The sequence below is a fragment of the Balaenoptera musculus genome, chromosome 12 (genome assembly GCF_009873245.2).
Source record: "Balaenoptera musculus isolate JJ_BM4_2016_0621 chromosome 12, mBalMus1.pri.v3, whole genome shotgun sequence".
Lineage (NCBI taxonomy): Eukaryota > Metazoa > Chordata > Mammalia > Artiodactyla > Balaenopteridae > Balaenoptera > Balaenoptera musculus.
In genome coordinates, this window is record NC_045796.1 from 54,888,486 (window position 1) to 54,954,422 (window position 65,937).

The 65,937-nt window shown below is 40.8% G+C and overlaps 1 protein-coding gene across 3 annotated transcripts; it reads left to right on the forward strand.

Moving 5' to 3' along the window:
• Positions 1-14,229: 14,229 nt before the first annotated feature.
• BVES (blood vessel epicardial substance) lies at positions 14,230-55,740 on the forward strand. Of its 3 annotated transcripts, XM_036872130.1 has the most exons (9): positions 14,295-14,412; positions 14,867-15,037; positions 18,305-18,541; positions 20,562-20,686; positions 23,329-23,516; positions 24,241-24,349; positions 32,068-32,235; positions 33,238-33,379; positions 51,955-55,740. In XM_036872130.1, exons 3-9 carry the CDS (start codon positions 18,316-18,318, stop codon positions 52,077-52,079), a joined length of 1,083 nt encoding a protein of 360 aa, XP_036728025.1. In that variant the 5' UTR covers positions 14,295-14,412; positions 14,867-15,037; positions 18,305-18,315; the 3' UTR covers positions 52,080-55,740. The 3 variants fall into 3 exon arrangements, with proteins under 3 accessions (XP_036728023.1, XP_036728025.1, XP_036728024.1); XM_036872128.1 differs by lacking the exon at positions 14,867-15,037 and having other exon boundaries at positions 14,230-14,412; XM_036872129.1 differs by lacking the exons at positions 14,295-14,412; positions 14,867-15,037 and adding an exon at positions 14,492-14,782.
• The last annotated feature ends 10,197 nt before the right edge of the window (positions 55,741-65,937 follow it).

Genomic DNA, 65,937 nt, shown 5'->3' on the forward strand with positions numbered 1-65,937 from the left:
AAAATGTTGATTCTTCCAATCCAAGAACATGGTATATCTCTCCATCTGTTTGTATTATCATTAATTTCTTTCATCAGTGTCTTATAGTTTTCTGCATACAGGTCTTTTGTCTCCTTAGGTAGGTTTATTCCTAGGTATTTTATTCTTTTTGTTGCAATGATAAATGGGAGTGTTTCCTTAATTTTACTTTCAGATTTTTCATCATTAGTGTGTAGGAATGCAAGAGACTTCCGTGGATTCATTTTGTATCCTGCTACTTTACCAATTCGTTGATTAGCTCTAGTAGTTTTCTGGTAGCATCTTTAGGATTCTCTAAGTATAGTATCATGTCACCTGCAAACAGTGACAGCTTTACTTCTTTTCTGATTTGGATTCTTTTTATTTCTTTTTCTTCTCTGATTGCTGTGGCTAAAACTTCCAAAACTATGTTGAATAATAGTGGTGAGAGTGGACAACCTTGTCTTGCTCCTGATCTTAGAGAAAATGGTTTTAATTTTTCACCATGAAGAACAATGTTGGCTGTGGGTTTGTCATATATGGCTTTTATTATGTTGAGGTAAGTTCCCTCTGTGCCTACTTTCTGGAGGGTTTTTATCATAAATGGGTGTTGAATTTTGTCAAAAGCTTTTTCTGCATCTATTGAGATGATCATATGGTTCAATTCAATTTGTTAATATGGTGTATCCCATTGATTGATTTGCGTATATTGAAAAATCCTTGCATTCCTGGGATAAACCCCACTTGATCATGGTGTATGATCCTTTTTTGTGCTGTTGGATTCTGTTTGTTAGTATTTTGTTAAGGATTTTTGCATCTATGTTCATCAGAGATATTGGCCTGTAATTTTCTTTTTTGTGACATCTTTGTCTGGCTTTGGTATCAGGGTGATGGTGGCCTTGCAGAATGAGTTTGGGAGTGTTCCTCCCTCTGCTATATTTTGGAAGAGTTTGAGAAGGATAGGTGTTAGCTATTCTGTAAATGTTTGATAGAATTTGCCTGTGAAGCCATCTGGTCCTGGGCTTTTGTTTCTTGGAAGATGTTTAATCACAGTCTCAATTTCAGTGCTTGTGATTGGTCTGTTTATATTTTCTATTTCTTCCTGGTTCAGTTTTGGAAGGTTGTGCTTTTCTAAGAATTTGTCCATTTCTTCCAGGTTGTCCATTTTATTGGCATATAGTTGCTTGTAGTAATCTCTCATGATCCTTATATTTCTGCAGTCAGTTGTTACTTCTCCTCTTTCATTTCTAATTCTATTGATTTGTGTCTTCTCCCTTTTTTTCTTGATGAGTCTGGCTAATGGTTTATCAATTTTGTTTATCTTCTCAAAGAACCAGCTTTTAGTTTTATTGATCTTTGCTATTGTTTCCTTCATTTCTTTTTCATTTATTTCTGATCTGGTCTTTATGATTTCTTTCCTTCTGCTAAATTTGGGTTTTTTTGTTCTTTTTTCTCTAAATGCTTTAGGTGTAAGTTTAGGTTGTTTATTTGAGATTCTTCTTGTTTCTTGAGGTAGGATTGTATTGCTATAAACTTCCCTCATAGAACTGTTTTTGCTGCATCCCATAGGTTTTGGGTCATTGTATTTTCATTGTCATTTGTTTCTAGGTATTTTTTGATTTCCTCTTTGATTTCTTCAGTGATCTCTTCGTTATTTAGTAGTGTATTGTTTAGCCTCCATGTGTTTGTATTTTTTACAGTTTTTTTTCCTGTAATTGATATCTAGTCTCATAGCATTGTGGTTGGAAAAGATACTTGATAAGATTTGTCTTTCTGGTGGGTGGGACAGCATCTGATGGTGTGTTTTGGGGTGTCTGTGACCTTATTATGATTTTAGGCAGTCTCTCCGCTAATGAGTGGGGTTGTGTTCCTGTCTTGCTAGTTGTTTGGAAGAGTGTGTCCAGCACTGTAGCTTGCTGGTCGTTAAGTGGAGCTGGGTCTTAGCGTTGAGATGGAGATCTCTGGGAGAGCTTTCGCCATTTGATATTACGTGGAGCCGGGAGGTCTCTGGTGGACCAATGTCTTGAACTCAGCTCTCCCACCTCAGAGGCACAGGCCTGACACCCGACGAGAGCACCAAGACCCTGTCAGCCACATGGCTCAGAAGAAAAGGGAGGAAGGAAGGGAGGAAAGAAGGAAGGAAGGAAAGTTATTAATATAAAAAATAAAAAAATTATTAAAAATAAAAAAAATTAAAAAGTAATAAAAAAAGAAAGAAAGAAGAGAGCAACCAAACCAAAAAACAAATCCACCAATGATAGCAAGCGCTAAAAACCATACAAAAAACAAACAAACAAACAAACAAAAAAAGGACAGACAGAACCCTAGGACAAATGGTAAAAGCAAAGCTATACAGACTAAATCACACAAAGAATCATACACATACACACTCACAAAAAGAGAAAAAGGAAATATATACATATATATATATATATATATCTGTATATAAAAAAAAAAAGGAGGAGAGCAACCAAATCGGTAAACTAATCTACCAGTGATAATAAACTCTAAATACTAAACTAAGATAAACATAAAACCAGAAACAAATTAGATGCGGAAAGCAAATCCCAAGTCTACAGTTGCTCCCAAAGTCCACCGCCTCAATTTTGGGATGATTCATTGTCTATTCATGTATTCCACAGATGCAGGGTACATCAAGTTGATTGTGGAGATTTATTTCTGCTCCTGAGGCTGCTGGGAGAGATTTCCCTTTCTCTTCTTTGTTCGCACAGCTCCTGGGGTTCAGCTTTGGATTTGGCCCCACCTCTGCATGTAGGTCACCTGAGGGCGTCTGTTCTTCGCTCAGACAGGACGGGGTTAACAGAGCAGCTGATTAGGGGGCTCTGGCTCACTCAGGCCGGTGGTGGGGAAGGGTACGGAATGCGGGGCAAGCCTGCGGCAGCAGAGGCCAATGTGACATTGCAACAGCCTGAGGCGCGCCATGTGTTCTCCCGGGGAAGTTGTCCCTGGATCACAGGACCCTGGCAGTGGTGGGCTGCACAGGCTCCCGGGAGGGGCGGCGTGGAGAGTGACCTGTGCTCGCACACAGGCTTCTTGGTGGCTGCAGCAGCAGCCTTAGCATCTCATGCCCGTCTCTGGGCTCCGCGCTGATAGCCGCGGCTCGCGCCCATCTCTGGAGCTCGTTTAGGTCGTGTTCTGAATCCCCTCTCCTCGCGCACCCTGAAACAATGGTCTCTTGACTCTTAGGCAGGTCCAGACTTTTTCTGGGCTCCCTCTGGCTAGCTGTGGCGCACTAGCCCCCTTCAGGCTCTGTTCACGCAGCCAACCCCAGTCCTCTCTCTGGGATCCGACCTCCAAAGCCCGAGCCTCAGCTCCCAGCCCCCACCTGTCCTGGCGGGTGAGCAGACAAGCCTCTCGGGCTGATGAGTGCTGGGCGGCACCAATCCTCTGTGCGGGAATCTCTTCGCTTTGCCCTCTGCATCCCTGTTGCTGTGCTCTCCTCAGTGGCTCTGAAGCTTCCCCCCCGCCTCCCCCCGTCTCCGCCAGTGAAGGGGCTTCCTAGTGTGTGGAAACTTTTCCTCCTTCACAGCTCCCTCCCACTGGTGCAGGTCCCATCCCTATTCTTTTGTCTCTGTTTTTTCTTTTCTCTTTTGCCCTACCCAGGTACGTGGGGAGTTTCTTGCCTTTTGGGACGTCTGAGGTCTTCTGCCAGCATTCAGTAGGTGTTCTGTAGGAGTTGTTCCACATGTAGATGTATTTCTGGTGTATTTGTGGGGAGGAAGGTGATCTCCATGTCTTACTCCTCCGCCATCTTGAAGGTCTCTCCCTCTCTCTTTTCTAAGATGGGATAAAATTTTATGTACAATGAAACTTTTTAAACTGAAGCTTTTTCAAATAGTAACTGGTAAGGTTTCCAAGATAGAGAAGATATTTTTTGATGTGACGTAACTGGTGGTTTCTGAAGAACAGGGAATATATCTGAAGTGGGATATAACTTGGTTCATCTGAGATAAAAGTTTAGCCAATGCACAAGCACAATGTCTATTTTTCTGAGAAAAATAATTGTTTTTAAACTCCCCTACTAGTCTACATCTTGCTTACCATTTGAGAACCAGTGCCTGGAATATGACAGCTGCTTTGTAAATATTTGTTGAGTAGAAGGAAAGTAATTGCATCTGTTCTTGAATCCATATCTGAGTTTCAACACTGAATCCCCCTCCCAATTTGACTTCAGTGATGCAATGCCATCGGCAGTTTTATCATGAAATAAAATGTAAGACGTGTAATAATGTCATTTTTTCTGCACGTCATTTTTTTTCTGCATGATACAGAGCTGTTATTACTTTAAATGACTTTCAAAGCTGTTTTTCTTCCCGATATTGTTGAAGCGAGTTAAACAGCACTTGTTCAGAATGCACAGTGATTAGTTTTCAGGTTCCAAGATCATTCTTTGGGTTGAAAACCTGCAAGCTGACTTAGCTTAGAGACTTTTGTTCTGGTAACATGCAACAGATTACTGTGTTCCCTCTAAGTAATTCCATTTAAAATGATAAATTAGGGACTTCCCTGGTGGTCCAGTGGGTAAGACTCCGCATTCCCAGTGCAGGGGGCCCGGGTTAGATCCCTGGTCGGGGAACTGGATCCCGCATGCATGTCGCAACTAAGAGTTCACATGCTCGCATGCCACACCTAAGAAGTCCACATGCCGCAACTAAAAAGATCCCACAAAATACAACGAAGATCCCACGTGCCGCAACTAAGACCCGGCGCAGCCAAAATAAATTTAAAAAAAGAAACAAAAAAAACCCTTAAAAAATAAAATAAAGTGATAAATTAACTAACATAACTGGTCATTGTATTTCATCTTTCTCAAAACTTTATAGTTTGGGAGCTCCAGTGACCTCACCTAATGCCAGTCTCCATACTTTTATTATAATTATATTTTTCTGTGAAAAAATCACTCCTGGTCTAGTGATTTGTATATAGCAAGTGCTCATTAATTTTTTTGAAAAAGAAATGAATAAAATGTATAGCAGGTGTAAATTGAGGAGACACTGATCAGACATGTGCGAAACACACCTTTCCTTTAACCTGTCAATTTATCTCATCCTGCTCTCACCCCCTCTTCCCAGGGATGGCAGAATAATACACTTGATCCTACCACTTAAAAGTAATTTATTCCCATTTTAAACAGTCATTTAAAATGAACCCATTAGTCTTTCTGTGTTTCTCTCCTTGCTCTGGGAGGTGCAGGGCAAATTTACAAGGCCTCACAGCAGAGCAGGAGAGGTGTTTCAGCCTCTCTCTGTCCTGTGAGTCCTCCTTGGATTGATTGAATGTTGTTTGGCCACTTGGTCTCTGGGCATCTGGGATGGTGGCCCCCAGTGTCCTGCAGTTGCCTGTGGCATGGAGGTCTCTGCACTCCTCCCCCACTGCTGCTTCCTGACCCCAGGCATTTGCCACCATTCAGACCACTCAGTATTTCTAAAATGAATGAATGAGCTTCTCAGGGTTAACATCACCTCTTCTCTCTCCTTCCAAACCTGTCTTTTCCACCTTGTTCCTGTTCCATCATAAATCACATAGATGGTAAGTGGGCAGAGAGGAAGGTGGTGGTGGGGAGTATGAGGGTGGGGAGGGGAGAGGAAGGTCACTATTATAGTGGAGAGGTCACCATAATTCTAATAAAGTGATTTTTAATCTAGTAGAATATTAAGTGTCATTTTGTTGTTATTTATTCCTTCTATTAGAAAGATAATATGACCATATCATAAACAAGTTGGAACAGAAAAAAGAAGACAGTAATTTCACTATGCTAACCCAATTTCTATTAATATGTTGGTGGTATGTATTTCTTTTGTTATATCCACCATTCATAATAATTTAAGTTGTAAAACACCATTTTTAAAATATTTAGTATTTCTTCTATCAGAGGATAATACTTAAAAGCAAATGCAAGTATTCCATCAACTAATATTTACTGAGTCCCAAATACATGTGAATCACGTGTTAGGTACCATGGAGACACGAAAGTTAAATCAGACACACTTCCTACCCACCAGAAACTTACAACCTAGAAGGAGAAGTAAGGCTTTTACATAAATATGTAAAAGGTAGCAAGTAATAAAGCCGTAACAGAGATAGAGACAAACTGCTTTGGGGAATCCACTTCTGTAATATCACTTTAAAACACGTGGGAATCACATGCCAACATGTTAACCCATTAATTATGTAAGTAATAAATGCCAAGGCATTTTAATGATTTCATCATATGGCATCTTATAATGGCCATTAATAGTAATATTTTCTACTAGATTTTTTTCCTACTCAACATCAATTTTCTAGGTATTAGAAATTTTATTTATTCATTAAACAGTCATATGACATCATCTGCAAGATTTCCTGACATGTTGGAATGCTCTGTTGCTTTTAGATGCCATTTTCTGAGTTTATATTCATTACACTTCTCTTTGGATAATTTAACGTGGTGTAGTTGATGTAAAAAATATTAAGAAATCCCTAAGTTGTAGTACACAGTAAAACTGCATACGAATAGTTTTGTATATGGCATATAAACCAAAATGGTGTTCTGTCGGAAAATGCGCTAACCAAGGTAGTTCTATTCCTCCCAAATGCTAAAGCGACTCAATGACTGTAAAATCTGTATCTTTTCAAATCATGACCTTTTTTTCTCCTATGAAAGTGTGTGAGGGTCTCTGCAGTTTTCAAACCAAACATCACTGTCATCATTTTATGTGGTCCTAAATTTTACCAAATATGTTTGATCTTGGACTAAAGAAATATGTCATCTTGTTTACCACTTTTTATGCCAAACGATAAAGCTGCTGGTATGTAGCTCATAAATATTTTATTAGGTTTTACATATGCATTAAGCTAGTGAGGTGTCTTATTTTCATGAATTTATTACAATAATTTAAGTAGTCGTAATAATAAAAATTTGCATGTAAATAATTCTTTTCTCCTGGGAACTCTGAGTGTTTTTGCACATCAATTAATGCCGGATGGCAGCACCATTTTTCCCAACTTTATTTTATTTTTCCATCTTTATAATGCATTGCTTGGGGTTTTTGTTTCTAGCCAATGTCAATTACTGGGCTGGCTATTGTTGGCCTCCAAAACCAGCCTTTTTTGCGGATTAATTACATAACAGAATGATTCCCAGTAGAAACTCTATGATGGAAAGTTTTGCTTTCATCGGATACAGATTAAAAGTCATTCCCCTGGCTTCACTTTCAATAAAAATCTTGTCTATACATTCAGAATACATGTTATTAAGAATTGCCAAAAGTTATTTTTCTATCATTAACAACTTCTCCTTTCCAATCACCAAATTAATTATTCATATAAAGGAGTTACTTACACACTAAAAAAACCCAGTACCTTTAAAAGCGTCATCCTCAGGGTTGTAGCATTTCTCTTCTCTAGCAGTAGAGGTGCTTAACGTGGGATTCATAAGACAGGCTTCAAGGGTCTGTGAATTTCTAGAAATTCTCAAAAGGGAAAGAACAAGACACAAGAGAAGTCTTTACAGGAGTTGGTGCCAAACTTTTGAACCTGCTCTTCCTGGGGGATCTGCCTGGGCCTGGGATCCATTTTTGTTTTAAGAATCCAACCTGGGCCGGGCCTTGAGGCTTCTTTGGGAAATGATTGTGAATTGGAGCTACTTCTCTGATCCTCTTTTTACACTTTTTAAAAAAATCATGATTCTGTTATACTTAGTTACTTATAATAAATTCCTTCTTTTGGAAATTACTTTCTGAAAGATTAGGAAATCCTCTTAAATGCTTCATATATGGCCTTTGTTATTTTAATATTTAAAACAAATAATTCACAAATGCAACTCTTCTGTTTTAGAAGCAAAGTTATGTAAGGAAGAATAAACAGAGGGAGTATCAGGGTTCTAGTTTCTGACTCTAGTCACTGTGTGCACATTTCTGTCAATTCCCAGACAGTGAATTACTGTAACTTAGTTCTGTCAAGTGCCCAGTTTCCAGAATCTATACTATTGCATATTTTATGAATTTGCTTTTGAAGCCAATATCTCATATCTGGCTACTCCAGGGAAATCCCAAACCACTGGATATTTTAGCATGAGCCAAAGTCTTGCAATCTACAAATTTTGTTTGAAATCTCTGTCTTATGTCTGCTATGTTCTAGCTATTTAAAACAGGCAAATACATAGAAGATGAAACTACATCTTTACTTCATGTGTTCATAGAATACTTCAACTATTTCATCAGATTAGGGAATTTTGATGATGGGAACGCTAATAATTTTTATTGATTCTGTACCATGTGCAGAGCACTATAAGGAGGGTAAAAAGATGTACAATTAAGCCACGAAAGCTGGATGCCAGACATTTTTTAAAACATAGTTTCTAAAGGTCAAAATAATCCTTTCAACTAAGAATGACTTTCACAGTTTTACAGACAAGCACTTGAGGCTCAGAAAAGTTTAATCAATGATTTGAATTCACCCAGTTTATTAAAGGTAAAACCACGGTTCAAATCCAGCTGATGATTCCAAATCCCCCACTCTTTCGACTACCTTTATAATTCACTGTCTTCTTAAAGTACTGGGTCACTTTTTTTGTTAGGTTTTGTTAGTTAGGTTTTGTTTCTTTTCAGGGTTGAACCTTTTGGGTAAAAGCTCATTGTTCAATGAATCAAATATAATCCAACTTTTTTAGGGAGCTCCTCCCTGAATTTAGTATTAGAAATATTTAGACATTGTTTTAACCATTTTTTAGACTGTGGGCCTTTGGGATGCAACAACAATAATATGAAAGATTATACCCCTTTGCTTTATTTCCTGTTTTTAATTTAGCCAAGATATAAAACACCTGTTCAATGCATAACCAGTTCTTTTGAACAAATTAATCGAGTCAGTCTAAAAAACAAAAAACACAGCTATTAGAAAGGCTAAGATAAAAAAAACCCTAATTATACCAAATGCTAGCAAGAATGCAGAGGAACAGGAATTCTCACTCATTGCTGGTGGCAACGGAAAATGGTACAGCCACTTTGGAAGACAGTTCGGCAGTTTCTTACAAAGATAACACAGCTTTACCATACAATCTAGCAATTGCACACCCTGGTATTTATTTACCTAAATGAGTTGAAAACATGTCCACACAAAAACCTGCCCACAAAGGTTTATAGCAGCTTTATTAATAATTGTCAAAACTAGAAGAAACCAAGATGTTCGTAAAATGGGGAATGGATAAACATACTGTGGTACAATACATTCATACTATGGAATATTATTCAGTGATTAAAAAATGAGCTATCAAGACACAAAAGACACAGAGAAACCTTAAATGCAAATTGCTTAGTGAAAGAAGCCAGTCTGAAAGGTCAGTATTCTATATGATGCTATCTATATGACATTCTGGAAAAGGCAAAACTATGGAGACAGTAAAGAAAAAAATCAGTGGTTACCAGAGGTTAGGGAAGTGAGGGAGGAGAGGGATGAATCAGAGCACAGGGGATTTTGGCGCAGCGAAACTATTAGGTATGATACTGCAATGGTGGGTACATGCCATTACTTTAAAAACAAAAACAAAAACAAAACAAAACTCTGTTTCCTCTACTCTTCATACACCAAATGTGTGTGGGGTTTTCCCACACCAATCAATTCTCCAACTCCCCAGACACCAAATGGGTGTCCCACAACTCAATTCTGATACTAACTACCCAGAGTTAGTGTAGACCTCGCAGGTTAAGGTCTCAGTGACAGAAGACCGCCCCCCCCACTTCTAATGCCAATCATAAGTAATGGGCCCCCAAGTTCACCCTTCAGTCCAACTTGCCTATAAATCAGGGTTCCCACAGCTCTGTCCTCCGCTTTGATAATCTGCTATAACAACTCACAGAACTCAGGGAAACACGTTTACCAGTGTATTATAAAGGTTATAATAAAGGATACATATGAACAGCCAGATGAAGAGGTACATAGGGCAAGGTCCAGAAGTTTCCTAGGTGCAGGAGCTTCTGTCCCTGTGGAGTTGGGGTGTGCCACCCTCCGAGCACGTGGATATATTCACCAACCTGGAAGCTTTCCAAACCCCTTAGTTTATGGATTTTTTGAGAGGCCTCATCTCATCGGCATGGTCGATTATTAACTGAATCTCCAGCCTCTTTCCCCTCCCCAGAGAATGGAGGGTTGGGGATGAAAGCTCCAAGCTTCTAGTCGTGGCTTGGTCTTTCTGGTGACCAGACCCCATCCTGAAGCTATCCAGGAGCCCACACAGGGTCATCTCCTTAGAATAAAACACGCTCCTATCACCCAGGAATTTCCAAGGGATTTAGGAAGCTCTGTGTAAGACTCTCTTATCGCCCCCATCACTCAGGAAATTATGAAGATTTTAAGAGCCCTGTGTCAGGAATTGGGGATCAAAGACTAAATATTAGAACAAAAGATGCTCCTCGCACCCCAGTCACTCAAGAAATTGCTACAAGGGTTTTAGGAACTCTGGGTCAGGAACAGGAGAAGAGACCAAAAATTGTATTTATTATGTCACAGGTGGACACATGACAAATACATTTGGCAAAACCCATAGGACTGTACAACACAAAGATGAAGCCTAATGTAGACCCTTGTTAATAATAAGGTAACAATATGGGTTCTTCAATTGTGACAAATGTATCACACTAATGCAAGATGTTAATAATTGGGGAAACTGTGAGCAGGGGAGAAAGAGGCTCTATAGGAGCTTTCTCTACTATCTGCTCAATCATCTGTGAACGTAAAACTGCTCTAACGAAACCAAAACCAAGTCTGTTAATTTTTTTAAAAAAGGAAAAGAAATTTAAAAACAGTCAATGAGGCTCGTTGTCAAACTGGTCAATGAAAAAGTTAATGTAACATTTAACGAGATGAGCTTAGGTACAGAAAGAATCTAATCAAATCATTGTATAAGAGTTGATCACAACCGGTCTGCCATGAGACCATACCAGAGGCAGGTATGGCCTCTGTGCAGTTCGGAGTAACATTTGAAAGAAAGTCTACACTGATGTAAACCATGGGCAGATAGAGGTAAGGAAGGTAATGCGACATACTTTTAAAACCAGTGACTCCCTCAGCTCATGTTTTATTTTCACAAACTTGTTCTATATGAACTTTGAAATCTTATCAAGGTTTTGTCCAAATGATAAAAGCAGACTAGGATGCCCATAGAGGAATAAAGGTAGAAATAATTGTTTATGTCAATCTAAGCTGTACTAGCTAGAGCTTTTGCAGAGGAGACAGGCTGCCCTATATTCTGTTATTTATGCCTCGTACCCTTTTCATTCTACACTTCTATGCAAGTTATCTCCTTGCATCATATTCATTTTCAAATAGCGTTGAGTCTTTCAATCTGATCTTTCCATGCCCAGCAGGAGGAGACCAGGGAGCCTAGGGCACTCCCAAACCCAAGTTTCTGTGTCTAGAATTCTTTTGAATTCTATAGAGCTGATATTCATATATCAATGATAAGAAATTCAAACATAAAATTATGCTTTTAATCCTTGGATGGGTTATAGTGAGGGGGGCGTGGATTTAGTTCAGTCTCCTCTTTCTGTGAAACACAAACTCTGAGCAAACAGACTATCCAAGGCCAGCACTCAAGTCTTATGATATCGAATCTGGTATTCTTTTCATAAAAGTACGCAATCTTGATATGATCTAAATGCCTTACAGGCATCTGATCCTGCTAGGTAAGGAGTATGTCCAGTAACAACTGACTCCGTAACTGGAGTCTGGTATCCCAGTCTGCAAAAGCCAGAACCTGGGCTCTATTATTTTAGTAAATATGTGTTTAAATTTTTATAAAAGTAACATATAACCATCATAGAAAATTTCACAGGAGAAGACGCAGGAGGAGGCGTAGAAGTTGGAAGATGAAGAGGGAGAGAGGAGAAAAGGGAGAGAAGAAAGGAGGGAGAGAGAGAGGGAGGGGAAGAAGGAGGAAAAAAAGAAAAATCACTTACAACTTCAGCATTCTGAAGTAAGGAATGTAAGCATTTTACTGCTTAACATCACCGATGGTTTGTAATGTTCTCCACATTCTTGTAACCTGCCTTTTTCTACTTAACATCTTTTTATGGGAGGCAGTGTAGGCAGTGACAGAAGGTGGCAGAAACTGTACAGGTAGTGGACGGGAGCGTAAGCTGTAGAGCTAGACTGGCTGGTTCACATCCTGGCTCAGATTCTCGCTAGCTGTGTGACCCTGAGCAGGCTACTCGACCTTGCTGTTGCCTCAGTTTCCCGTCTACGAAATGGAGATAATAATAGTAACTACTTCTATCATGAGGATTCAATGGCTTAATATATTTAAACACTTATAACAGTGACTGGCACAAAGTACACTCTATATCAAAGGGCAGTAAATTTTTTCAGTAAAGAACTGGATAGTAAATATTTTAGGCTCTGCAGGGTCATATAGTTTCTATCACAACTCCGCAATGCTGCCTTGATGGAGACTGAATTTGGATTTCATATAATTTTCACGTCATCAAATACTACTCTTCTGTTGATGATTTCAACCATTTAAAAAATGTAAAAACCGCTTTAGCTCATGAGCTGTGCAAAAATCAGTAGTAGGCTGGGCCTCTGGGCCAGAGTTTGCTGACCTCTGTTCTGTATAATTAGCAGACATTATTACGTCTCTAATTAATCTTTCTATAAATTATTTTTAATGGCTGCTTAGAACAAGATTATTTGGATGTCTTATAATTTACTTAGTCCCCTATGATTACAAATTATTTCCAGTGTTCATTACTACAAGCCATTCTCCAATAAATATCCATGCAAAATCTTTGTGCACACTTGCTATTAAACCTACACCTTAAAATGTATGTAGTGGCAGCTACCAAAATGGCTGGCAGAGCATCTAAAAAGAAACAGACTCTGAAGAAGTAACCTTGAAAGTAAATTTTGGATAGATACAGCAAATTTCAAACATGTTAGAGAAGGAGCTCTATAAGTAGAATATATATTCATAAACATAGAACTTACTTGGTACCATTCTAAGCCTTCTACGTATATTAAATCATTTAGTCCGCAAAACAATCCTATGAGAAACAGGTGCAATCATCATCACCATCATCACCCCCAAGGTACAAAAGAGGAAACTGAGGCCCAGAAAAGCTAAGTAACTTCCCCAAGGTCACACAGCTGGCTGGTGGCAGAGGCAGGATTCAAACCTGGTCTGTGCAGCACTATGGCCCATATTCCTGAAGAAGATGCTGCACTGGAGAGGCCTGGCGAGTGTGCACACCTAGGTCCTCACTTTATAAAGTACCTGTGGTCTTTGGCTCATGTTTGGCACGCATGAACGACCTCACACTCTAATAACTGGCACAAATTTTATCCGTCAATGGGACACTTCGGTGGAAACTGTGAATGCCCACCTAACCTTCCCCTTTTGTCCTCCAACTCCTTCCCCATACCAACTCTTCATTAAATTGCCCTGCATTTCTTACCCAAAAGAGTTGTGCTCTATAAACAGTAAAGACTGACTGGAGCGTACTTTCAAATCTCGTTTTTCGAGTCAGGGTCCCACATCTGCCAAATTCAAGTGGCAACCTCCGGGTGGAGCTTCGCCTAGGGTGGAGGGCCAGGCACCGCCACGGGAATGCAAATTTCGGATAAGTACCTTCTTCCATGGAACAAAACCGCGGCTCGTGGCGAAGGTCTCTCCCGCGTGGCCCCCGCAGCAGCAGGGCGGGCTTGCTCTGGCCCCTCGCCGGGTCCCCGAGGGCGCAGTCTCGCGTCGCTGTGGACCAAACCGCCAGCCTCCGCCGCCAGGCTCAGACGCCGAGTTGCACTCTCTCCCGGTCCTTCCGGCTTGTGCTGAGATGCGGGCGACTGTCCCAGAAAGGAGTTAAACGCGAGTGGGTCGTTCGACTTTGTGGGGAAATGATTCTAGTTTTCATTTCTTCTTCTGATTTCTCTCCCTCCTGGGACCCGACTGCTCAAGTTATCCCCATGAGGCTGAGCAGCCAACGCCGCTGGCCCCAAGTTGTTGCCCTCCTCCCACTCGTGCCCAAACTAGGACAGAACCGAGAAGTAGAGAGGAAACCAGGAAAGAAAGAAGCGGGTGCTTCAAACGGGACCACGCTTGTGCAGACGCGGCGGCGGACTTGGAGGAGCGGGGCGGGGAGTCCTGGCCGAGGCCCGGGACTCCGCCCGCCGGGGGGCGCCGGGACGCCGGGCGCGTGCGCTGTGCGGCCCCAGCCCCGGCCGCAGCTGCCGTGATGCCTATTTTAGTCAAAGCCGCTGCGGGCGCGGGGACACGGCACCGGCCGAGCAGCCTCCCGACCCGCCGATCGGCCGAGGCTCTCGCGTCGGGCTCCCGTCGAGCCTTCGCGTCCGTGTCCCCTGCGCCCCGCTGCTGCCGCCCCAAACTTTGGCCAGCACCTCCTGGGCTCCGCGCCAGGGACGAGCCAGGTAAGGAGCGGGAGGCGCAGCTGCCGCGGGCTCCCACAACGCGCCCGGCTATTTGCAGCCTCGAGCTCCCGGGGCTAAATCGGGAAGCGAAAGTTGGATCCCTGCTCAACTGGGAGCAACTTTGCCCTCCCGGGTGGCGGCTGCGTGTTCTCGGTTCCCCGGCCGCCGGGAACCCCGCCCTCTCCTCGCTGGCCGCGCCCTCGCGGGGTTCCCTGTCCTTGGAAGCCGCCCTTCACCCTGGGTCTGGGCGTCGCGGTCACAGACCCTCGGATGTCAACTGCCGCCACTCGGGTCTGGCAGCGCCAGCGTCCTCGGGCGCTTGGGCCCCATCGGGTGCCGGTTCCCGCGCTCTGCTGCCCGCAAGCTCTAGGTGAGCTCGGCCTCTCCCCTCCCCGAGAGGCTCCCAGGGCTCCGGGCCCGCGAACCCACTACGGCTCCTCCTCGCCCCCTGTAGGGCCTCCGGGTCCCAGGCGGAGGCAGCGCGCAGCCGGGCTCACCGGGTCGCGCGCTCTGGCCTGGCGCTGCGAATGCGAGGTGGGTCAGGGCGCTCACTGCACACCCTTCGTGGCCCGAGAGCCTCGGATGAAGACCAGTTGACACAGACCTTCCCTCTTTAAGGAGCGAGGTGAGCTGGGCGCCTGGGGAGAGCAGATGGCTGGGGAAACCGAGATCCACCCGCGCCCTCGTTTCCGAGGCTTTGGGAAACGTGTTGTTGGCCAGATAAGTCTCAGAGACTGCTGGCTTTGGAGCAAGAATAAGTACGAAAAGACTCTTAGCAACATAGTGCCCTTGTCATTCCGAAGGTAAACGAAGGTTCAGTTAGAATCACGGAATGAACTGCGCTAGTCTATGAGCACTTTTGCTCACCGCTGTTATCTTCTTCATTTGTGTAGTTTGGTGAAGGGTTAATGTTAGTTTCACCATTTAGCTATTTAGCCCTGCACACACCTACCTGAAAAGCAATAGATAAACAGGACTTAACTAGAACAGGTAATTTAAGAAATCAGACTCAGAGGAAAAAGAAAATTTCTCTTGATTTAGTCAAAATTAACCTGAACGTTTACCAATTTACCAGTCTAACCTTCCTCGTCAGACTCATTCATTCTCTGTATAAGGATAGTTCAGTGCAAGCCACATAAATCTATTAAGTAGTGGTCAAAGGAAGCTGAAACCTTTGGCAAGAGGTTTCCATATTTATTGGCAAGATCCGATCCATATTTATTGACAGTAGGTTACTGGCATTTCAAAATAGACATATAGATAAGTATACCTAGATAAATAATAGACATATAGATAAACATACAAATAAAATAAATTATGTATAATATATAATGTTAATTACTATACAATATATATTGAATATAGAAAATTAAATAAATATATGGATTATACATATATTTTTAACAAGGCGTGGTGCATCAAAATATGTTGTAGGGTTATCTCACCTTTTAAAAATTCTTATTACCGTGTCCTTGGTTCTTGGGTTAGTAGATCATAGTTTTCCTATCATTTCTCTTGACCAGAAATTGGTACTTTTAGTGCCGGTTGGAGAAATTTTAAAAGCCTGAAATTGAATTACAGTGAATTAGTTGGCAGTACAGATGTAATCAGGTGGATGTGAGGGAGAATATGTATTACTTAACTGACTATATAAATATCTATTAGAGTCACAGGCTATTAAAACTTGAAGGGGTTTCAAAGACCATCTAGTCCAGTTGTTTTAGTCCCCAGGAAGAAGCCAACCCAAGGAGCAGAAGTGACTTTCCCTGGTTTATGTGGCTCCCTGGCGCTTGTAGTATAGAACCTGACTCTCCCAGCCTCAGGCAGGCTTGGCACTCTCCTATCTTGACTACTGAGGTTTGGGGAGACAGAAAAGTAATTTCTAAAAATGTCTGTCATTTTTGTGTACCTTCCATATGGCTTTCACCTCTGGCATTATCTACAGAGGCTAGGCCTTGGATATACTTAGGTGAATATGACTTTGTCCCTGTCTCGTAGAGAACATAGGTTAGTTAGGGGAACAAATGGGACAATGGGAATGAAAACACATTCTAAAGTGCAGTAGAAATGGCAGTTATTTTTAGCTTATATAATACTAATGCATAAGCTGATATTGACATCATGAGTGATAGAGGACATCTAATATCATTTTCCCTCCTGAAAAACTTATGAGATTAATTCTGATTTGGTTCTTGAAAGCAAACTTTGTATAAGTTGAGTTACTAAAATAATGATTCCTCCCCCCCATCCTAATATGTTTGTATTTTTATTGAGTCAAACATTTGGAAGGTAGAGGATTAAGAGGTACAACCTATTATGTATGAAATAAGCTACAAGTATATATTGTACAACACAGGGAATATAGCCAATATTTTATAATAACTGTAAATGGAGTGTAACCTTTAAAAATTGTGAATCACTATATCATACACCTGTAACTTGTATAATATTGTACATCACCTGTACTTCAATAAAAAAAAACATTTGGAAAGTAGTTGAATTTTAATGATTTCTTTCCTTTTTGCAGCAAATCAATATCTAAGTCAACTATTTCTCATATGTATGAACTGTTCTAGAATTATGGGAAGAGATCTTTAACTGACTTGATCATTTCATTCACAGTTTGTAAATTTAGGCATGTATAGTTTTCTATCATCTTAAGAAATGTGGAATTCTTTCACATTTGTTTATTAACATCCTTTCAAAATGCCCAACCTGATACCAATTGATTCTACCACCTAAAACCTTCATTTTAGTGTGATGGATGAAAAGAAAAAAAAATGGAAAAGTATGGCTTATTGTGTGACCTTATTTGGAAAGAAAATCATATTTCTAAATTAAATTTAAACATATTTTGGGTCCCCATTGGGAATTCTTTGCCCGAAACAGAACAATTCACATATTCTGTAAATCTACATAGTTTTTGCCAGGGACCAATTTGTATAATTAACAATAGAAAGAGTTTTTTAAGTACCGGAGAAGACAGGTCATATAGTAAGGAAATAGTGCCATTTTGTGTTAAGGTTTATGTAAGCATGTGTAAAATGTATATTTGAAATGTATTTGCTACAGATTCTAATACTAAATAGTCAAATGTATACTCATGACCCCTCTTCCATATAAGGAACCTGGAAGTTTACTATTTTTCAATTTGTGAGATGCTACCAACTAGAATTTTTATGGGAAAGTAAATCTTTAGACAGTTAAAGGAGTAAATGTTAACACTCTCTCTGTACATATAAATGATTATAGTAATATATTTATTAGGTCATATATGATAATTTAGAATGTATATATGTATGCTCTAGTGATTTAACAACAGTATGAAATTAAAGCCTTCCAAATATCCTAAGCCTTCAAATAGTAAATAGTAAGGTGTTAATTTTTTGAAAGTATTAAAAAAATCAGTTTTTCTACTTACTTTTCCTGTGTTTGGATTCAGTGTCACTAGTGGGAGTATAATAGGAAGCTATACTAAGTAACTGTAATAGCTATGGTTTATGAACATTGGTGATTGTCTTTTAGACTAGTTAATTCCCTCATTTTTCTCTCTCCCCCTCAAAGTATGTTTAGATACAAACATATAGATATATGGAGTGATATATATATATATGTATCAGAGAATAGTTGTGCACTATGCTAAGTATTTTATATATTTCATTTCCTCATAAAGTCAATGAAGTATTATCATCATTTAACAGATAAGGAAATAGATACATTTAATATGTGACAGAGCTGGGATTTGAACCTAGGTCTGTCTAATTCATAACCACCAGAGAAGTCTATTTACCCACATCTAGTTCACAGAAATAATTTTGGTATAACACCCATAGGGGTGATAAGATACAGCTGTCATTTTTTTGATTGTCCTTTTGTTTATTTGTTTTTATAGGAATTTTCAAGATGAATTATACCAAGTCCACCCCATTGGCAGAATCAACTGCAATAGGTTTTACACCTGAGTTAGAAACTATCCTACCTGTGCCTTCCAATCAGACCACTTGTGAAAACTGGAAAGAGATACATCATCTAGTTTTTCATGTAGCAAATATTTTTTTTGCAATTGGGTTGGTTATTCCAACTACTCTTCACCTTCATATGATACTTCTTAGGGGGATGTTAACTATAGGTAAGATACCTAACTGAGATTTTATGTAACTTTTCTATAACTTGCATCAGATGGACTTTGTATTGGGTGTTTCAGAGGATTTACATACTTGTTAACTGCATAACTGGGTGAATAAACTTTCTATACCTCAGTTTCCCCAGTGTCAAATAAGGGTAAAAATGGCACCTCCTGGGGTTGTAAGAATTCGGTGAGTGTGAGTGTGTGTGATATTTGACTTACAATAGTGCCTGGCACATTGTAAGTACTCTATAGTGTTAACTGTCATTATTTGAATAGGCATTTACTTGCTGCAGCAAGTAAAGCAACACTGGGAACAAAAACAGTTACCTAGACAAAATAGTTCAAATAAAATTTGGGGGATGGTGCTCTGTTAACCCTGATGAAGCACGTTAAATTAATCCACATCAAAATACTAAAACAATCGAATTTACTATTTTAGCCAGTGATCCTTGACAGATTACTCTCTGTGTGATTATGTCCCTGGTGATTCATTTTTTCAGGTGCATTTTTGAGCACCTGTAATATGTCAGACAGAAATTGACAAATGCAGTCCCCATCCTTGAGAAAGACCCTCTTTTGGGGGCTGGAGAGAAACAGATGGGCAGTCACATAGGACAGATCAGATGCTGTGATGCAGGTGTGCACCCAGTGCCAGGGAGAAATGGACAGCATGATGGGCTCAGCAGAAAGGCAGACCAGGGTCCACTGAAGAGACAACTTTGGAGCTGGTTTTGGGAAGATGAGAAGGATTTCTCTGAGTGTGAGTGTGTATGGTATCCAGGTAAAAGGCACAGAGGAGAGGGAGATTCAGCATGTTGAGGGAGAACGAAGAGTAGCTCACTGTGCCTGAAATATATGACAAATGACAATGAAGGGTCAAAGAAGGTGGTAGAAGGGTAGCTAGAAGGTAGCTTGTAGGACTTCTGTGGCTGTTACCTCTGAGTCAGGTAGGGATTACAGCAGGAGGAGCAGAGTATTGAGTGAAAAAATAAAACCACACCCTGTAAAAAAGCAAAAGCTAATTATGACTTTTAAGACAGAGTTTTGGAGGTGGAACAGACCAAGGGAGATCACCTAGTCCAACACTTTATAAATGAAGAAACTGAGGCCTTTTACATGTCTTCAATATTTGCTACGTAATATTACCTAAAGAACCTTAAAATTTTTATATTTTGGGCTATTATTCAGGTGCCCCAAATCATTCTGATGAAATTTTAAAATTGCAAATGAATAACTTTTTTAAATGGGAGATTTCGTTTTTATGTGTATATGTGCTGTTGATATATTTGTGTTGATAATTGATATTGATAATTTTATTTTAAATTTAAAATATATATTGATTCTCCCATCATAAAACTGATCAAAAGAAACTGCAGATTTGCACAAACCTCTTAGAAAACAGTTCTTTAGTGTCATCAAAACCTATAAAGTTATCCCCTTGGCTCACTGTCAGGTGATCCACCCAAAGCAAGCAGTCACAAGAACAGATACATTTTTATGTATAAAGCTGTTTTTGCTACTTATCAAAAATTACAGCCAAAACATTTCACCCGTCTACCAGTAGGGAGATAGTTAAATAAATTTTGGTTTAATTAATTACAGTCGTTAAAAACTATGTATACGAAGAGTTTTCATGAAATGGGAACATCACTGCAATAAGTAAAAGAATAGGTTTTAAACTGTGAATTCATTAGGTTTGCCATCAGGTAAAAATACATAAAGACTGTGAGGAAGTATTAAATATCAATAGTGGTTGTCTTTAAGTAGTAGAATTATGAAGTTTTTTTTCCTCCTTTAAAAAATGGTTTTTATACTTTACAAGTTTTCTGCAACAAAGTGTGTTTTGGTTTTGTTTGTTTTGGTAATCAAACAAAAACCAAAATGTAACTTAATGTGATATTTGCCTTAGGTATTTCTAAGATGTGTTTGGTTTATTTTATACATGGAAGATGACAAATGTATTCAGCTACATGCTGAAGCTACTCTAGACACCTAACATGCCCACTTCATTATTCAACAGGATGTACCCTTTACATCGTCTGGGCCACTCTCTACCGATGTGCCTTGGATATCATGATCTGGAACTCGGTGTTCCTGGGGATCAACATTTTGCATCTTTCATATCTTTTGTACAAGAAAAGACCGGTAATTACTAACAATTAATTAATAACGAAGAGACTTTAAAGCATTTGCTTTTCAAGTACTTTGTTCAGACCTGAGAATGAGCATCTAACATCTTCAGGCCCTTTAATATCATTTTTCTGAAGATGAGACTTTCTATGAAAGTCTTTCTAAGACTTTCACTTTCTTTCTGAAAGTGAAATATTTGAGCACCACTAAATTTGTTCTACCAACGAGTTTTTAAAACGTCTTTAATCATTAGGGCAATTTAGACATGAGAGAACATGACAGTATTCTTTTTAGTCATCTAACTTCATTATTTATTTTGCCTATTGATATTCAAATGTCACTTTGGAAAATCGTTGCCTTGTTATAAAATTAAGTGCTCAGAGACAACTTCCATGAACTTGCTAATGATTAACAAATAACTTATGCTATTTTTTCATGCTATTTTTTAAAATGTAACAGCTGTTTTTTTTATGTCCAAAATACTCACTTAAGGAAATCACCATTTTTGGTGAGTTGTTATGAAAACACTAGTGTTTAACTTTTTCTTTTCCACTCCTTGTTGTGTTTCCTTGATCATACCAAGAACAAACAGATGTAAACAGAATAAGAAAATAGCATGGCTCCTAGAAATCACTCCACAGCTGTTTTTTGACTGTCCAAAGCACATACAAATATTCAGTAAAGTAAAAGATAACATGCTTGCTCTAATCTTATGTTCAAGGCCAGACATGCACATAGAAAACTATTAGAAAACAAGATAATTCATAGTAAATTATAATTTCGATGATACAGGTGATATATGTAATAGGCATTCCACTAGACTGCCATCTCCTCAAACATTGTAACCCAGTCCGTTTTGCTTACTGTATTAGTCAGTTTTCACTACATTATGCTGTGTAACAAACAATCTGATAGTCTCAGTGCCTTATAACAGCAACAGGTTTTTTTCCTTACCAACCTAATATATGGACTGTGGCAGCTGTGATTCTATTCCATGTGTCTTCTTCATTTCAGGGTCTCTGCTGAAGCAGCAGGTTCTATTTGGACATGCATTCCCATGGCAGAGAGAAAAATATAAGAGAACAAAAGAAACACCCAATGTTTCTTAAAATTTCTGTTCCCATTTCACTGGCCAAAGCAAATGACATGACCAAGCCTGATGATGTGGGAGTAGGATAGGATAAGAGGATATATGATCCTCTTGCAGGGGTGGAAGCAGCAAATAGCTGGAAACAATAATATCATCTACCACACTTACTGTTGTATTCCCGGTTCCTGCCAAGCATGGTTAGCACTTAATTGGTGCTCAAGAAAACATTTGATAAGTGGATGCTTTCAAAGAGAAGAATTAAGAGGGCTTCATGAAGGAATTGGGACTTGAGCTACGACTTGCAGGATGAGCAGATTATGAATATGAGTCAATTTTTCAGTTCGTACGTTCATTGCTGTGCCACATTGGCTAGTGTGCATGCTGGAAGTGAGACAGATTGGTGAATAAATTATTTTAAACACTCATTTTGAGAGCTGTGGAGTGGAGAAGGTAGATGATAGTAATGATAAGGATTTCAGCTTCTGAATATCAGAACTTACTAGAACCCCAAGTTCTGAACATAAGATTCAGAAGTTGCTGATGTGACGGTAGCACCAGGTAAGTAAATCACTTAGTATCTGTGCTTTTGTTTCTTCTCTGACATTAAACCTACCTTTTTGAAAAATATAAATGCTAGTACTTCGTTAAAATGAAACAGCAGGACAAGTGAGAGCATTGCAAAGGCTGCAGTGACATCTGAGCAGCCCTGGTCGTCTGCGTCTGTAAGCTTCATGGTGTGGCTACCATAGATATCATTGAGATGGATGATCATTTGAACCCCAAAGTTCATTCACATGCTGTACAGATTTCCCAGACTAATGCTGGATGCAAAGATGGGGCTTGACCCGGGCCTTGAATAGTCTGACAACAGAGGTGATTGAGCCATTTTGCTTTCCCTCCCTCTAGCATCCAGCCTTACTGGCCAGTGGATTCTCTATTCTACCGAGATTATGGTAGCTCAGGATGAGACTACTACATGGAAACTTTTTTACTCTTCACTTTGCTTCAGAATAAATGAGAAGCAGCAATTGCAGCTGTGGATGTTTGCTTTCCTATATTAACTCATTAGATAATAATTACATATAGAAAAAATGTTTAATGTATGTATCCTCATAAATTTGTTTCCAGGTTGATTCCTAATTTATGTACTTATTTTCTTGCTGTAATATTTCAAAGTTAGTGTAATTTCCTTCTGTGAAACAAAAGTATTCTAAAAATGAAAAGGTTTTACGTTGTTTATAGGAAACGCTAAGATTGGCAAGGTGAATGTTGTAACAGCATTCGAAACCTCCACGGTTGCTTGGTAGCGCATAGAAGGAGATGTAATCAATAGTGCAGATCTTCACCATATGCTCTCAGAGTTCAGTTTAACTGCAAAAGTGCCCTTTTAGCGTCTAAACTTACATCACCACTTACTCTTCTGTGTCAGATTCCATTGACCAAAACACAGAAGGGTGATGGCATCTACTGCAGATTTATTTATTCTAAAAATCCCTATTTAGACCACAGAAGCCAACGTTTTGGTGTTGCTGCGTTAGTGAGGCATCTGATCATTGCTGCCTTTCAGGTAAAAATCGAAAAGGAACTCAAAAGCATCTACCGGAGATTGTTTGAACCACTCCGTGTGCCTCCAGATTTGTTCAAAAGATTAACTGGACAGTTTTGCATGATCCAAACATTGAAAAAGGGCGAGACCTATGCTGCAGAGGATATAACCTCAGTTGACGACCGTCTGAGTATTCTCCTGAAGGGAAAGTAAGTTCTCTATGGAAATCGAAATGCTTCGTTTGCCTGGAATCCTCTCCTGGCTTCTGGGTAGGAAATGAATGAAAGGAAATGTTGCCAACTAATGAAATAAGCGGTCACAGAGTTGGTTGGTGGTGAATTTTCATCAGACAACTGCATTTTAGAATATTACAGAGCAACATGGTAAAATTGTGTAGAATTTATTGCTGTGAATCTTGTTGATGTCAGGGTTTTCATTTGTGAAGTTTTCAACTTTTTTGGAAGTTTTATTTAAATTTAATGAGGCAGAATTGTAATAGGTTTAAATTGGGTGTTAAAATTTAAGGAGCTTATGCGTGTTTCAGAGGTGACTTGCTTAATTTTTTGAACATCACAAAAATACAACTTCGAGGAATATCAGTCTCCTGGGGAGACAGCCAGTGTCTGTTCCCTCTCAAAAGTGTCCCAGTTTGAGTAATTAATTATATGGTCACTCCAGCTATAACAGCAATGATAACCATTGGAAGGCACATGTCTTCTTCAATATGGACACTTTTTTTCCCTTGTTGTTGGTGAAATTTATTTTGAAATTAATACTTGTGCCTCAGGAAGGGCTTTTTAATTATGTCAGTCACCTGGGGGGTGGTCTTTAAAATTTTACAAAATACAAACCCATAAGATTATGGAGATTTTAAGGCTTGTCATATTATGTGCAGATTATTATGCATTTATTAACACTAATTTCTGTTATCAGAATGAAGGTCTCCTATCGAGGACATTTTCTGCATAATATTTACCCCTGTGCCTTTATAGATTCTCCTGAATTTAGATCAACCCAGATGCACAAAGGTGAAAAATTCCAGGTATGTTTTGGCATGATTTTTAAGAAGATTGAAACTAGTTAATGTCTCATTCAAAATCCAAAGGATATGGATGGGAAAGTGGCCATGATTTACTGAAAAAAGAGATTACCATACGGAATATATAGTATGACCCCATTTTTGTAAAACTTAAAGTAGTGTGTGTATGTACACAGGAAGAGGTCTAGAAAGATCTATCCTGATTTAGCCATTGTGTTAACACTGTTATTTCTAGGTTGTGAGTTTGATCGCTTTTTTGTTTGCTTCCTTTTTGCTTATTTGAATTTTTATAATTTTTGCATAGAGAACATCTAATGCTTTTGTTATGAGAAAAAAGGAAAATGTCAATTATAGATAATCAGTGTTCTTAAAACATGTAATTGGTTACTTTTATTGGGGAAAAATAGAAAACTGACTTTGCCCTAGAGAACCTACTTTGTTAATCCTTATGAAAAACAACTGTAACCACTTTACTCTTTTAAATTTAATGAATATGTTTAAGGGCAAAGAATGAAGTTCTTCACAGTTACAATAATTTGAACATGACTACTTAGCCTGATTCTTTTTGTATCTTAAAAAAAATGCTCCATTATGTGACACTTTGTTCTGATTCTTTCTGCGAGTGTCCAGCTCTCCTATTTTATTCCGCTCATTATTGTTAGGAGAGTAACCAAGAAAATGGGTAAGAATTTCCTTTAGTCTCAGCCTCTAGATAAACAGCAGTAAGGAAATATCCTGAGAACAGGTTTTCTTCTGAGCCGGAGGGTAAATGTATTTAGGTAGGAAATGGAATAGAAGGGGGTGCTATCACCTGAGGGAGGAAAAAAATCAGTGTTTCTTGATGACAGAATCTGATCTTTGAGTCTCATTCTGAAATGCCACACAATTTGGGATGCCCCATGGAGATAAAAGGGCACATTCACAGACACTACTTAAGTTTATTTACAACGGTGTCAGGCCTGCCCTGCTCCTACCCTGCCTGAGTAACTGGCCTGAGTAACCACACACACCTGGTTAAAGTTATATGCATTTACTAGAAGGTCTCATATAAATTTACCACCTGGCTGCAGTGCTGGCTGCAAGCTCACTGAGCTTAAGATAGAGGAGAAAGCAGATGCTGTGCCCTGTCTCCCCTCATTTACACTCTCCCTTGCGTTTTCAAGGGTCAGCTCTGCACTGAGATTTATTCTTATAGTATCTTTAATCACCACCATCTACAAACTGGCACAGGGCCACTTCTTTTCTCTTTCCCTCTTTCCTCTGACCACCTTACAATTTCTTCTTTCAAAGCCCAACATTTATCTGCTGCATCCATTTCTCTGTTTATAGTAGCAAGTGGTTTTACACAATAGCTCAGTTTCATATAATCCTGAAGAGACTGGCATTTGGGGAAAAGGTGGGAACTGAACCTCCTCTGTTTCCAGAAGCACATAGCCCCTGGGATATAACATGTACTGTCTTTTCCACCAGACTTCAAATTATGTTATAGTTATAATTAAATTAACAACAAGAAAGGCATTTCTGCCACTGGTCACAGTTCTCTTCTTGGGGACTAGGGATTGGCATTCGGTAGTTGAGAAATGTTCCTCATGTTTCTAAAAACATGACCAAACTCAAGGTACCCTAGCTGAGTGAAGGCTATTTATTCAGCCTTTCTAAAGACTAGTCAGCTTTTCTCAGCGTAGAGTCTGGTGTGGCATTTCCTGATGGGTCAATGGGTAAAACCTACCCTGGCATCATCGAGACCGTGTCCTGTACAGTTGGAGCAGATTCCCATCAGAGTAAGCCCTCGGGAAAGATTCTGTTTTGATTGTTTACCAAATGTTCCTACTGGCAGATACTCAACAGTAAAAATAGCTGTTGCACATCTGTGTAGGAGTATATTGCCTCTCCCTGAAGCGAGTTCACAGTGAAAACCGGCAGGTGCTCCCAGGACCAACTTTTCGCTCTCTGTGCCGGTGGTATTTACACCTGAGAGTCAATGGCCGGACGTCTCCGTCCACATGCCTTTTTACCTGCTAATCTCATTTTTCTCTAACTCTGAACAGCTACAAGTGTTCTGACAAGGAGCTGCTTCCTTTGCATTTTTCTTTCTTTAAATTCATTCTTCGGTAGGGGTGCTACTGAATTCTACCGTAGGGTGAAATGAGGAAACGAAGCAAGTGGACTCGATGACTGTCCCTTGAGATTGCACAGTGAATGTTGTTCAGGAATGTACGGTAATTATGATGACCGGCAGAGTGACAGAGCTGAGACAACGACTCCAGCTGCCCCCTGGGTGCTGTGTTAGTACTTACAGACCCAAGCTGCTGCTTAGAACTGTTGGAGAATCTTGAGTATCATTATCACAAAAGGTAGTTTTTTGTGTTTGGCTTCTTCTTTGTACAGTTGTTTCATATCCAGCGAGCTCTGCCATTTCCATTTTTCTTTTGGATTTTATCTCCCGCTGTTGCCTTGCCATAGTCAATAGCACATCCTGTGCTGTGAAGCTTGAAAATCAAACCTTTATTGACTTTAAGGGAAGAAGAATGTCTTGGAGGCAGATGTCCAAGCTCTGGTGAAATAAATGAACACTGAGTTATAACTGGCTTTTAAATAAAACCTTATCTTAGTGTTAAGTAAATCTTTGGGTTAAGTTGCAAAGCAATTTAATCTGCCAGTCTTGACTCTGCTGTGTTTTAGTGCAGATGAAAACTCAGTAAGAATTAGCTGAATAGACCACTTCCAGGACATTTTCATGTTCCTGGTGTGTGAAACCTCGTGCAGTACACAAAGAAAATAATAAATTCTCCCCTGAGGACAGTCAGCCAGTCATAGTGTCAGACTGCCATTCCCATTCTAGCACATTCAGCAATTCCCTCCGATGCTCTTGTTCTTGATAAGGTCTTTTCATTATGTGAGGGTGTAGGATTGGTCTGGGACTAATCCAGCGCCTTGAGGTAATCACAGCAAACCCGGTTACAAACGCTTAGTCTAATTCTCTACCTGAGAGAAATTCTTTTGTGTCTTCCATTACCGTGTTTGCTTTTATTTCTTCTGTGAAATTCTTCACAAGAACTCAAGCATGGCACTGCTGAGGTACCCTAATAACCTAAGAAGCAAATGTATTTCATGGGAGCTTTAAAAATTCCTAGATTGCATCATAAAAATTCCTCATTAAAGATATGTTTCACTTGACTGTTTTGACAGGAAATCATTAAGTAAATCTGTCTATTTGACAGTAATGAAGCATTAGCTATCCACTGAAATGACCTCAGTCGATATGCTAACTACCTGCTTCCAACTAAGTGCCTGCTCTTAGGGACTTGTAAGACTCATACATACTGTAGATATAGCTTACTATTTGAATATTGTTACTACATTACAATTGAATAATAATTTTAACAGGTTTAAAATCGTTTTCCACCATCAATAAGAAATGGTTGCCTAGTCTCATGTAAATCAGTGAAGTTAGAACACACCCTCTGACCATACACAAAAATAAACTCAAAATGGCTTAAAGACTTAAACATGAGGCATGACACCATACGACTCTTAGAAGAAATCATAGGCAAAACATTCTCTGACATAAATTGTACCAATGTTTTCTTAGGTCAGTCTCCCAAGGCAATAGAAATAAAAATAAAAATAAACAAATGGGACCTAATCAAACTTACAAGCTTTGGCACAACAAAGGAAACCATAAACAGACTGAAAAGACAACCTACAGAATGGGAGAAAATATTTGCAAATGATGCGACCGACAAGGGCTTAATTTCCAAAATATACAAACAGCTCATACAACTCAACAACAACAAAAAAACCCAATCGAAAAATGGGCAGAAGACCTAAAGAGACATTTCTCCAAAGAAGAAATACAGATGGCCAAAAGGCACATGAAAAGATGCTCAACATCGCTAATTATTAGGGAAATGCAAATCAAAACTACAATGAGGTACCACCTTACACCGGTCAGAATGGCACCATTAAAAAGTCTACAAATAACAAATGCTGGAGAGGGTGTGGAGAAAAGGGAGCCCTCCTACACTGTTGGTGGGAATGCAAGTTGGTGCAGCCACTGTGGAAAATAGTATGGAGGTTCCTCAGAAAGATAAAAATAGAATTACCATATGATCCAGCAGTCCCACTCCTGGGCATATATCCAGACAAAACTATAATTCAAAAAGATACACGCACCCCAATGTTCATTGCAGCACTATTCACAATAGCCAAGACATGGAAACAACCTAAATGTCCATCAACAGATGAATGGATAAAGAAGATATGGTACATATATATAATGGAATATTACTCAGTCATAAAAAAGAATGAAATAACACCATTTGCAGCAACATGAATGAAACTAGAGATTATCACACTAAGTGAAGGAAGTCAGAAAGAGAAAGACAAATACCATATATCACTTATATGCAGAATCTAAAATATGACACAAATGAACCTATCTATGAAACAGAAACACTCACAGATATAGAGAACTGACTTGTGGTTGCCAAGGAGGAGGGGGTTGGGGGAGGGATGGAGTGGGAGGTTGGGGTGAGCAGATGTAAGCTATTATATATGGAATGGGTAAACAACAAGGTCCTACTGTACAGCACAGAGAACTATATTCAGTATCCTATGATAAACAATAAAGGAAAAGAATATATATGTATAACTGAATCACTTTGCTGTACAGCAGAAGTTAACACAACATTGTAAATCAACTATACTTCAATAAAATAAGTGGCTTCCTACTGTATATAAAGTAGATAAACAACAAGGACCTACTGTATAGCACAAGGAACTGTATTCAATATGTTGTAATAACCTATTATGGAAAAGAATCTGAAAAAGGAGAGATATATATATGTATAAATGAATCCCTTTGCTGTATACCTGAAACACTGTAAATCGACTATACTTCAATTTTTAAAAAACATTTTAAAAAATATAGGAAATGGTGGCTAAGCAAATTATAGTATCATTTTGAAAGTATTATTGCCTCAGGGCAACTTGAGGTTATTAAAATGGTTGAAGAAAAGTTAAATGCATATACATCACCTAAGTGCAACGACGACTTCTTTTCTTGGATGATTTCCAACTCCTCTTTTAACTTCTTCCCGCACTGTTCGTGAACTGTATCTTCCAAAGGCATGGATGACATCTTCGCAAAATGAAGGGACCTCAACATTCCTAACCCTTTCTTCAACACTTGGGGGCCGGGCTGGGCCACCGTGCGAGGCCGGTGCTCACTTTCTCTAATTACTCCTCTAGAATGTTACTCAGTTGCCTTCTGTTTACGTGCCCATCTCCTACTATCTCTGGGAACTCCTCAGGACTGGCTTATGTGGCTCTTGACCTTATACTTCTTTCTATAAATCTTTTTTTTCCCCTTGGTCACATGTCTTTACTTATTATCAGCTTCCTCCACTAGAATGTAGGCTTCATGACATTGTGTTCAGCTGTTCTTTGTATGCAGGATTCTCGATGGTGAGTCAGACTTGTGGTCACTTCACCAAATGCCTTTCTCTGAGATTGTCTTGATGAATCTAGGACACATTGGGTAGGGTTTGGCCTGGTGGAAAAATATGCCTGGGCTGGAAGTCAGCAGTGCTCACTCCACCATTCATTAACATGTGTTCCTGCCTAAGTTTTTTGGTGCTTCTCATTTGCTTTTTTATAAATTTATAAATTGATTGATTGATTGATTGCCGCGTTGGGTCTTCGTTGCTGCACGCGGGCTTTCTCTGGTTGCGGTGAGCAGGGGCTACTCTTCGTTGCGGTGCACAGGCTTCTCATTGCGGTGGCTTCTTTCTCTTGTTGCGGAGCACAGGCTCTAGGCGCCCGGGCTTCAGTAGTTGTGACCCACAGGCTTTAGTAGTTGCGGCTCGTGGGCTCTAGAGCGCAGGCTCAGTAGTTGTGGCGCATGGGCTTAGTTGCTCCGCGGCATGTGAGATCTTCCCAGACCAGAGATCGAACCTGTGTCCCCTGCATTGGCAGGTGGATTCTTAACCACTGTGCCACCAGGGAAGCCCCTTGATGCTTCTCATTTGGCATCTGGAAAATGAGGAAGAATGTTATCTGTCTTACCTCAAAGGCAATTTTAAGGACCTGCTTACATGATAGATGTAAAAGCACCTTAAATGTTTTAAAGTACAATACATACTTAAAGTGGGTGGCATTATGTGTACCTGTCATTTCCTACTCATTCTCTACCATTTTCCCCTGTTCTGTATTTGTCAAAACACTAATTGCCACCTGAGATTGTCACATTTCTTTATTCATCATCGCCTTCCTCCACTAGAATGTAAGCATCACAGGGCAAGGATCGTGGCTTTTTTGTTCACAATGGTAACCTCGGTGCCTTGAACCGTGTCTGGCATAAAGTACAAGCCTAACAATGTATGTTGAAAGAATAAATGAAATTTAGTGTTTTACGGAGCCATAGAGCTGCTGATGCATTTCTTAAATCCCAATGTGTTTGGTTGGGGGGATTTATTATTTAATGTATTTAATATTATTTAATAGAATAAATAAGTGCAGTTTTATTTTTCTAGGAACACTGACCCACCTTTTGTAGCCAAACCCTCTAATTTACTAAAGGTCAGATTTCAACCACTGACATAAGGAGAGAAGCTGGGTTTTCTGTTTTCTCTCCTAGTAGACATAAATACCCCCCTGTCATCTGAAATGTTTAATTTTTTTATTAACAAAGGATAAAGAGCTCCTTTGGAAATCTTTGCTCTGAGCCCAGATATGACTTCATGTCAATTTAGAAACCTTTATTAATCTCCCACTTGGACAAGCATTGGGTTTAATGTTGAAGATGTAAAAATGGTTTTTGCCTTCAACAGTATTTGTGTTCATATGTTAATTTCTTCATCAGTAAACCTGCACTGAGCACCACTCAGGGTTGGAAGCCAGGCATTCAGTATGAAGATGCACAGCCCCTGCCCTCGGGGTGCTCAGGAGAGACAGTGGACCACGGATGAGCTTGAGTTCAGTGATAGGAGTGCCACGTGAAGCTGACAGAAGGACCTGCATGGGAGGAAGGGTGTCCTGACCCTGAACTTGGAGTGAGGGCGTGGCCCCTTGCTCTGGAGAGAGGATGTATTTAAGGAATACTTAAGTTCTGTGTAGTGCAATTACAATGCTTTCCCACTTTCCTATATAATAACACTTAAGGAAAAGGTATGGTTTCCCAGTTTTCCCAGTTCTGAGCTAACTGGGGGATCTCTGTGTGTGTCCCCAGTGGGCTACCCTTGGTAGGTCACACTCAAGAAATACCTATGACAGAAGGACCCAGAGAAGGACCCTTACTAGCCATATTTATCAGTAACCATCTGGGCCCTAAAACCAATTCACCTGAGTCTGCTTTCTCATTCTCTAGTATAATTATCTGGGCATAAAGAAATATTTAGCCATAAATTGTACATCCAATTGGGACATCAGTCTAGCACACTCTGTAGCAGTGCTATTGACACGGTGGCCATTCTTCTATCACCAGACCTCACAAAACAGAACAATAAAACTTGAAGACTTTGCTTTCATTTAGTCTACAGATTGCTTGGTTTTAAATGTAATGTTATACTTAGTTATAGAAGCTAGTGTGTATGGATCTTATTTTAACTAATATGACAAAGCATTGCTATGATAATATCCAGTAAATTATTCTACTCTTCCCTTCCCCCAGTTACTAACATCATAATTCATATACATTTTTCTCTCTGTTTCTTTGGCAGGTCACCATTATTGCAGATGATAACTGCAGATTTTTATGCTGGTCAAGAGAAAGATTAACTTACTTTCTGGAATCGGAGCCTTTCCTGTATGACATATTTAGGTATCTTATAGGAAAAGACATTACAAATAAGCTCTACTCATTGAATGATCCCACCTTAAATGATAAAGTAAGTGTTTTTCTGAGTCTATTTTGTTAAATACATATGTATAGTTAGGTATATCTCCTCTTATGCAATATATATTTTCCTGAATCTTCATTAATTAGTCATATGTTAAGTGAAGTGGGGATGCTTGTAATTTAGAGACCCTTCAGGGAATCAGTTCTCAAGTGTGAGGAAATCGTATGCAATTATTATATTTTCCACGACCTGGTGAGGTGTCTGTGAATGTCAGGGACCTCCATAATAGTATGCAATTATTATATTTTCCATGACCTGGTGAGGTGTCTGTGAATGTCAGGGCCCTCCATTTGTGGTGATGAGGTGCTATCCTCTTCCTAAAGAGTCTTTCAAGCAATCTAAGGAAGATGATAAATGAGTGGAAGGACTAGGCAGTGGTATAGGCCATGGAAGGCGGGGCAGGGGGAGCTTGCAGACTGATAAATGCTGATCAGCCCCAGCAAGCAGGAGGTTGGCTTTTTAACCCTGTGTCTCCCAGTCTTGCACATTCTACTGGTCAGGTCCCCTCCCAGAACTCCCATAAGTGACGAGAGGTATGGGATGGAAGGCTGCGGCCGTTCGGTTAGGAATTTCAGAGCTGTATAGATCTCCAGCAATGTGCAGTTTGATCTTCACTTCCCCACATTTGCTTAGAAGGAAATTAAAACGATTACAGAAGAGAACTTGCAAACCTTGTTTCCGCGATAAGTACTGTTCTCCAGGGACTGTGAGTGTGGGTGTGTGCACTCTTCCAGTCATCTTGGTGAAGGCTGTTATCACATTAGGTTGGTGCTTATTATTTTTCAGATTAATCAATAGGCTATTGAGTATATTAAATTTTTTCTAATGTATTTGTAGTAATAGCGTATAATAAAAATTACAGCTACCATTTATTGGGCACTGACTATGTACCGGATAGTCTTCTGTTTCAAGGAAAAGTAAATGTTACTTACAGGGAATATATGATCTAAGTCCCATGGCACTCAGAAATCGTCAAACTTTGCTTTATAGACGGTCAAAAAGTTGGACCACCAGCTCAGCCTTTGCACACAACTGTCCATGCTGGAAATGAGAAACAGTATAGTCAGCTCCAGCGAAGATGAAGACGGCTTACACCAGTTTCTTCGGGGCACCTCCAGCGTTTCCTCTCTTCGTAAGTTATCCCCACCCTGGGATTCTGATGGATATTGCTAGAAAAGGACAAATGACAACTTTGATCAGAAAAGTAACTTTTCAAGTAGCAAGTTGTTTGGCAACCTCAAGGTGACAATAAAAATAATCAAAACTTTTCTAGCTTTTTTTTTTTTGTATTGCACATCACTTAAAATCCAACTCTAGAATGCTTATTTCCATTTCAGAAACTGTCCACTTGTTTTGCCATATGCTTTTCTCAAACACTGGTTCAGTAGAATAGTATGAAAGAGTCCATATGGTTAGCTGGGTATCCAAGGCTTGTTGTTTTCATGATTTTAGTGGAAGCCCAGGCCCAGCATCGTGTTTAAAATGGTGGGAAGCAACAGCTGGATGTAGTACTGCCAGCTGGTTATCTCAGTGTGACCACCAGGAGTTAACAGGGGAGTGGGTGACGGAATTTTCCTGAAGATGAAGAAGGCCACCCAACACCCCTGTGAGTCACTTCATTCACACACAGCCACCAAGAGGCAAGTTTTCCAAGATTCCACTATAGTTTAGATTGTTTTAAAACATTTAAAATAATACTAATGGCACAGATGTTGAAGATTAAATGCTAAACATTAATGCTTAAAATTATTTTAAGAATTATTCCAAGAAAGGTAGTATAAGAATGTGGAACAAATTCATGGGAAGGAGCAGACAGGCAGACAGATCCTCTCACTGCATAAGCTAAAAATTATTAATCTTTACAATTGTATGTTAATCCAAGGTAAATTTTAAGAAAATCCAGATACACATTTGACAACCCTAAGTGTTTATGTAAATGATCTTGTAACTTTGGATGCTTTAGATAAATCAGATTAAGGATTTTAAGTATCGCATAGTCAGGAGAGGCTGGAATTGACAAGGCCACGTCAATGTACGCTTCAAAGCAAAGTCTAGGCATAGAAATGCGTTGTGGGCCTAAAAGAGATTTCAGGAACAATGCAAATGAGAACCTGGAAATGGCTATATTTTATTCCAAAGTAACTTTTAGAAAGTACAGCTGAGGTTGACCAAACTCTGAATCTACTAGCATGTCAGATGTGTTATCTGCCTTGTTGAAACAGTTTGATGGTCGGTAAGCACTTTCAAACGGACCCATCCTAATTACATGTACAGTGATTTCTAAGAAAGGCCAGCAGAATGGGAATTACAGTGAAATATTGTATGTGAATTATTTTTCCTGTAGAATATCTTTTTTTTGTAGTTTTTTGTTTTTTTTTTTTAGTCCTACAGTCTTGCTTAGGAAGCCCTGAGAATGGGCAGTTTATACTATGGCCATTCGTTTTCTTAAAATCAGTTTTGTTTTTCTGTAATATTTTCTTGTATAAGCTAAATCTTTTGGACATTTTAACATTTTAGAAAAAGAAAAAAATCTTCTCTAGAGTGTGTTGTTTAAACAGAATTAGAACATGTTTTCAAGATTAACGTTTGCACTGTACTTGCCTTCAGAAACCTTTATTTCCAGGTGTTCCGTGGATGGATCACACACGTTGTGCATACAGACCTGGGTTCTTGCTCTAATAATTCTTAGCTGTGTCACTTGGAGTAAGCCGTATGACCTTTCTAATCTGACATGAGCTGTCATATCTCAGCACAGGCCTGGATCTGGTCACAACTCCTGGTCTGTTTCCTTCCCTCTCCCTTATAGTGAATCGTGAGTTTAATCCAAAAGTCCATTCCCCACATGGATAATTGAAGCTTCTGTGTCTGTGAAGAAGTGGGCAGCCCTTGGGGGCAGGGGGGGGCAACTTTACTTCTCAGTTCCCTTGTCCAGTTGTACTTTGCTGTACTGAAAATGTGTACAACTTGCTTATGTTGTTTATTTAATTATTTTAGCCTCAGGTTTATTATACAAGATCTTACATATTAATGCAAATGCATAGAGCCACATATGTGTGCATACTTTTGAGTGTGTGTGTGTGTGTGTGTGTGCGTGTGAACCGCACAGCAAATCCATGTTCATACCTGCTTCCTTTTGACCGGTCTTCATTCTTGGCTTCACTCCTGCAGTTTAATGAAAGACATTATTATTTGAGCACAACACTGATATTAATTATGAATTATTTAATTCACCCTATCGCGTGATTCATTGAAAACTGGTTAGTTCTTGCTTCTCTTACTTAGATCTTATCCTGGAACTACTGAAGGCTGTTTTCGTTTTTCTCTTGCCAGATCCATCAATATGCCATCGACTTTCCCAAATTACAAATTACATTCCCTGTAAAACAGAGAATACAAAACCAACCTCTCAGGACCGTTAGGCTGAAATAACAAAATTTAGCACACTTGGAGCATGCAGTAGGCCTTAGTCAATGTTAGGTCCCTAAAACAAGTGCCTAAGCTCTTATTAGTCTGCATGTTTGATGTGCACATGGGGGCAGCTGGGGCAGCTGCTCTCAGCAACAGTATCAGCTTCGTGAATGCTAGTGGAGAGAAGGGAACAAACATTTATCGACAATAGCAGGTGTTATTTTTTTCAGGTACTCTCTATACATAATCACATTGAATCTTCACTGCAGTCCACACAGAGGAGAGGTATCTTAGCTTTCACTAGATGATGCAGTGCCAACAGACGGTTCCCCGAATCTCTGGCTGCAATGCTTTCTTTCTCCTTCACCTGCACACTGGGTGCTGCTCCAGGTCGTATCCCCCTCACTCTGGAACACCGAAGGAGCAGCCGCTGTTTGGGTCGCTGCCACTCGTGGCAGAGGGAAGACAGTGGTGGCAGAATCACCCCACGGCTCTTGTTTTGAGGTAGCACTTGCCACTTCCACTCATGTCCCCCGGACCAGAGAAGTCACTTGGCCAGAACCACCATGAATGGGTGGCTCTTTAAGCCTCCTTCAGGGGCTACACAGGAAGGGAGGGAAAGCAGGCGTGTTGACAATAACACAATCTACCGCGATGAGTATCATTTCACTTCACCGAGAGGAAATCGGGAATATGAGATGCGTACTCACTGTTCCAGATCCTCAGGGGGAGGTGCTGGCAGACAGACATATCCTGTCTGATTCCGCAGTCCATGATTTTAGACCATATTGCCTCTGTGGTTTAAAAAGAAAAGGAAAAAAAATGCATGAACTGTTTGACCAGTGCTTTATAATTTACGGGTCACTTTCACACCCATTCTTGCACTTGAACCTGATGACTCTGCCAGCCGGGCACAGCGGTTGCTATTACTCGCCTCTTTGCAGACGAGTCCACTACACTTAGGGAGAAGGTAGCGTTTGCCCAAAGTCACTTCTTCCCCCTCCATCCCACTTCCTTCAAGAAACCTACCATCCCCCAAATCCTTCATTAGGACCAAGCAGTGCCACAAATAGGTTTTCTTAGACCAGTTAATTTCCATTTCAAAGAAAATTTTGGCCTTAACCTTTGTGTGGAGGTTCTACGCAGGGACATTTAAAATTATCCAATAATATTCTCCAGTCAGTTAGCTTTGGGTTAGCTTTCACATTGCCTCATATATATACTTACAGAATGATGAGCAATGCTGCTCTGTAAAAATTAAATTTATTTTATATATTTTCCTAACCAAAAAACTTTGACATTATTCATTCTAGTCATTAACTCAAACATAGAAGTAGATTTAAATATTAAAATCCATTTCAATATTTCTCATAATTATTTTTTAAATCAATATCAGGATGTACCCATTGCATTTGGCTGAAAAGTCTCTGAATCTCTAGGCTCCCCTTTCCATCTCTTTCTGTCTGTTTCAGCTTTTTGTTTTCTTTTGTTTGTCCTACAGAGCAGAGATTCTTAAACATACCTGTGCATATGCATAACTTGGAGATCTTATGAAAGGCTTTGGTGCAGCAGATGGAGGTGGGGCCTGGGAGTCCATGTGCTTATTAACAGGCGCCCACGTGATGCTGATGTGGCTGGTCCCTGAACTGTGCTTTGAGTAGTGAGGCTGTAGAATTCCCTGCGTTCTGGAATTTGGCTGATTGCATTCCCCTGGTTGTGATTAAGATGTTTCTTGTATTTCTTGAGGCTCACATAGATTCTGGTGAAGGCTCTACTTTTAAAGGTCGTGATCAGTTTGGGATATAATGCCACAAACACGTTTCATAACATTGCACAGCAAATGTTCAGTTAAACAGAAATGCAGTTTGGAAAAGGTGAAGGGAAACCTTAAGTGAACTATTTCAACGAAATTGCTGCTGATCCCATTTTTTTTTAATTAATTTTATTTATTTATTTATTTATTTATTTATGGCTGTGTTGGGTCTTCGTTTCTGTGCGAGGACTTTCTCTAATTGCGGCAAGTGGAGGCCACTCTTCATCGCGGTGCGCGGGCCTCTCACTATCGCGGCCTCTCTTGTTGCGGAGCACAGGCTCCAGATGCGCAGGCTCAGTAACTGTGGCTCACGGGCCTAGTTGCTCCGCGGCATGTGGGATCTTCCCAGACCAGGGCTCGAACCCATGTCCCCTGCATTGGCAGGCAGATTCTCAACCACTGCGCCACCAGGGAAGCCCTGATCCCATTTTTTATGTTTTGCTCTATTTTTACACGTCACATGATGCTAAATCGAGAGCAAGATCTCTACTCTTTACCAGAGTCTGGATTCCACTTCAAACGATCATTTAAAGGCAAGAAAGTAAAATAATGAAATAGTCTGAGAAAAACTTTCCTGTTTATTCACTAGCACATAATCCAATTAATTTAACTCTTTTTCGCCTTCCTGTTGCTTCATTTACTTGAGTTCCACGTTTAGAAGTGTGATTGTGAGATAGGATGTCCAGGACGTGTGAGAAGGATTTAATGCCCTCAGAGGGATATAAGCTTTCTTCTTTCTGCTCCTGGACCAACGTGCTCATCAGGGTGCCTTGTCATCTCCTTGTCTTTCCTTCCTTACAAGGTTTAGCTCCCTACGTGTAATGTATAAAACACGCACACACAGAGATGGACTGTACTTGGAAGTTCCATCATGATAAGTGGTGCTGAGCACAGGCATTGTCATGGCAACAGGTGGGCATACTATGTTTCCTTGAAAGTTGAGAACTTTATTTTAGTTAATGGGGGTTAAATAAACCTATTGTTCGGTTTGTTTGTTTTTTAAAAATCCTGAGTCAGTGTGGGGGATCCAGTCAGAGCTCATCTTTGAAAGATTTTGCTAGTTTAAACCATGTATTTTTTCAGAAATCATAATTAAAATTTATGATTTCTTAAATAGACTATGGAATAGAGATATTTATTACTGACAAAAAAACCTTTACAAGTATTTTTTGTTATTCATGTCAAGATGGTGCTCTGGACAGTCTACTAATTTCATACGACCTAGATGCACAGGTCTGCTTTAAGCTGAGTTAGTTTGCATCTGGTTAGTATTCTTGTCTGCAAAGACTAGGCAGCATATCTGACGTAATGAGTTTCCCCCACCTCTCTTATCTATTTTTTTACCTGCAAAGATACAAAAAGCCAATACAACCTTCTTAGTTTCATGAAATAGTCTGTTCAACCCAATTTGTATTTTGTTTCCCCTGTGAACAACTGTAGGCTTATAAACAACAAGCTTTACATAAAATCATAGGGAGGGAGAGAGAGAAGGATGTGACCAGAGGAAGAGCCCCTGAACCGTTCTCACACCCACCAAGAGGGCTAGTGAAAAGCAGTGCTCCTACTTTGTAGTTGAGTAGAGTGCAGCTTGGGGAGGTTAAGTAGCCTGGTTAGGGCCACTGGGCCAACCCTGAAACAAAGAAGTGGTGAATTGGTTACAACAGCGGTCCCCAACCTTTTTGGCACCAGGGACCGGTTTCCTGGAAGACAGTTTTTCCGGGGGTGGGCGTGCGGGCGGGGTGGGGGGATGATTCAGGTGGTAATGCGAGTGCTGGGGAGTGATGGGCAGCGGCAGATAAAGCTTTGCTCGCTCACCTGCCACTCACCTCCTGATGTGCGACCCGGTTCCTAACAGGCTGCGGACCGATATTTGTCCACGGCCCGGGGTTTGGGGACCCCTGCGTTACAAGGTCTTTGCCTTGCTTTGGCCCTTACGAATATCCATACGTGAGCGTAAACTTGTTTGGGGATATTCAACCCCTACTGCAGCCACTGACACACGCTGACCACTGTCATACGTGTTCTCATTTAATCTTCACAGCCCCCCAGTGAGGTTAAGTGTTGCATTTCCCCCGTTTCAGGTTGAGGAGTATGGGGGCCCGTCTCCAGGGCCCGTACTCTCACCAGCCCTTTAAATGGCCTCCATCCTCCCCCAGCATTTTCTCACCTGTAAAATGACTGTAAAAGGATTTTACTGGGTATGTATGTTTAGTCTTTTAAACAAAAATTTTCTTAATTATCAAGTTAATATACACACATAGATATCAAATAGTAAAAAAAAATATCTCAGTGAAAAGAACTGACCCCCTCCAACCTAATTGCTCCCTGAGAGCAATCACACTGGAACAATTTTTGTCCAAAATGATGAATAATGTGCTGTTATTTGATTTATCCTCTTAACCTTTATCTTCTAACCTAACTTAGCTCACTTTTAACTTCCCTTCCCCTTCTGCTCAGTATGATATTACTAGTTTTTATTCCTTTATTGTTTACCTTTGTAACATTAAATAGTACACTTAAACCTCCATTTCTTTTTTCTCTTTGAAACATTTTTTAAAGGTGAGGACATTAGCACCCCTACCCTTTGCATCTCTACCCTTACTTACTCTTTCCCCCTTCTACCTTCAAACTGTTGTCTCTTCTTTAACTTTCAATCAAGGTTGATAACATATACATTTCTGTTCCCTCTTTTTTTTTTCAAATTGTTTTTAGTGTGGTAAAATACACATAATATGCAAATTACCATCTTATCCATTTTAAAATTATGGTTCAGAGGTATTAAATATGTCTGTTCTCTTTGCAGTTAGGTCTTCCTTGCTTTGTCTGTGGGTTGTTTTGTAAAGTTTAAAACAAGTGAATAGTGTTGACATTATGCTTTATTCAGAACCCAATAGTGGGCTATGACTACCCCTTTCTTTGGGTTCCAGTGTCATGATTCCTGATCTCTTCAAAGCAGACTGTTTCTAATAAGTTCAAATGGATTCTCCTTTTGTCAAACACAAAAATAATACCACAGTTTACTTCATGCCTTGCCTCTCCTTTTTTTCCCCTAAAGTTTTTTGTTGCTTTGCTGTTAGGGCTGTCTTATTCACCAGATCCCCCGTATCTTAAAGCTGCTTTTTCTTTTGGGTGAATCCATTTCATTTCTCCTTAACGTCTGAGTGGTTATTTCACCTTTGAGCCATGCCTTTTCATACTGCTTTCTGTTTTTACGGGCATCTCCAGTGGCCTCTCTTTTTTCCTTATCCTTGCCTTTTTGGTCTCACATCCCCACGCTCTCAGGCCATCAATTCCGTGTCCCCTTTTTCTCAGACCTTCCTCACAGAGCTTCCCACCCTCCTACCTCACCCCGGACTGGTGATTATCTGGGTCTGTTGCACAGCTGCCATCCTGGAACCGCCTTCCCTGTTCCCCTGAGTTTATCCACCAAGCTCTGCAACCCTAAAGCTTTCTCTTTGGGGCAGAAAAGGGCTGCAGGACTCCCGCTGTTCCTTGGCTACTCACACCTGTTGCCATGCAGCTCAGGGCCCCGACCACCCATCTGAGGGGCCAGGAATTGATCTGAGAAACTCCTCATCCTCCCCATAATTGCGATAATCTGTACACTTCTTTGCTTGAGTCCCTCAGTGCTGGTGCTGAGTCCCTCTAAGGGAAATTAGGTACAAAGGCCAAACCTACCCTTCTTCAGAAAGCTTCAGTCCAAATTCAGTTTCTGCAATTTAAAACAATCTTATGACCTCAATGAAAAGAACCTTTTTTTTAATTTAAAAAAGTCTTATGATGTAAGTAGGTAAAGGCAGGAAAGGGGATGATAATCCTGTCTAGCAAAGAAGCCATTACATTTTTCCCCATCCCCATTCATCAAAAAATGTATAATCTAATTAAAATTCTAATCCCCTGTAAGGTTTTTAATTACTTGCTAAAGCAGTTGGCCAGATGGTTAAACATAATAAGAACACTTTGAAAGGAACGAAGAAAATGTCATCAAAGATAACAGAAAAAAGGGGGAAAAAATCTTACCACATTATATTGGAGAGTTTACAAAAGTGTCACTCCTTGTTAAAAAGTGCATTTCTGAAGCAGAGGGGGAAGTCACTCGACAAACTTGGTATCATGGTCCTGTACTTACTTGAAGATCAAACTTGAGGTCGCTTATTCATTCTCTGGAACATATGTGACCTTCACTCTGGATTTAAGAACAACAAATATGTCTGTTTACTTTTGCCTGTGAGGAGAGGCCCTCAGGCCCTCATGTAATCACAAGCACCTGAAATAGAAATAAGCTTAATAAGCATAGGGTTCTATCAAAGGGAATTTCTCTTACCTAACTTTTTACCACTTGGATAGCAGAGTTTGGATGGATTGTTATGTAAGATCGCCGTGGTCTGTGTAGAAAAAGGCTTCCTGAGGTTCTGTAACTCGGGACTTTAGGAAGACGGGAAAAGGCCTGGCAGGGCAGCCTGAGCCCATCCTCCGTGCAGGCCCCTGGCTGGTTTGCACCTGCAGGCAATGACCCTCAAGGACGCACAGTGGGTCTTAATCACCAGCTCCTTTTCTTCTCAACTAGGATCCAGCACGAGCCGCTGTCTGAACAGGTCTGCTGAGAAGAGACTCTTTTCCCAGATCCAAAGCCCTCCGTGGGTGTCCCCAGTGTTGTCACCCCCTGTGGTCTGGCGTGAGTGGAGGTATCCACTGTTTGGTTCAGGGCTCTTACCTCTAAGTCTGTCTTCTGCATTTGCTCAGAGCCCGTGTCTCTGAGTTTGAGTTTTTCTCTTACCCTCAGGATGGCTGCCTGGTGCTCCCGTTCTCTTTCCCACCTGAACACACCGAACGTGGTACACAGCTCAGAGTAAATTCTGCTCCGCTGGCTGTGCCTTTTCCAGGCCTTGCTATCTGTGGAAGGGATGTGTACGTCTTCTTGGCAGAATGGTTTTTGGGGTTTTTTTGGTTTTGCCACGTGGTATAATATGAAACATCCCCCAAGCAAAAGTAACTCGATGTAACTGTTTAACAATTTCACACCTGATAAGTCTGGATTGAAGTTCAGTCTAAGACATTTGTTTTACATCCTTTTAGAATAAACTGTGTTGATTGGCAGCCAGAGGCAATTGGAAGGTGTTGATAGCTAATAGCCCAAAATAATGCTAATTATCTCTTCTTGATTATAATAAATACCAAAGGATGTAGTTAACCACTTCTGTCTCCCAACTCTGAAAGCAGTTTTAATAGAAAAAAGGATAAAAATCAGTTTTCTGGAAAATTTATGGATATGGAATTATTTGCCCCTCCAGAATTTGGGATAAATGAAAAGTAAAGCATTATACAGAGGTCATAAACCTCACGGTAACGTCCTTGAGGGGCAAAAGTAATTTGAAAAAGCACTTGGCTAAAGATAAGCTCAATTTCTTCCTCTGTTTTCTCCTCACGTTCTCGTACTTAGGGATGGTATTGGGCCTTCTGGGCAAAGTTCTGAGGATGCATCAATGCATAAGATTAATGAAGAACTGGGCAAACTTGTAGAAAGAATTTACTAATGTTCAACTTGTGAAATGTAAGATAGTCCCCTTAAAGCAGAATTCTTTTTTTTTTGTTGTTGTTCATACTCCAAATTGGGTTTGGATTTATTAGCGGACAAAGAAATGATTTCTGGCAGCACAGTGATGACCTCTGAGTCTTTGCACTGAACCAGCAGGTGTCCTGCGGAGCGCGGAGAACACCGGGTGTTCACCAGGGTGAGTGAGCTCCTTCTCCGGGAGGTCTGCCTTTCTCCTGGCCGTGACGGTGGCCAGTTCCCGGGTAGCGCCAGGGGAACGTCATACTTGGCCCTTAGCGGTACAGGAGCCAGGTTCCCTGAGGCTGAGACGGCGAGTGGACTCTCTCTGCAACTCGGATTCCTGTCGAGGGGTCAGGCAGCCGGCTGGCTCCGGCGGCTTCCGGCGGCTACGAATCAGACGGTGTCCCCGTCACCTTCCAGTACATCTGCCGATGGAGAAAGAGCAGCAGGCGCTGCGGCGGGAGCTGGGGTGTGGGGGGTCTGGTGGGCCCTAATGCAGCCACGAAGGCGGAAAGGGCATCTCTTCTTCTCTGTGTGGAAAGAGCACATTGGCTGGCAGCCTCGCTGGGCCGTGAGGGCCTCCTGGTTTACCCCGGCCAAATCCGTTTCCGAGCGGGTCCCGCCCTGGTGGGAAAGGCGTTCATCCACAGCAGCTCCCCGGCTCTGTTTCCTTCACAGGTGTCCTGGTTGTCCTTGCTTTAGCCTCTGAGTACAAAGTAGAAATAATGACACGGATGCGGTGAGAATGAACTGCTCCAGAAAGTACAGTGTAGTTCCTGAGAAGTAAAATGATACAGAGGCAGAGACTATGTTTGGTTCGTTTTTATTTCCCCAACATTTAACCCAGCCTCTCAGCCTTGTAGTCACTTGGGGATTCTCTTTGCTGATTGGATGGAAACTTTGTAGCAGGGGACGGTACTGACAAACTTCACTGATGCTGACTTGAGGGGACGGTACTCCTGCCTGTGCTATAAGCACTGTCGAATCATCAATGATACGAAAGTGATTTCCCTCAGGGGACGTGATACAGAATATAGTGATAACAGTCACCTCTCATAGCGAGGTTTTACCGTAACCCGAGACCTGCATGCGCTTGAGGGACACGGGTGGCACCCCACTGCTAGGGCAGGGACTTGACCCATCAGAGATCCAGTGTGATGGCCATGTGATATTCCCAAGTCCTCAGGACCGGTTTTCTGAAGGCCCCGTGCAGAGTTTCGGAGGAGGGATTTTTCTCATGTACTCGGTAATTATCAAGGACCTAGCTATATGTGGGTGCTTCAGAGAGGCTGCAGGAGAGAAGAGGCACTGATGACTGCCCTCAAAATGCTTGTTCTCCAGTAAGGGAGAGATGCAAGTATTTGCTGTTCGGTGGAGAACAGAATCTCCCCACAGAAGGAATTAGGGAAGATTACAAATGAAGGAGGTGGGACTTGAACCGCACCTTGAGGAGTGGATAGGAATTTGGTGGGTAGAGAGGAGAATGGAGAAACCAGTCGATGGGAGAGAAAAGCAAGAGGAGAAGAGGAAAAAGATGGGCTGGATTTGGGGAGCAGTGAGTTTGCTAGAGCTTGGACCGGAAGGGAAGGAGGCCCCTGGGTGTCACCCCAGGACTGTGGATGACTCTTGCTTGACTATCTTTTTACCGTTACATCATAAGCACTACAGCTCTTCCTTTCCCAGGCAAATAGAGTGGGGACAGAATAAACTCTTTCACAGTTATCAGTGAAAAAAAAAATGTTGCCTGCCATATCAGTAGACAAAAGATGTTACAGCCACCCTGATGGTGAGCTGTAAAGGAGCTCAGGAGAGAAACAGGATGCCCGCCATCTAGCAGTCTGCCGCTGCCTCCACCCCCCGACCGTGCACCCTGAGGGGACTCAGGATGCGAAAGCACAGGATCCTGGCCCCAGATAGCTGAGTTGCGTAGCAAAGGGATGATTTCCGTGAGCCCAGACTCCTGCCTCTTCCCATACCCAGAAAAGCGCCGACTTCCTTAACTTGCGGTGTCTGGTTTCCTTTAAGTAACAGTAATCTTTTGACGCTCTGACTCCCTGGTCTTTGTTGGGAAAACTCCTACGTATCCTGGCTTCTCCCTTCCCTCTTTGGAGCCATCTCCCAGAGCGATCTATCTGAGCGGCTGTGTCCCGGCCTTAAGTCCTCAGTTTTGTCCGCCAAATAAAACATAATTCTCAACGTTTAGGGTGTGCGTTTTTTTTTTTTTCAGTCAACAACAGAGAAGCTGAAAGTTCTCACAAAGTTTCTCTAGGTCATTTCCAGTGGGATTGGGTCCTCTCTCCGTTCTCTCTCAATGGAAAAAGGCAGTGATCGGTGAGGTACTGAAGGGGGGCAGATAACATTTTGGCCCCGATGTAGACAGCACGCTCATTACCACAGAACGTCACCCCTGGTTTGATAGATGGGCTTAAAAACTACAAACCAATTACCCCCACTTCCCCAGCCCAAATGCGTCGGGCGTGTTTGTGTTATGTGTGTCGTACAGTTAGGCCTTAATGCTCCACGTAATGGATTTGGCATAATGCTCTTAGACATGCCATCTTGCTTGTTCTGAGGGTTTTAGCTGACTGCAAATACTCAGCCTAAGTTAATATTTCATGAGACCCAGTCGTAACTTGAGGCTAGAAATATGATGGAAGCCATGGCTATTGTTTTTTCTTAAAAAAAAAAAAAAAAGACAATTTTGCTGCACTCTTAGATTGAGAAACACAAACCCCTATTTGAGCACAAGTCCCATTTCCTTTATTTGCTGTTCCTATGAGTGACGATGAACTTTAACAAGTTTTCTAATGATTTAGGCCATTGCTCTCCTAAGGCCTTATTATTAACTCATTTTACTGACTTACATTTACAAAGGGATTATAACATCCTAGGCACAGATGTAAGAACTTAACAAGTGTTGAGCCATGTAATCCTCTTTATCACCATGTGAAGTAGTTGGTATTATTATGATTTCTATTTTACAGATAGAGAAACTGAGGCACAGAGAGGTGAAGTAACCTGCCCAAGGTCCCACAGATAGGTCACGTTGCCATTTGAGTAGACATGCGAATCTGAGGTTATGTTTGGTATGTTTGCTGTCACCTGTGTTAGAAAGGATAAAAAGAACGTGTCTGAGAGATTCTCCCTTGCTGTTCTCAGAGGCAGAATTGTGTTCTTGGACTATTTTAATCGAGGGTGATTTTCTACCATTTATGTCAGTAGTTGTCTCTCTGGAAACTCAGTATTTTAATTGACTGTAAACGTTGGAAAGTGAACAATTTCCATGTATATACAACAAACACACTAGCTCTGCCAAAGTCCAGCCCTGCATAATTGTGATCTTTTCATGTTGGAAGATGTGGCTGTGGGTCATGGCATCTCCCCAGATGTGTGGCAATGACTGTAGAGTTAGTAATCAAATGACACTTATTGTATGTAACTTGTTGCTTCCTCCCACCCCCCAAAAAAACCTCAGCCATAAAAAAGAATGAAATGTTGCCATTTGCAACAACATGGGTGGACTTGGAAGGTATTATGCTGCGTGAAATAAGTCAGATAAAGACAAATACTGTATGAGATCACTTATGTATGGAATCTAAAAAATACGACAAACTAGGGAATATAACAAAAAAAACACAACAGATTTATAGAGAACTAGTGGTTACCAGTGGGGAGAGGGAAGGGGGAGGAGCAAGATAGGGACAGGGGATCAAGAGGCACAAACTATTTGTATAAATAAGCTACGAGTATATATTGTACAGCACAGGAATATAGCTAATATTTTATAATAACTAAGTGGAATATAACCTTTAAAAATTGTGAATCACTATATTGTACACCTGTAACTTACATAATACTGTACATCAACTATACTTCGATAAAACTAACAAAAAGTTTTTTTAATGTTTATGTAATGATGTTATGTGAATCTTTAACTGGAAAACAGTGATAAATGTCATATATGCCAAAGAGACTTCTTAAGTGAAAATAATTTATATGTAAACGAATCATTTCTTGCTAAATATGATATTAATGCTCTCTCCTAACAATGGCCACGTTGATTCCGAAGCTGTCAATGGAAGGAACACACAGAGCCTCCCCCCGAGATGTGTACATATCAGGCCCCCAAAAGTCAATTTCCCAGGTGTCTTTATCCTGATCTCAAAATTCTATCAATAAAGTAAGCAATGTAGTATACTTTTTATCCAAATGAATAAAGGTGAAATGAAAAATATATATATCTTGGAAAAAATGACAGTGACATTTCCTATGTGCCCAGCACCATGCCAAGCACATTCCATTATTTTGTTTAATCCTCCCAACAACCCCATGAGGCAGGTCCTGTGAACATCTCCTTTCCACAGACAGGGAAACAGGCCTTGAGAGGTTTAGTGATGGAGGACAGGTCGCACAGCCAGGAAGCGGCACAGCAAGGATCTGAACCCTGGAAGTGAGCCTCTGGTCCTGACCACCGTTCACTGCCTCCCACACTCCAATCCGTGCGTGGGGCACATGGCCGCCGCCCCCCCGCCCCTCGCTGAACGCTCTCAGGGTTGCTGCACCCTCTGGTCTGCAGCTGACTCTGGCCAGGGATTAACAGCTGATCTTGATAAATTTCTTGTAGCCTTTCTGCTTTGTGTCTTCATAGGATCCTGCTACTGTCCTTTGCTGTACAGCAAGTACTTGAAGAGTCAGATTTCACCCATTGTTCCTCCATCATCAACCTCACCCCCAGCCTGAGTTCAGCGTTTGCTGGTTGATTGATTGCTAACTGACCCCGCCCTGCTGGAGGGCAGAGCAAGAATACGGCACAGGCATGGGTAGGGCCGAGGGAGACCCTGACAAAGTGGAGCCTGACACGGAACGTGGGAACTGTATGGAAGAGAGTTGGCTGTAATATTAGGCACCTTGAGAAGCCCATGTACCCATTTATAATACCTTTTACTCTTACTGTTGGATAATGTTTTTTTCTACATCAAGCATGGTGTCCATTACAGTAGATGCTCAATTAGCATTTGGTGAATGCATGAACGAATGAGGGATGGACAGAACGCATGAGTTATTTATTGTTTGGTTTCTTATCCGCTGCAATTTGGGATGTATTTCCTCCACCCGGCTCTTCCCTCCTGCATGCCTGGATTCTCCTTCTCACCACCTTCTCTCTGTCTCTCTCCCTCTATCAGTCCAGGGAGTGGCTGGACAGCTGGTGGCAAGAAATGTTCTTTTAGGTGGTGTTCCAGATGGTGTTAGGTTCTATAATTTTGGAGTAGAACCATTCTTTAGGGAAATTAGGATTTAAACCAGCCTTCAAGGGACTCAAATCACCACATATGATGTTACTGTAGGAGTGTGCATTCTGAGTTCTAAGCAGACCTTGGGGCAACCCATTGGGAGCTGCATATGTTTGAGAAGCTCATACCATCCAGGCATCTGCAGTGGCATTCCCCTCCAAATCTGTTCTCATGGACTAAGAATGGCTTCTTGACTTTCATGCCTTGCATTTGGTCCATAAGACATTTGGTCCACACCAAGGTCCTTGATATTTGGTCGTATTTGGTCCGGTCCAGAATGTCCATGGAGACATTTGGTCCATGCCAAAAGGCCCTTGATATTTGGTCTTATCCAAAATGATTTGGCATGCACAGCAATCAGAGAAGAAAAAGAAATAAAAGGGATCCAAATTGGAAAAAAAGAAGTAAAACTGTCACTGTTTGCAGATGACATGATACTATACATAGAAAATCCTAAAGATGCTACCAGAAAACTACTAGAGCTCATCAGTGAATTCAATAAAGTTGCAGGATACGAAATTAATATACAGAGGGACTTCCCTGGTGGTGCAGTGGTTAAGAATCTGCCTGCCAATGCAGGGGACTCGGGTTCGATCCCTGATCCGGGAAGATCCCACATGCCATGGAGCAACTAAGCCCATGCACCACCACTACTGAGCCTGCGCTCTAGAGCCCACGAGCCACAACTATTGAGCCTGTGTGCTGCAACTACTGAAGCCCACACACCTAGAGCCCGTGCTCCGCAACAAGAGAAGCCACTGCAATGAGAAGCCCATGCACCACAACAAAGAGTAGCCCCTCCTCGCTGCAACTAAAGAAAGCCCACACGCAGCAACGAAGACCCAATGCAGCCCAAAAAATAATAATAAAATATTTTTTAAAAATTTTAAAAACAACAAAATTAATACACAGAAATCTGTTGCATGTCTATACACTAACAAAGAAAGAACAGAAAGAGAAATTTAGAAAAGTCCCATATACCACTGCATCAAAAAGAATGAAATACCTAGGAACAAACTTACCTAAGGAGGCAAAAGACCTGTACTTTGAAAACTATAAGACACTGATGAAAGAAATCAAAGATGACACAAACAGATGGAAAGATACACCGTGTTCTTGGACTGGAAGAATCAATATTGTTAAATGACTATTCTCCCCAAGGCAATCTACAGATTCAGTGCAATCTCTATCAAAGCACCAATGGCATTTTTCACAGAACTAGAACAAAAAATTTTTAAATTTGTATGGAAACACAAAAGACCTCAAATAGCCAAAGTAATCTTGAGAAAGAAAAACGGAGCTGGAGGAATCAGGCTCCCGGACTTCAGACTATACTATTACAAAGCTATGGTAATCAGAACAGTATGGTAGTGGCACAAAAACAGAAATATAGATCAATGGAACAGGATAGAAATCCCAGAAATAAACCATGCACCTATGGTCAATTAATCTATGACAAAGGAGGGAAGACTATACAATGGAGAAAAGACAGTCTCTTCAATAATTGGTGCTGGGAAAACTGGACAGCTACATGTAAAAGAATGAAATTCAAACCTTCTCTAACACCATGCACAAAAATAAACTCAAAATGGATTAAAGACCTAAATGTAAGACCGGATATTATAAAACTCCTAGAGGAGAACATAGGTAGGACACACTTTGTCATAAATCACAGCAATATATTTTTGGATCAGTCACCTAGAGTAATAGAAATAACAAAAATAAACAAATGGGACCTAATTAAATTTTAAAGCTTTTGCACAGCAAAGGAAACCATAAAAAAACCCAAAAGACAACCCTACAGAATGGGAGAAAATATTTGCAAATGGTGCAACCAACAAGGGATTAATCTCCAAAATATACAAAGAGCTCATGCAGCTCAATTAAAAAAAAAAAATCCAATCAAAAAAAGGGCAGAAGATTTACATAGACACTTCTCCAAAGAAGGCATACAGATGGCCAAAAGGCATATGACAAGATGCTCAATGTTGCTAATTATTACAGAAATGCAAATCAAAACTAGGAGGTATCATTTCACACCAGTCAGAATAGCCATCATCAAAAAGTCTACAAATAATAAATACTGGAGAGGGTGTGGAGAAAAGGGAACCCTCCTACAGTGTTGGTGGAAATGTAAATTGTTGCAGCCAGTATGGAAAACAGTATGGAGGTTCCTTAAACTAAAAATAGAGCTACCATATGATTCTGCAATCCCACTCCTGGGCATATACCCAGAGAAAACCATATTTCAAAAAGATACATGGGGGCTTCCCTGGTGGCGCAGTGGTTGAGAGTCCGCCTGCCGGTGCGGGGGACACGGGTTCGAGCTCTGGTCTGAGAAGATCCCACATGCAGCGGAGCAACTAGGCCCGTGAGCCACAACTACTGAGCCTGCGCGTCTGGAGCCTGTGCTCCACAACAAGAGAGGCCGCGATAGTGAGAGGCCCGCGCACCGCGATGAAGAGTGGCCCCCGCTTGCCACAACTAGAGAAAGCCCTCGCGCAGAAACGAAGACCCAACACAGCCATAAATTAAAAAAAAAAAAATTTAATTAATTAATAAAATTAAAAAAAAAAATTGGGTTGGCCAAAATGTGCCTTTGGTTTAAAAAAAAAAAAAAAAAAAAGATACATGCACCCCAATGTTCACTGCAGCACTGTTTACAGCAGCCAAGACATGGAAGCCACCTAAATGTCCATCGACAGAGGAATGAATAAAGAAGATGTGGTACATATATACAATGGAATATTAGCCACAAAAAAGAATGAAATAACGCCATTTGCAGCAACATGGAGGGACCTAGAGATTATCATACTAAGTGAAGTATGCCAGAGAAACACAAATATCATGTGATATCACATATGTGGAATCTAAAAAAATAATACAAACAAACTTATTTTCAAAAGAGAAACAGACTCACAGACTTTGAAAACAAACTTATGGTCACCAGAGGGGAAAGGTCGGGGTGGGGGGGGGAGGGATAAATTAGGAGTTTGGGATTAACATACACACTGCACAGGGAACGCTACTCAATATTCTGTAATAACCTCTCTGGGAAAAGAATCTGAAAAAGAGTGGAGGGCTTCCCTGGTGGTGCAGTGGTTAAGAATCTGCCTGCCAATGCAGGGGACATGGGTTCGAGCCCTGGCCTGGGAAGATCCCACATGCCGCGGAGCAGCTGGGCCCATGAGCCACAATTGCTGAGCCTGGGCGTCTGGAGCCTGTGCTCCGCAACGGGAGAGGCCGCGATAGAGAGAGGCCCGCACACCGCGATGAAGAGTGGCCCCCGCCTGCCACAACTAGAGAAAGCCCTCGCACAGAAACAAAGACCCAACACAGCCAAAAATAAATAAATAAATAAATTAATTAATTAAAAAAAAAAAGAGTGGATATACGTATATGTATAAACTGAGTCACTTTGCTGTACACCTGAAACTAACACAACATTGTAAACCAACTGTATTGCAATATAAAATAAAAATTAAGTTAAAAAAATAAGTATTTAGGGAAACTGCATTCCTGGTGCCAGCTATAGATGCCCAGAGAGTTTTATTTTCCAGTTGGAGTTTGCCATTGATCTATCAGGCCAGCATCAGGGCAGGCTGTCCGTTAAATGGTTCTTCTTTCTGTGTCTCTGACAGATGTGTCGCCCCTACACCAGCGAGCCTCTGCGAAGATGAACCCAATAGAGGAAGGGATGGAAGACGACGACGAGGTCTTTGAACCCGTGTCCTCGAATACGCTTAAAGTTCGTCGCTGGCCTTGATCCCAAGAGAGGATTCACGTTACCAAGAGGGAAACTGTCTGGAAGAGATTCTGAAAAATACCAGCACTTTTTCACAGCTTTTCAATTGTTCTGCTTTAATATTGATACTCCCAGCCTGGGAGAGTCTGAGGGCAGGAAAGGGAGGGAGATTCAAAACATGGGAAGGTTATCTTCTCTTTTTACTGGTCAGCTTTCTGTTCCACTGAGCCTTCTGACTAAACCGAGTGCTATTTTTGAGAGATATATTTTCACAGTGTTTTCTAGATATGTTATCATTTAACTTAAAAAAATCTTAGCGCTTTGTCATTGCAAATGCCTTCACTTATCTTTCCGAGCTGTTCCTTTTCGTCAGAGACAGTTTTTTCTCTGCCGTGGCAACGGGGCTGTCCGTTTGATAGTTTTAACAAACAATGTAAGTTCGAAATTGAGGCTGAGGTAACATTAAAAAGCAGGGAATCTCAGACTTCGCTCAGTTGATTTTTTGGCTGGAAAATTTTAAAGAAAGGTGTGATGCGATGCATGTATATTTTTCTCTCAGGCCAGACACGTCATTCTACTAGACTGCCTTCCTTTTGTGGGCATTGTGTGGATAGCTTGATAATGAACAAAGCTCGTCAGACTTTGCTCACATGACCCTTATATTATGCTGTTTGGAAGCTGGGCTGAACCCGAAAGCTGGAAACGTAACAGTGGAAGCGGTTCTGAGCCCGGGGTCGGCCTTCGGCTAAACCAGCCCAGCTGTGATGTGGCGCCGTCTCGCCCCACACTCTGCTGTGGGAAGCACGTTCCTTGGGGCGGGAGGACTGGAGAGTCAAGTGGCCAAACAAGTGTCGCAGAATGACGAGGCTGACAGAGCCGCTGCACTCGTCAGCTGCTATTCTGACATTCAGATGGTTCCTCCAGGGCCATAGATGTCTCCTTACTGTGTGTGCCAGGTACCAGGTGCCAGAGATGCAAACAAGGACACAGCTGTGTGCGGGCAGCTGGTCCACCACAAGCTCTGCCATGATCGCCCAGCCTAGATAGTGCTGTGAGGGCCTGCATTCCAGACATGGTGGTATTTGGGCAATTCGAAGTTTGCTTAAACCATCCAGCGGGTCAGTGTGACTGTGGCCCTCCACCAGGCCACCTAGCTGGGGGAAGCCCCCAATGGGCCGTGCTCCATCATGCCCCACTACCTTTATTTTGTGTCATCCACTGGAACCAACTTTGAGTCAGTCCCATTACGTTAAATAGCTAAGAAAAGTTCCAAGTGAAATTATTTTCAGGTGAGCTGAGCCACAAGCATCTTTTGCCAAGAGGTGATTTCTGTGAGAGAAGATATAAAAATAAGCTACTCCAGGGTCACCTCCTTTTCCTAAGCTCATTTTTTAAAGCCAGTTATTTTAGTAATTTCACTTGAGTCAAATTTACATGCTTGATCACTCACTGAGAAAATTTCCACAGACTGGGTATCCAGCTCCTAACGTATTCATCAAATGTTGGCTTATTAACCTCACGGTAGAAAGGCTGATTTCACTTTCCTACTATAGTGGTCTCTTCTGTTTGCTAAATTAGAAATTTATTTGGGGAAATGAAACAAAGGTGAATGACTTTGCCTTGGCTTTAAGACTGTAAAGATATCATAGGTTGAACTCTTTCTTTCAATGCCCGAATCAAGTATATAAGGTAATGGTGTTAATACTGCTTTCCTTTAACTATTGGAGTGAAGCTATGTAAGGCCATTGAGTTTACACATGCATAAGACCTAATTTACAAAATCACTCTATAATTAGATATTACATCCTCCTCTGAGTAGAAAGTAATTTTAGATACTGCTAAAGCCATGTTTTTAACGTTCTGTGAATCCACAGAACCTTGAGATTTTCTTACCCTGACCCATCTTCAGGTTTGTCTCACTTTGTCAACCTCAGACAAGAGAGGGTGTCATCTCTAATGATCAGCCTGGATGTGTTTGGAGGTTATTTTCTATAGTGCTGGGAACAAACATGTTTAAAAGCACACTGCTAAAATTAGGTGATATGAAGTCATTTACTGGTTTTATTAAAATGTGTGTGCACATCAGTGCTATTGATAAGGAAGATTGTAATTTCAAGATGAGGAATCTTCAAAGAGCCATTTAGCTTGAATGGGAAACACGAAACTATTTTTAAATACATCCCTCTAAGGACAACAGTTAGTCTCAGAGAAAAGGAGCTGAAGACATTGAATAGTCTTCCCACTAGACTTGACAGCAAAGAAGCAGATAAGAAAACATAAAAGATCTCCTATGGATAATTTTTATAAATTTATGTATACAAATGACCAAGTGTATCTTTGTATAACGCATAGATAAAAAACATGTTTGCTGCCAAAGCCACCAATGAGATGCTTCCTGTGTTCTTTGGCCTTCACTTAGCTGTGTGACCAAGGTCCAGAAAATGGTCTGCAAAAATTATTCTATATATTAGCCCAAATCTACTACGTTTAAATGTAACATCAAGTCCGTTGGATGAAGCTGGACTGTAACGTTTATACCAGAATGTATGTCAGTTATGATATTGTGCAAGCCCTCATAAATATTATATTTATAAATTAATAGCACAAACCCTGTGATGTTTCTAGATCTTAAATTAGTAATAATGGGTGCTACATAATTATTTTTCACTTACCATCCTTAGCTTCCTGGGATCTTTTCCATTTCTCCCTATGGTCCATTTCACTTTAATCATTTTGTACCTTTGTGCTTTGCTGGAACACTATGCTGTGCCCACTGGGAGATGCCACCTTCTTCGTGTCTGGTTCTCCTTCCATATGCCTGAAGCTTTTCTGATTCTGTAACTTGGAGCTGCTGATTCCCGCCTCCCAGGTCCTATCGTGGCCCCAAAAGCAGAGTCACTTGGATGCTGGAAAAAATATTTAGGGAAAGTTGTGTAACCTACATACTCTGCCCTGTCTCCAGTGTACCCAGGTGATGACCTTGCCCGCCAGTGAAGATTTCATGCTAGTGCATGGTTGCTCCTGGCCGAGCTCTTGGGAAGGCTGGTCAGTCCCAACCCTTGGGGCTTGGTGCAGACTCTGAGGTACAGCTCCAAGGATTCACTGTTGTTATTATTTTTAAAATCCATTTTCTTGGTCATTTCTAAAGCTGCTCTGGAGAAACCGTTGACCCTACCATGTTTCCCCTCCCTTCCCTCTTTCCAACCCTGGTTTCCCAACCTGTTTTTCTAATTATCCCCAACTACAGTGATTAGAAATTCCCACCCACTCAATTCAAATTCCCAAGGATATGAAGGGAGAGGACACTGTGCAGGGAACTCGAGGTTGCCATGCACTCGGGACACATCTTCTCACACATGGTAGCCATGCTCTGATCATCACAGGACCCCAAGTACCTTGTATGTAACAACATACTGTAAGGGAAATTTAAGAAACCCGCTTTAAGTACTATTTACAGATTTTACCGATATACTTGCAATCTAGTTTTAAAGTACACAAGGATTTTGTGAATGCTTTTTACAGACACATTATTTATAGGGATCGCATTCTTTCTGCTTTTAGGTGCCATTTACACTGATACCATTTTACGTTATAATAAATTTACATTTCGACTGAATGGAGCCTTACAGTTTAAAATATCTTCATATATTGTCATTTGATCAAATAAATTTCTTACTTGGAATATGTGCGTATTTTTAATTTCATTTCTCTTACATGTAGCTGATTTGCTCTAACGCCATGCCCAAAGGTTCAAGAACCTTCAGAGGTTCTGGGAATTTCTCTGGTTTAGGTAATCTGAGGAGACCTGCAGAGGGCATGCTCTCCTGAGTTAGTTCCACTTAGTTTCAAAAGCCTGCCATCTTGCTGCCTTTGGCCGTGAAAAGAAAGGGCCACGAGGCAGTGGGCGGTGTTGCCTGGATGCAGGGATTGAGAAGCCTCCAGAGTTTCACTGTGAGGATAGATTTCAATTTTTTTAATCCACTGTATCTGAACATTCTCTTCTAGTTTTATGAGATTCAACAACACAAGGGGTCACATAGAGGAACCACAACACCTCCCCTGGGTCTATTCTATTCACGGAGAAATGCTTCTCTCCTCCCATCACCCGTGCTCGGTGTTGGAAAGGGAGCTGGGCAGCCCATCTCTTGGCCCTTGATAGTAGGTCCTTGGCACCTACTAAACTTGCCCCGATCAGCCCCAAGACTAGACCCAACTAGAAGTGGCATCTTACATGCCGAGCAAAGTAATTAATTCTTTCTCAATAAGCCATGTCACCAATATGTAAAAAATTTTCTGCTAAGGTGTATGTGTGATGAATACATATGAATGAACACACTACATCAATATTTCCTTGCTGCAGCAACATGGATGGACCTAGAGATTATCATACTAAGTGAAGTAAGTCAGACTGGGAAAGACAAATGTATGATATAACTTATACGTGGAATCTCAGATATGATACAAAGGAACTTACAAAAAAGAAACAGACTCACAGAAAACAAACTTATGGTTAGCAAAAGGGAAAGGGAATGGGGGAGGGATAAATTAGGAGTTTGAGATTAGCAGATATACACTATTATATATAAAACAGATGAACAACAAGGTCCTACTGTAAAAAAAAAAAAAAAAAAATTCCTTGCTATATACTAGGGGCAGACATATCCCCACTGACCATCAAGCTCTCCCAGCCTCCTTCATTATCCTGTCATGAGAGAATTCACGGCTTCCTGGCATGCAGCGAAGCTTTCTGCTTTTCTGCCCCATTTGCCTGGTCCAGCTGCTCGGTACAGGCAGGATTCCACACCGCGGGACCAGCCCCGGGCCCGCTCCTGGGGACGAAGCCTTGTGGCTGGGGATTTCACCCTCTGACTTCTTGCATGACAGACCAGCAGAAGCAAACGTGGTTTGAATGAAGCTAAACTACCTCACAGCTGAGTAAATGAGGTCCCACAACCAAAACCCAGCTCACAGAGGAAGGGAGCCTTCAGAGGAAAATGATTAGCGCCATTTACCTCTTGATATTTATCTGCAAATGATGAAAACTTGAGAGCTGCTCCCATTCGCTGGTGGATACATATAATTAGGCCATTTGTGCAGACAACGGACTGAGGTGAAACCCGGAGTCCCCTTCAGAAAGCTCAGACCAGGGGCCGAGCCTCAGGCCCTAGCCTCCCATGGGGGCCATGACGCATGGAAAACAGAACAAACTCATTTCTCTTTAAAGGGTTTCTGTTATCATGAAGGCCTCGCTAACCTTTTTCATTGTGCTTCCCACTATTTTTGTTTTCATCTGACCTCTTTTAACTCTTCTCCTTATTAGTATTGATACATTTTGCTATAAGAATAATTACAATATAATGTGATGAGTAATAATAGCTGTCTCGAGTGCCTACTATTTACAAAAGACTGTTTATAGGCATTTAAAATACATGACTTAGGGGACTTCCCTGGTGGTCCAGTGGTTAAGACTGCACTTCCAAGGCAGGTGGTGTGGGTTCAATCCCTGGTTGGGGAACTAAGATCCCATGTGCTGTGCAGCCAAAAAAAAAAAAGAGAGAGAGAGAGAATACACGATTTAGTATTTTCACAAAAATCCTGGAAGGTGGTTAAGACAGTCGAACTGAAGCTCAAAAAGATTGATTTTGCCTAAACAAACCAGCTAGTAAAAGGGGGGGATTCCATCCCAGGTCTCTCAGCCTGTGGACCTGCTCACTGCTGCTTTTTCCATCCTCTTAGATAGGAAGCCTGCATCCTCCAGTACAAATCTTGTTCTCAGCTTCTCACCTTAGGTTATCAACGAGTTTCCATGCTGAAATAAAAAAATATAATGCTTTAAATTTTTTGAGCAACAAAAAATTTGTACTTTTTAGGGAGAGGCTTTTTTAGAAAAAAAGAAAAGCTAGGAGCTTCCCTAGTGGCACAGTGGTTGAGAGTCTGCCTGCCAATGCAGGGGACACGGGTTCGAGCCCTGGTCTGGGAAGATCCCACATGCCGCGGAGCAACTAGGCCCGTGAGCCACAACTACTGAGCCTGCGCGTCTGGAGCCTGTGCTCCGCAACAAGAGAGGCCGCAATAGTGAGAGGCTTGCGCACCGCGATGAAGAGTGGCCCCCACTTGCCGTAACTAGAGAAAACCCTCGCACAGAAACGAAGACCCAACACAGCCAAGAATAAATAAATTAATTAATTAATTTTTTAAAAAAAGAAAAGCTAAAATTTATACTGACCTTTAAATAATCTATCAGCTCATGTGAAAGGGTGGGGTCCTAGTTACACTTTGCCCCAAACAGGTTTCTCATCTCTGCTGTCCACCTCGACCTCCCTCTTAGCTCAAAGCACCGACCTGGAAAAGGAGGCAGAGTCTTTATCCTTGGACATGACTTTGAGGTCAGATCTACCTAGTTCTGAACACCAGCTCTGACCATGTGATCTTCGGCAAGTAGTTACACCTTTTTAAGCTGCTGTGTCCTTGTGTGTATTCTAGAACCTTCCCAAACATGTAGTTGGCATGAAGTACATATTCATTCTCATCCCCTTTTCTCTTTTTTTCCTTTGGTTGCCACGTTGAATCCTTAAGGCTTCTGGAATCTTGGCAACCACAGTCCTTGTAAAGAGCCAGAGGGTCGGTACCAGCAGGACCTGAGGGGCAGGCCGGGCAGGAGGTCAGTCACCAAGACCCCTCCTGCTCACGGCAGAAATGTCTGTAGGCCCGGGGGCCCAGGCTGTAGTCTCTCTGGACCTGTCGGACTGAAGCAGAGAGGCGCCCATCCTGTCTCCCACACGTGGCCCCAGGAAGCATTAGGCAGGGAAAGGAGACTGCAGGCGCCTCTCGGGGGACATGGCTATGGGTGGAAAACACTAGCATTAGGCTAAATGAGGCTCTCCAGGAGGTAAAGAGAACATCTTCAGCTGTGGTTGTTTTGAACCAATATCTTTGTTGATCTCCCACGGGGACCACGCGAGAGCGAAGAGCAGGTGGGATGGATACGCGTGGAGCACATGATGAGTACGTCTTGACAATAGAAGGACGGAGAGAAGTCCATCTAGACCCCAGGGAGTAAGGGGGAGGGGAGCTCTCAATCACTCAGGAGACATGTATTCCGGTCGCGGTTTGATTGTTATAGAATGCTAGGACCCTGGGCAGCTCACATCTCCCGATGGGGCCTCAATTCTATCTGTAAAAGGAGGTCCGAGCAGGTGAGGGATCTTCCAGTTCTGGTGCCCGTAATTGCCAGGGTGCGGACTTCTTAAGCGCTGACATGGCGTCTCTCTGCTCCACGTGAGCCTCGTGGCCCAAGTGGGTCAGGCTTTTTTTTTTTTTTTTTTTCTTGAGGATGATTTGGGGGGTTAAGCAAAGTCTCACCTGCTGTCTTCCTATCCAGGGCGCTCCCATCCTTGGGCTGTCCTTCGCGAATGCCGCGTCGGTTGGAAGCTGTGATAGCATTATCATGAGCAACACCCACAGCTTTCATCACCAAGCAGTCAGTGTTTCCTTGTGTATCATTTAAAGGTTTCTCAAAAGTTGTCCTTAACGCAGTCAGCTTGCTGACAAACCCCTTCGAGCCCTTCCAGAATGGTGTGGATGGAGGTCTCCTTTGGAGGGGACAGAATTGTAGAACTTTAGAGCAAATAGAGTATGTAAATTTCAGCTAGTCCAGAAGTTCTCAAACTTGAGCAGCATCAGAATCACCTGGGTATTTAAGGAAAAACCCAGCCCGCTGGGCCCCGCCCCAGAGTTTGATTCAGTACAGTTGGGGTAGAGCCCGAAAGCTGCACTTCTAATAAGTTCCCAGATAATGTTGATGCTGCCATTAAGGGGACCACACTTTGAAGTCCCCTTAACTAGTCCAACCCCCTTATTAGCAGATGAGGAGGGTATGGCTGGGAAAGTTGAACCCAAGAAAAATGAGAACCCAAGTATCCTCATTCATAGTCCGACGGTTTTCAGTTAAAAAAGCAACTATTTTTGTGTGTGGTTTTTTGGTTTGGTTTTGGTTTTGGTTTTGGTTTTGGTTTGGCTCTAGGCCAATAGTTCCCAAACTTTTAATAAAAGAGTCCCTTAGGGAACCACTTAAAATCTGGCTCCAGTAACTCAGCACACCTAGAATGGTGAGTCTTAACTCTGGCTGCGCATTGGAGTCACAGATTCTGAAGTAATTTATCTGGGCATCAGGATTCTTAAAAGCTTCCCAGATGATTCCAATGGGTAGTAAATTTGAGACGCTCTGGGCTGGAGGAAGGTCAGAAACCTTCACTAGTCTAGGCATCCCAGGTGATTTGGCTGTAGCTGCAGGCTGGTCTGGACTTTGCAGGCGAAGACTTTCTTGGTCTTGCTTCCTGCTTTAGGAAACAAAAAACGACAATAGTGTTAGTTTGGGATTTGAAGAGTGAATAGCAGAAGCAGGCAATAGAGATGGAAATGGTTAGACCAAAGCAAATGTAGGCAGTCTTGGTGTGTGATTTTTTTCTGTGAATACCAATATTTATTTTTGGAACATTTATTCTTTTTTTATTAAGATATAATTAACCTATAACATTATATTGATTTCAAGTGTACAACATAATGCTTTGATATTTGTATATACTATGAAATGATCATCAAAATATGTCAGGTTAACATCCGTCACCACACACAGTTACAAATTTTTTTTTCTTGTGATGAGAACTTTTAAGATCTACTTTCTTAGCAACTTTCAAATGTGTAAAACAGTATTATTAACTAGAGTCACCATGCTGTCCATTACATCCCCAGGGCCTACTTATTCTGTAACTGGAAGCTTGTACCTTTTGACCACTGTTGGTGTGTGATTGTGATCCTTTCAACTCCCTTACTCACTTTGGCTCCCTGTAGCTTCCTGAGAAGAGTCAGAAAGAAGCTTACTGCCTGGTTTTGGTGTTTGGGAGAAAAGAATAATTAGAATCAGAATTCTGAAGTGTCTTTTCTAGCTCCAAGCCTGGTTGTGTGACCTGAGCAGTTAATGTCATCTCCCTGAGCCCAATTGTATATTCCTTTGTAATATAGGTATAGTATTATCTGCCTTAAAGATTTACCTTAGAAGGGTTCTGTGAGAACCAAATTTCAAAGCCCTTGTAAACTATAAAACACTATAAAAGTGAAAGCTATTATTATATTAACCAGTGACACATAAATGGAAGCTTAAGGTGAAAGAAATATCTCTTCACTAAATTATACCTGGGAACTCTCTTGGAACTTGTATCTAATTAGTCCTTGCTTCTAGGTGCACATGTTCAGATCCCAAATCTAGAACACCTGGGTATGATAGTGTGAGTATTTTAAGAAGATTCTTAGATAACAGGAGCGTAGAGTCTTATTAAGATGTCTAAGTGAGAAGAACGCCACCAAAGTTTTATGTAATAAAATGCCAAACAAAAATTTTAAAAGTCTTGTATTATAGCTTAAAAGGTAGATGAGAATTTATAGGGTAGTGATGCAATATAAGCATTTAATGCTATATAGGTGTTTATATTTTTGAAGTTTCTTATTACAAGAAAACCTAGAAATACTCGGATAAAATACTTTGAGACTCTCAATATCCCTTCAGCATCATGAACTTCACATTGACAGCCTCTGTCTTCTGCGTAAGAGCCTATAAAGCCATTACTTATAATTACACATTTTTCTAGGGAGAAAATTTTCTAGATAAGTTTATCATTCATGTTTAGAAATTCACATATGTGGTAGCTATGAGGTGATGTAAAATTGAGAGTGAGCAAAGAGTGCCCTCTGGTGGTATCATGCATAACTGAAATGTATCATACTTGGTCTTTAATCACAGAATTATTAAACTACAGTTCTACAGTTTCTTAAAAGTCAGACTTTCACCTTAACCATAAAGAATTTTTACACCTCCAAAGGCCCACTGTACAATGGACTATATTAGAATATGATTTTTAATTGTGTTAATATTATTTAGGTTATCTTTTACAGAAGCCCTAAAGAAAATTCTAGTTGGGACAGTGTTCCAGTAAGAAATACTTTTCAGGGACTTCCCTGGTGGTCCAGTGGATAAGCCTCTGCGCTCCCAATGCAGGGGGTCCGGGTTCGATGCCTGGTTGGGGAAGTAGATCGGGTATGCATCCTGCAACTAAGAGTCCTCATGCCGCAACTAAGACCCGGCACAGTCTAAATAAATAAATAAATCTTTAAAAAAGAAATAATTTTTAATTAAAAAGCAGCACTGTAGGTTAACATGGCACCTCCAAATGGAATGTCTTAAGTAATCTGACCTTGGCCCAGAGGTTTCTTAAAATTGCCTATTTGTTTTGGTTTGGTTTTGAGTGGGGTTCGGGATTGTGTTGGAACATTTAGACATTGTGCTGGGGTTTGGATGGGACTTGCTGAATCTTCTCTGGCAGGTTTTGGGAATAACCAGCTGGGATGATCCAGTGTGATCCTAGGTAAAGACAGAATATTGGGCCAAATGACATTCTAGGGTCTCTTCCAACCATTCTGTTCTGTTAAATTTTCCCTGGCAATCTGATCTGTCTCCCCATTAATGCTGTGCAGTATTAACAAATAAAACGAAAACACAAACCCAAGGAAATAGAGTAAGCTCTGGCACATCTCCAGAATGCTTCTACAACAGCTGCTCACACTTCAGCCCCTCCTTTGTATTCTTCAAATTTTTCTACCTATGGTCATAATTAGATTTTATTATTATTGTTTTGAATGGGTTGCTCTGGATGAGTGACAGAAGCAAGTTTAACACGGGACTGGCAAACTAATATCTGGACTAGCTAATGAAAATTATTCATCCAGAATTAATTTCATGAAGAAATGAGAGAATTTGAAGAGCCGATGTGGAGATAACTGGAATGGCTTGAATATGTGACATGACGATCTAAATGAAAGAAGTGATTATAAATAGAACTTGAAATATCTGACAGAAATATCTGAGGCCACACTCCTAGAGGAAATTGTGGAAAACAGTAAGAAAGGACCATATGTCAATAATACATGTATTTGAACTAAGTCAAATGTAAATATCGTTTGAGTCTTAAATTTGAAATTGTTTTTGTCTATACTCAGATTTTGCAGTATTGCTGCTGCCATAATACTTAGGTGTCAGTCCAGTTTTCCTGACAAAAGAGCAAAATGAACCATGTCATTTGAGTGTAAGCAAAAATCCCAAGGTCAGAGTTGGTACTTTAAAGAATTTTTACAAACTGCAACAGGCATATAGCTCCAGATGCTAGGCAGCTCAGAAATTAACTAGAAATTGAGGTCCTTGACCTTGAGAAAAACAATTAACACCTTCAAGAAACTTTGATTAATTTTAGAAACAAAGTATACATACATATGTCCTAAAGTCAGGAAACTTTTTAAGTGGAAATACTGGGCTAAGAAACATGCCTGATATGCAGAGTCAGAAACATTTATCACTTTCCAGGATACCTAAGACCACTTCGGAAAGTGTGTGTGTGTGTGTGTGTGTGTGTGTGTGTGAGAGAGAGAGAGAAAGAGAGAATGAGAAAGAGAGAAAGAAGGATTAGAAAGAGTAATATATGATGATTTCTACATTGAAGATGACAAAAATTATGTTTGGATTTTATTTTTAAAAATCTATACATAATATATTGAAAAAAGGCCAGAAGAAAATTAATAATGAATGTTAATGGTTATTTATAGGTGATGGGATTATATGTGTTTAAAAGGTTGTCCATATTTGAAATTAATAAAATTTAATTAATAAAACTAAATTTAAACTTAGAATTAATAAAATGCAGGTGATGGGATCATGTACCATTTAAATTTTCTTTCAAGGTTCTCCATATTCTCTAAAGTACAGCACTACTTTTACAACAAAAGCTACTCTTTTAAATAGTAATTATCAATGAAAGTAAACATGGTTGAAATGCTTACATAATAAGCTTCTCATGAGCATTCACGATCGAGCCCTTCACATCACCCACTCACTGTTGCACAAGAAAGTGACTATACTTCACACTACTGAACTGTACACTTTAAAACTGGCTAACATGGTAAATGATGTTGTATGTTTGTTTGTTTTCATAGTAGACCACAAGGGAAAAAAAAGTGAATCATCCAGGTATAGAGCAGAAATGAAAATCGGTGTAATTGTGGGACTGGCCAATTTATAGAACTCAGCAGTTTTATCAAGTTAGTTGTATAGTATACCAAGGCTGCATACAAAGTTTGGTAAATCTACATTCACAGTTTAGATATTTGGTACTGGTGCCGCCTGGCCTTGACTGTTCTTTTCAAATACTTGAAAATTCTTAGGGAAAAAATTGTTGGAAAATTCTAAAATGGTTTCTCCAAAAGGGTTTGAACACTTCTGTTTCGGGCTACTCTTCCTGACCCCACGAAGGATGTGTCCTGATTCACAAGCTTGCACCGTCCGTGCTGGCTGACGCAGAATGATTCCTAGTGATGATAGGACACACCTTTCCTTCCTCATTCAGATGGAATTTATTCACCATCTGTACTGTAATAAGTAAGTTTTATATTTATAATCACTGCTATCTGAGGATATGTTAAAAACTATTTAATTTATGCTCATATTGGTAATAAATACTGCCCAAGTAGCCTTTTACGCATTCATTTAATTTAGCCATCACACAAATCACGAAAAATCTCCAAAACTCATCATAAATGCCAACGTTATATGTTTTATTTTTAATCAAGTAATTTCTTTAAACCTCAAAATATCCATAATTGACAGAATAAGACATTAGGCATGAGATGAGAATATAAAATCCACGGTCTGCAGAAAGGCAAACAGTACTTTTAGTCCGTCAGGATGACCGTACATGAGTGAAATGCCATTCCGACCATCTAACTCCTTTTATGTCCTTTAAAAACATACAGTTCAAGTGTTTTTTATTTTCACTTGTAAACAACATGAGCCAAAATGGACAATGAGGTCATCTAAATACTACACAGGATAATTTTAAAAACACTAGATAAAACACCATATTAAAGACATATAGAAATCAGTGTTCACTTTGGTCTCTATTACGGTTAAAGTTGTTAATACCAAGAAGCAACACACACTAATTAAAGCCAGCTGGTGGTGGGTGCCAGTGGTTGGTAGCTGTAATTCAGGAGGTAGTCAACACCATCATTTTCAAGCTGGTAACTCTCACACACGTGAAGCCACAGATGTATTAAATGTCCTAATAGTTTCTCACAGTACAGCACTTTACCATAACTTTGCAGCTTTGCTCCAAGTAGACAATTTAACAACGATTCAGAGGTCAACCTCTCACTCTAACTGAACAACTATGACACAGATCACACAACCACCACATCTGAAAGAGGCTGCTGACAGCAATGTAAGACAGAATTCGATGCTTTTAACAAGTTGTTCTTCCCTAAAACAAACAAACCTCATTAAGACAGCTGGAAAATTAAAGTCCGTGCAGCTGCACTTGTACATACTTCCCCAAATTTTATAACCAAAAGGGAAATACACATATATATTTTATGATAAACATTTCTTAGAGAAAACAGATAAATTAATTTAAATTAACTTTTTAAGACTTAATGAGATCTCCCATGTCCTGTATAATTCATCTTACAGTGAATGTTACAAAGTCTATTAACACTTATGGGCTTCTATTCACAAACTAAATACAACTAGCAGTAACTTGGGGCCACATTGGTGCAAAATAAAACTGGGCCAGAACATGAAAAAAATACCGGCAATAAAAAACACCTTATATTTATTTGTAGATGGACCAATGCTAATAACATGATGTTTCTTGATCTTTTCCCCTACATTGCACGCCAAACTTCCAAGTTATAAGCAGGTAAAAACCTTTCTAAATCTTTCAATTGTAAAAATACATCCAAAGGCTTCTAGTAAAGACTAGAAATGCAAGTATAAAACTGT

What these genes read in the sequence shown, in the direction of transcription:
- BVES (XM_036872129.1), top strand. Translation starts at nt 14,683, where the DNA reads ATGTCAACTGCCGCCACTCGGGTCTGGCAGCGCCAGCGTCCTCGGGCG. An exon ending in CTGCTGCCCGCAAGCTCTAG is followed by an intron (nt 14,783 to 18,304) that starts GTGAGCTCGGCC and finishes TTGTTTTTATAG; the next exon opens with GAATTTTCAAGATGAATTAT. An exon ending in CTCCAGCGTTTCCTCTCTTC is followed by an intron (nt 33,380 to 51,954) that starts GTAAGTTATCCC and finishes TGTCTCTGACAG; the next exon opens with ATGTGTCGCCCCTACACCAG.